The sequence below is a fragment of the Macrotis lagotis genome, chromosome 1 (assembly GCF_037893015.1).
Source record: "Macrotis lagotis isolate mMagLag1 chromosome 1, bilby.v1.9.chrom.fasta, whole genome shotgun sequence".
Classification (NCBI taxonomy): Eukaryota; Metazoa; Chordata; class Mammalia; order Peramelemorphia; family Peramelidae; genus Macrotis; species Macrotis lagotis.
In genome coordinates, this window is record NC_133658.1 from 915,825,913 (window position 1) to 915,886,860 (window position 60,948).

General features: G+C 50.8%; 4 protein-coding genes and 1 long non-coding RNA gene across 8 annotated transcripts; 3 read left to right on the plus strand and 2 right to left on the minus strand.

The window, feature by feature from the left end:
- Positions 1–14,589: 14,589 nt before the first annotated feature.
- Positions 14,590–19,546, plus strand: LIN7B (lin-7 homolog B, crumbs cell polarity complex component). The gene is made up of 7 exons (XM_074218300.1): positions 14,590–14,876; positions 15,115–15,224; positions 15,312–15,430; positions 16,055–16,126; positions 16,475–16,684; positions 17,283–17,446; positions 19,353–19,546. Exons 1-7 carry the CDS (start codon positions 14,590–14,592, stop codon positions 19,372–19,374), a joined length of 984 nt encoding a protein of 327 aa, XP_074074401.1. The 3' UTR covers positions 19,375–19,546.
- A 1,457-nt stretch (positions 19,547–21,003) lies between these two features.
- PPFIA3 (PTPRF interacting protein alpha 3) lies at positions 21,004–37,466 on the plus strand. Of its 2 annotated transcripts, XM_074219764.1 has the most exons (28): positions 22,597–22,960; positions 23,933–24,034; positions 24,169–24,333; positions 24,631–24,705; positions 24,790–24,867; positions 25,275–25,490; positions 26,162–26,308; positions 26,500–26,634; positions 26,722–26,805; positions 26,996–27,127; positions 28,764–28,826; positions 29,094–29,173; positions 29,599–29,746; positions 29,971–30,194; positions 30,331–30,577; positions 31,470–31,612; positions 32,473–32,603; positions 32,733–32,829; positions 33,036–33,117; positions 33,588–33,788; positions 34,487–34,549; positions 34,689–34,715; positions 35,403–35,578; positions 35,756–35,853; positions 36,030–36,205; positions 36,334–36,402; positions 36,500–36,671; positions 37,159–37,466. In XM_074219764.1, the coding sequence occupies exons 1-28, from the start codon at positions 22,709–22,711 to the stop codon at positions 37,218–37,220; spliced, it is 3,645 nt and encodes a 1,214-aa protein (XP_074075865.1). In that variant the 5' UTR covers positions 22,597–22,708; the 3' UTR covers positions 37,221–37,466. The 2 variants fall into 2 exon arrangements, with proteins under 2 accessions (XP_074075864.1, XP_074075865.1); XM_074219763.1 differs by lacking the exon at positions 34,689–34,715 and having other exon boundaries at positions 21,004–22,960.
- LOC141509898 (uncharacterized) lies at positions 31,927–36,182 on the minus strand. Its single transcript, XR_012474730.1, has 2 exons — positions 34,005–36,182; positions 31,927–33,905 (listed from the first exon to the last, which is right to left on the minus strand). It is a non-coding gene; the product is annotated as an uncharacterized LOC141509898 (long non-coding RNA).
- Positions 37,467–38,298: 832 nt separating the features above from the next.
- Positions 38,299–41,962, minus strand: HRC (histidine rich calcium binding protein). 2 transcript variants are annotated; one of them, XM_074219766.1, is made up of 6 exons: positions 39,772–41,962; positions 39,576–39,643; positions 39,313–39,381; positions 39,173–39,227; positions 38,532–38,568; positions 38,299–38,450 (listed from the first exon to the last, which is right to left on the minus strand). In XM_074219766.1, exons 1-6 carry the CDS (start codon positions 40,904–40,906, stop codon positions 38,414–38,416), a joined length of 1,401 nt encoding a protein of 466 aa, XP_074075867.1. In that variant the 5' UTR covers positions 40,907–41,962; the 3' UTR covers positions 38,299–38,413. The 2 variants fall into 2 exon arrangements, with proteins under 2 accessions (XP_074075867.1, XP_074075866.1); XM_074219765.1 differs by having other exon boundaries at positions 39,718–41,962.
- Positions 41,963–42,312: 350 nt separating this feature from the next.
- Positions 42,313–60,655, plus strand: TRPM4 (transient receptor potential cation channel subfamily M member 4). 2 transcript variants are annotated; one of them, XM_074219767.1, is made up of 25 exons: positions 42,315–42,632; positions 43,073–43,140; positions 43,656–43,824; positions 44,029–44,209; positions 44,602–44,765; positions 44,912–45,095; positions 45,244–45,305; positions 45,475–45,678; positions 46,206–46,305; positions 46,726–46,838; positions 47,762–48,142; positions 48,319–48,438; positions 48,533–48,662; positions 49,027–49,172; positions 54,376–54,488; positions 54,694–54,771; positions 54,859–55,302; positions 55,960–56,092; positions 56,251–56,425; positions 56,547–56,724; positions 59,095–59,291; positions 59,405–59,537; positions 59,732–59,804; positions 59,892–59,991; positions 60,230–60,655. In XM_074219767.1, the coding sequence occupies exons 1-25, from the start codon at positions 42,609–42,611 to the stop codon at positions 60,232–60,234; spliced, it is 3,675 nt and encodes a 1,224-aa protein (XP_074075868.1). In that variant the 5' UTR covers positions 42,315–42,608; the 3' UTR covers positions 60,235–60,655. The 2 variants fall into 2 exon arrangements, with proteins under 2 accessions (XP_074075869.1, XP_074075868.1); XM_074219768.1 differs by lacking the exons at positions 56,547–56,724; positions 59,405–59,537; positions 59,732–59,804; positions 59,892–59,991; positions 60,230–60,655 and having other exon boundaries at positions 42,313–42,632; positions 59,095–59,246.
- Positions 60,656–60,948: the final 293 nt, after the last annotated feature.

The window sequence follows — 60,948 nt, forward strand, 5'->3', positions numbered from 1 at the left end:
CAAATCCAATTCAAGTGTTTGCCATGGCATCACTTCTGAAATCATGGTCTTCTTTGAGAATGAAGGACAAACATCACATTTTTTTCATATATACATTTAGAGATATAAAAATTTCCTTAAGTACTGCTTTGGCTACATTCCATTGTCATCCTCTTGGATAAATTTACTGATTGTTTCTATGACTTGTTTGACCCACTCATTTTTTAGGATTAGGTTGTTTAGTTTCCAATTATTTTTTAGTTTATCTTTCCATAGCCCTATATTATATGTAATTTTTATTACATTATGATCTGAAATTTGACATTTAATCTCACTGCCTTCCTGCATTTGATTGTGAGGTTTTATGCCCTAATATGTGATCAGTTTTGATGTAGGTGACTTGTACTTATGACTTGTACTTATGTAGGGGACTTTCTATTCTCATTCAATTTTCTCCAGTGGTCCATCACATCTAATTTTTTTTTTTTTAGGTTTTTGCAAGGCAAACGGGGTTAAGTGGCTTGCCCGAGGCCACACAGCTAGGTAATTACTAAGTGTCTGAGACTGTATTTGAACCCAGGTACTCCTGGCTCCAGGGCCGGTGCTCTATCTACTGCACCACCTAGCTGCCCCCATCACATCTAATTTTTCTAAGATTTTGTTCACCTCCTTCACTTCTTTCTTATTTTATTTTGTGATTATGATATTAATGAAGCAACAAACCAAAATTTGTGGGATGCAGCTAAAGCAGTTCTTAGGACAATTTTTATATCTTTAAATGTATTTGTGTGTTTTTGTTTATTTTGTGGTTAGATTTATCTAATTCTGAGAGAGGAAAGTTGAGATGCTCTACTAGTATAGTTTTACTGTTTGTTTCTGAATTCACTTTTCTAAGAATCTAGATGAGGTTTATATCCTTTTTTTTTTTTTTTTTAGTTATTGCAAGGCAATGGGGTTAAGTGGCTTGCCCGAGGCCACACGGCTAGGTAATTATTAAGTGTCTGAGGCCGGATTTGAACTCAGGTACTCCTGACTCCAAGGCCAGTGCTCTATCCACTGTACCACCTAGCCACCCCGGGTTTATATCTTTAATATTGATTGGGGTATATTTATATTACTTCATTGTCTATTGAGCCTTTTAGCTAGATGTAGTTTCCTCATCTTTATCTTTACCTTCTTATGCATCTCTTGAGTCCTGTTTTTGAAGATTGAATTTTCTATTCAGTTCTGTTTATTTATCAGGAAAACCTGAAAGTCCTGTATTTTGTTCAATGTCCATCTTTCCTCTCAAAGAATATAGAGAATTTTGCTGGGTAATTGATTCTTGGTTGTAATTCAAGCTCCTGTGTCCCTTAGGAATATCATATTCCAGGCCCTCTGATCCTTTAATGTTGAAGTTGCTAAATCCTGCATAATCCTGACTGTATCTCCTTGGTTTTGAATCGTTTCTTTTTGACTGCTTACAGTGTCTTCTCCTTACCTGATGATTCTCAAATTTGGCTACAATATTCCTTGGAGTGTTTATTTTGATATCTGTTTCCGGAGGTGATTGGTGGATTCTTTGAAGGACTATTTTACCTTTGTTTTCTAGGATATTAAGGCAATTTTCCTTGATAATTTACTGAAAAATATTTCCTAGTCTCTTTTTTTAAATCAAGGCTTTCTGGTAGAAAAATAATTTATAAATTATCTTTCTTGGATTTATTTTCAGGTCAGTCATTTTTCCTATGAAGTATATTACATTTTGTTCTGTTTTTCCAGTCTTTTGATTTTGTTTGATGTATTCTTGAAGTTTTATAGTCATTAGTTTTCACTTGCCCAATTCTAATTTTTAAGAATTTATTTAATTCAGTTAGCTTTTGTATCTCCTTTTCCATTTGGCCAATTGTGCTTTTAAAAGTATTGTTTTCCTCAGTTAATTTTTGTGCTTCCTTTTCCAATTTTTCATAATTCTCTCATTTCTTTTTCCAGTTTCGCATGACTCTCATTTCTTTTCCCAATTTTTCTTCTACCCTCTTATTTGGTTTTTAAATTCCTTTTTGAGCTCTTCCTAGAGGACTTTTTGGACATGAGACCAATTCATAATTCTCTCTGAGGCTTCACATGTAAGCATTTTGCCACTGCTTTCCCCTTCTGAGATGATGTTTTAACATTTCCTGTTGCCATAGTAGCTTTCTATTGTTAGGGCTTTTTATATTTTTTGTTCACTTTATAAGTTGAATGCTGCTCCTGGGGCACAGTCAGACTTTTTATGTTGGAGCCCAGGTGTCTGGTCACTGGCTTTCCATACTGGGGCCTCAGCTGCTGGTTGCTTGCTCCTTGCATTAGAGTAACTGGACCTAGTCCCTCCTGTTGCATTGGCATTCCGGACTCACAGTCTGTGTTCTGTGCTGGGCTGGGACCTCCCCCAGCTGGCTTGCTGAACCAGAACCAGGAGTCTCCATTCCTAATCTGTTCTAACTTCCCCATTTCTAGAACTGTTCTCCCCATTTACCCAAGTAAGACAGAACTTTCCTGAAGTCCTTCCAAAATATCTTGAGCTGAAAAGTTGTTTCACTCTATCTTATCGTGAGTTCTGTTGCTCCGGAGTCTGTTTAGAAGCTTCATTTTAAGTTATTTCAGAAGGAAATTGGGAAAAGGTCAGGGAGCTCCCAAGCTTCTCTTCACCATCTTGTTTCCTCCCAGGAAACCTGTCTCTGTCTCTGTCTCTGTCTCTGTCTCTCTGTCTCTCTCTCTGTCTCTCTTTCTCTCTCTGTCTCTCTCCCTCCCTCTCCTCTTTTTCTCTCACTTCTTTCTCTTCCTTTCCCCTCCCTCTGTCCACACATAACCTTACCTCTGAGAGCTCTGCTCAGAAGAATGTAAATTTTGATCTGTGAAACCTGGCAAGGTATCCTGCAATAATCCTGGCAATAATCCTTTACAGGCTTAAACTTAAATCACTGTCTCTCTTTGATTGTCCAACAATAGGTCCCAGACCAAGACCAGGCCTCTTGGTCATTGTTAGGGCCCTGACTGACTCAGAGTGAATGTAAATAGCGTTTGTTTCTGTTTGGGCCAGAAACTCTGAGGGACTTCTCCAATACTGATGTTTTTTCCCACTAGATTAAAAAAAGATCTTTTCTGCCTCATTTTTTTACCTAGCCTTAATTACTGATATTCTCTCAGTCAAACTGAAACCTTGGAAAGACCTTAACTCTCACTGTGTCCGGACCCATCTCTAGTCCTTCTGATCCCATCTCTGACCACTGGACCCAGATGACTCTGGAGCAGAAAGAGAGGTTGGTGACTTAGCACAGCCCCTCACTCCAATCCAATTCACATGCCTATCGAGCATTACTTTTCTCTTGTCTTGGTCTTTTTCAAGAACAGAGGACTAACAACAGTATCTTGGTTGATGTTCAGTTGATTCAGTCTTGTCTGACTCTTCATGATTCCATTTGGGGTTGCCTTAGAAAGGATACCAGATTGATTTGCCATTTCCTTCTCCAGCTTATTTTACAGACCAGGGAACTAAGGCAAACAGGGTAAAGTGACTTATCCAGGGTCACACAGCTAGGAAGTATCTGAGCTCACATTTGAACTCTGATTTTCCTACAAAGTGCTGAAATACAAATACAAACAAAATGAAAGAGAGTTCCTACCTTCAAGGAGACTACATTCAAAGGGAGAAATCAAAGCATAAAAGAGGAGCAGAAATGGAAAGGGGAAATGGGGTCAGGGGTGTAGGTATCCTGCCAAGGGAGTATGATAGAGAAAGTGAGAATGACTAGGAGAGTCATGAGAAGAATGAAGCTGGAGAAGAATGAAGACATGACTGGTTTGGGCTCCTCCTTAAAAAAGGAGGTTCTGGGAGGACCCCACGCACCTCTAATCAGAGGGAGAGACCTTGGGGTATGGTGTACTGCTGACATAAGAAGTCCAGTAGTAAAGAAAAGAGGTTTCTGGGGCATAGAGGAAAGTCAAAAATTCCCAGAGCAGGAGGGAGGAAAAAGACCCAGCCGAACCCAGGAACTATTAGAACACAATTACAAAATACTTTCCCACACAAATAAAGTCTTATCTAAAGGACTGGACAAATATCAATTGTTGGATAGACTGAACTATTAAAATGACAATTTTACCTAAATTAATTTACTTATTCAGTGATGTACAAATCAAACTACCATAAATTTTTATAGAGTTGAAAAAATAATAATATTCATCTGGAAGAACAAAATGTTGAGAATATCAAGGGAAGTAATGAAAAAATTCAGATTTAAAACTATATTATAAAGTCATCAAAGTCATCAAAACCGTCTGTGGTGGATAGTGGAATAGTATAGTAAATGACTATGATAATCTACTGAATATGGAGTATAGATAGAATACTTTAGTAAATGACTGTAGTATTTTACTGCAAGATAAATCCAAAGACTACAATTTCTGTGAGAAAAACTGGTGGAAAACCCAAAAAACACTGGCAAAAATTAGGCATAAACCAACATCTAACACCCTATAGCAAGATAAGATTAAAATGACTGAAAGATAAGGTTGAAAAGGATGATACCATAAGTCAATTAGAATTCATTACCAAATAAGATAAAAAAGCATTATAAAATGCAAAATGGATCATTTCCTTTACATTAAATGAAAAATTTTTGCAAAAATAAAACCAATTAAAACCAAGATTAGAAGGAAAACAGAAATCTGGAAAACAATTTTTGTAACCAGTGTTTGTGATAAAGACCTCATTTCTCAAATATATAGGGAACTGAGTCAAATTTATAAGAATATAAATCATTCCCCAATTGACAAATAGTCAACAGTAACACCATTGTGTGATGATTAACTATGTTGGACTTCAGTACTTCTCGGCAATACAGTGATTCAAGACAGTTCTAAAAATCTTGGAAATGAAAATGCCATCCACATCCAGTGAAAGACTGCAGATTGAAGTAAACTTCTTACTTTTTGTTTTTTTATGGATTTTTTCTTTTTTTTGCACTATTGTGGAAATATAATATGATTGCACATGATTGTGTCAAATTGCTTGCTGTCTTGGGAAGGGGGGAAACATATTTTGATCTCAAAATTGTACCAAAATGAATATTGAAAACTATCTTTACATGAAACTGGAAAAATAAAATACAATTAGGTTGGCAGAGGGAGTGGGGAGAAAAAGGAAAAAAAGAGACCTAGAGCCCCAGCCACAGTACAGTAGGATCCTGGAGCAGTATCCAGGCTGCTTGGACCTTAAGCACAGCAAAAGACAAAGCCAAACAACATCTATGAATGGAGGGTCCAACCTTGGCTACCACTCTCTGAATAAGACAGCGCCTACCCACATCATTCAAAACAGCCAAAGTGAAGTTTGACCCGCCTAACACAGACATTGTGACTGCTGAGATGAACAAATCAAGGAAAATACTGAATATTTTGAGGACTTATCTTGAATAAACCCTCAAGGAGAGAGCAACACCATAACTCCCAAGTTAAACCACCAAGCAAAAGATGTCCTGGTCACAAGGCCAACAAGAGTTTCCTGAAGAAATTACTCTACTGGTCACTTCCCCATTGCCCACAAATATTCCCACATCTCTTTCCTCCAAAAATAATTTCACTTGATCTTTCTATCCTCTTTTAACTCTTGTCCCATTTCCTTCTTTTTGTGACTAAATGCTTTGAGAAGCCATCCACAATCATGGGTACCATCTAACTTCTGACCTCATTCAATTGAAACAGGTCTACCCAAATTTGTCAAGTCTAATGACCTTTTCTCAGACCTCATTCTTGACCTCTCTTTGGTCTTGACACTTGAGCATCTTCTCCTTGATACTCTCTTTTTTCTAGGTTTTTGGCTCTCTCTGTCTCTTCCAGGTCATGTCCTGGGTCTCCTCTTCTCCTTCTAGATCACCTCACTCGGCTTCACTTCAGTTCCCCAGGTTTTTATTATGACCATTTCTATATTAATGGTCAATGGGTCTCAAACCCATTTATCCGGATTTAAGTTCTCTGCTGACTTCCAGTTATCTACCAGTTCCAACTGCCTACTGGGGATCTTGAATTAATTGTCATGTAACCATTTTAAATTCAACATGCCCTAAATAGAATTCATTATTATTTCTCTCAAGGCCTCCCCTCCTCCTAATATCCTTATTACTATTGCACCATTTTCCCAGTTCCTCTGGCTCACAACTTCAGAGTCATGCTGGATTCCTCATAGTCTCTCACCATCACCCCCCTATCCCCTATATCCAAGCTGTTGCCAAGGACTGTAGACTTCAATTCTGTAGCATCTCTCGAATATGCCCCCTGTTCTCCTCTGACCCGACCCCATTCCCGGTGCCTGCCCCAACCCTCACCACCTCATCCCTGGACTACTGCAGTGGTTGCTAGGGGTCTGCCTTCCTCAGGTCTCCCCCACTCCAGTCCATTCTCTACTCAGCTACCGAAGGGATCTTCCAAAAGCACAAGTCTGCCCATGCCACCCCCCACTCAGTATAACTCCAGTGGCTCCCTATGGCTGCCAAGATCAAATACCTCCTGTTTGACATTCAAAGCTGTTCATAACCAGCCTTCCCCACCCCATCTGTTCAGTCTTTTCGCTTTTCCTTACACTTCCCCAAGTAAGAGGGGATCCAACAATCTTCTTGACATTCCACATATAGGACTCTGTTTGCTACCTCCAAGCATTTTCCCAGGCTCTCTCTCCATCCCTAGAACATTCTCCATCTTCATTTCCTGGCTTCTGTCTTCCTCCAAGTCCCAGCTAAAATCCTACCTTCTACAGGAAGTTCCCTTAATTTTAGTGCCTCCCTCTATGGATGATTAATTCTAATATCTTGCATGAAGAGTATGTCATAATAGCATATTCACTATCTCTTTTTAAAACACAGAGTCCTGATACCTAAACTAGGAAGTGACAATATAAAAAAGAAAATTTAGACCAATATTCCTAATGTGCATTGATCCAGAAATTTTAAATAAAATATTAGGAAATAGACTATAATAACATTTTAAATTATATCATGTGACCATGTTGATATTATATCAAGAACTCAGGGTTGAAGTATATATAAAGATATAAGTAATCTGTAATAAATACATTTTTATGTTATACTATTTATTATATAAAATATTATTTTGTAGTATTACAGAAATATATGTTCTTTAATGACTCCAGAAAAAACCAAAAACATATTCTTTATATTAATATTTATAATCTCATATAAATGTGTTCTTTATTAAACAAATATCTTTAGTAAATGTAAATATGAAGAATATAAATAAAAGGAAGATGTAAATATTATAGATCATAATAAGTAAATAATAAAAACTAAATGATCATATCAGTAGATGATAAAAAGACTTCTGAAAAAGTCCAACACTTGTTTTTTGTTAAAAATCATGGAAAGTGGGGGTGGCTAGGTGGTGCAGTGGATAGAGCACCGGCCCTGGAGTCAGGAGTGCCTGAGTTCAAATCCAGCCTCAGACACTTAATAATTACCTAGTTGTGTGGTCTTGGGCAAGTCACTTAACGCCATTGCCTTGCAAAAACCTAAAAAGATAAAATTATGAAAAGCATAATAATCTCCCCAAGAACAAACATTATATGTAATGGAGGAAAATTAGAGGCCTTTCCATTTGTAAATCAAGGAGATCATCATCCCTACTAGAATTTAGCATAGGCGAAGGAGAAACAAATATCTCTGCAGCAGATATGATTTTAAAAAGAAATCTTCAAAGCGTCCGCTAAAAAATTAAGTGCCAGAATTAGACAACAAGGTTGCAGAATACAAAACAATTCCTCATAAATCATCAGTGTTCCTTTCCATTACCAATAAACACCAATGGGAAGAACTAAAAAGAGAAATTCCATTTCAAATAACTTGTCATTCAGTTGTGTCCGACCTTTCATGCTCCGTGGACAAGATCCAGTCTGTCCCTATTTTACAGATGAAAAACTGAGGCATAAAGGGCTTAAGTGACTTTCCTGGGGTCATCTACCTAGTAAATATCTGAGGCTGTATTTGAACTCAGATCTTTCTGATTCTAGGTATGGTGCTCTATCCATTAAGGCACATCTTTCCCCCCAAAAAACTATGCAAGATATAAAAATATTTGTGAATTTAGTTCTAGGAGACACCCAGAAATGCTAAGAATTCAACTATGAAATACATGGTAGGTCAAGTCAATATAACAAAAATTGCAATACCACCTAAATATAATTATTCAATGTTACACCAAAATGCGAAAGAATTCTTTTTATCGGGCTAAAAATAATAAAAAGGAAATTCACACAGAAGAGCAAAAGTCAAGAATCTTAAGGGAAATAATTTTAAAATGGGAAGAAAGATGTAGATATCTTATCTAAATTCTAAAAAAAAAACCTTATCGTTCAATTTATTGGATACCGGTTAAAAAATAGAGAAGTTGATCCTGGGATAGGGACACCATATACAGTAACAAACACAGTAACAGAGTGTTTGATCAACCCAAAGATCCCAAAACAAAGGACTTACCATTTGACAATAAATGCTAGGGGTGGCTAGGTTGAGCAGTGGCTAGAGCACCAGCCCTGGAGTCAGGAGTACCTGAGTTCAAATCCGGGCTCAGACACTTAATAATTACCCAGCTGTGTGACCTTGGGCAAGCCACTTAAACCCGCTGCCTTGCAAAAAAACCCTAATGATAATGATAATAAAATAATGATAATAATAATTCCTAAGGGCTAGATATGGTGAGTCCCAAATAGTATTACAAAAAAATGAAAATGACAGTAAATGCTGGGGAAAACAGTTAAACTTGATATGGCTATGAGATTTAGAAATTAAAAAGGTGATATGATAAGTAAATTTGAGAAGCAAGGAAGAAATTACTTGTAAGATCTATGGATATAGGAAGAGTTCATGGTCAATGGAAGGATAGAGGATTACAGAAGAAAAAGCAGGTTTTGTACAGACAAAAGCATTAGATAAACTTATAAGGGAAATAGGCAACTTGAAAAAAATCTGCAAGTTTTTTTTGATAAGTCTCATATAAATATGGGAGCAATTTGAGTTGATAAGAATATTTATATATTATAAATTTATTATAAATAATAAACATAATAAATTATAATCTATATGATTATAAGACCAATAAATATTTGGTCAAAAAGCTTGAACATGCAACAATTATATGAAAAAATGCTCTATATAATTCATAGAGAAATGCAAACTAAAGCAAATCTATTTACACCTATCAGAGTGGCAAATATTGACAAAGAGGAAAATGATAAATGTTGGAGAGATTTGGAGAAAAACAAATACATCAGTGCACATTTGGAAGAATCATGAATAGTTCCAGCCATTTTGAAAGCAATTTGGAACTATGTCCAGAAAATTTTCAGATTGTGTATCTTTTTTTGGCTCAGCCATGCCACTATTGATCTATGTCATGAAGAAGTCAAAAAAAAAAAGACAAAAAGGAACATAAGAACAATATATATTTATAGTAGCTCTTTCTGTAGTTGGCAAAAATTGAAACTAAGGGATTATCCATCAATTGAGGAAAGGTTGAACAAACTGTTTTTGAAATATAATGGTATATTATTATAATATAAGAAACGCTGAAATGGATAATTTCAGAGAAAAGTAGGAAGATCTCTTTGAACTGATGCAGAGTTAAGAGAGCAGAACCAGGAGATATTTACAATGGCAACAGCATTATAATGAAAAACAAATTTGGAAGACTTTAGAGTACAGATCAATGAATGTAATGATAAACCATGAATCCACAGGATTGAAAATGAATCATGCTCCCTACCTCCTGCCAGTCAGAAAAGTGATGCACTCAAAATTCAGAATGAGACATACACATTTTTGGACATGGGCAATGTAGAATTTGTTTTGTGGGAAAATTTCCATGTATGTTATTAGGGTTTTACTTTTCTTTTTTTTTTTTTTATCATTGTTCAACTTGGGCGGGGGGAGTGGAAGAAAGAAATATTTTCAAAACAGTTTTAAAACAAAGTTCACTCAATTTCCTTTCAAGTTGCTATGATGGATATACATTTTTAGTCTTCTGGATTCATAGTTTATGCCAGATTTCCCCTTGTAATTCATAAACCAATTCAGCTCAAAGCCTTTTCTTGCTCTTTTAAGCATCTTGGCAGTGATCCTGAAAGCAATTTAATGCAATTTCTGAGGGTATCTAAATTAAAAAAAAAGAGAACATGTTAAGCACTGAGAAAATTCGATTTAATAAATGGTAATGAATTGTGAATGGGGAAATAATGTGCTATGTGGGGTAACAATGTGCTATGTGGGGTCAATGGTATGGTGGTGCTTCCTCTCTTAGATTCTGTGAAAGAGGAAGAAAACAATGAAAGTAGAGGAGTGAAACCTTATTCCATAAATCACCATCTTTTGGCTTGTTGTCATTTTATTAGTGTTGGAATCAAAATGAAATTTTTTCCTTAAACTTATTTAGGGCTTAAAATAAGCCAGCATTGTGGTAAGCTCTGCAAATATGCAAATATTGCAAATATGAAGACTCCAACAGTCCTTGCCCTCAGGGAACTTAAATTCTAATGGAAAAAAGAATTTATAATGGAGTGGTGGCCAAGAAGGAATCCCCTGCCCCCTGTTTAAAATTCTATATGTGTCTATATATAATATATTGTTTTGTTAAATATTTCCCAATTAAATTTTGACATTCATTTTAAAATTTTAAATTCCAAATTCTCATCCTCCCTTCTTACTCCTCCCCAACTCATCAATAAGGCAAGCGGTATGATATTGAAATTAAGACATTTTCCAAAATAGATTTCTGCATTTACATGCATGTTACAAAAAAACAAAAAAAAATTTTTAAAAATGAAAAAAGGGGAGCGGTTAGGTAGCACAGTGGATAGAACACCAGCCCTGGGGTCAGGAGTACCTGAGTTCAAATCCAGCCTCAAACACTTAATGATTGCCTAGCTAGGTCTCAGACATTTAATAATTACCTAGCTGTGTGACCTTGGGCAAGCCACTTAACCCCATTTGCCTTGCAAAAGCCTAAAAAAAAAATTGCCTAGCTGTGTGGCCTTGGGCAAGCCACTTAACCCCACTGCCTTGCAAAAAAACCCTAAAAAAAAGTGGAAAGAGTGCTTCAGACTACCCCCACAGTTCATCAGTTCCCTGGAAGAGGGTGACTTTTTCATCATGGACCCTTTGGAATTGTTTTGGGTAATTTTTTTGATCACAGTAGCCAAGTCTTTCAGTTGCTTATCACTACAGTGTTGCTATTACAGTGTTCTTCTGTTTCTGTTCACCTCACATTGCATTAGTTCATATAAAATTCTCAGGTTTTTCTGAAATCATCCTGCTTATCATTTCTTATTGCACAATAGTATTTCATCACAATTGTATACCCCACTTTGTTCAGCTATTTCCCAATTGTTGGGCATCTCCTCACTTTTCAGTTCTTTGAAACCACAAAAAGAGATGCCATAAATATTTTTGTACAAATAGATCCTTTCCTCTTTTCTTTGATCTCTTTGGGATATAGACCTAGTAGTAATATTGCAGGGTCTAAGAGTAATATTGCTGGGTTAAAGAGTATATAGTTGGGGGAAGTTTCCATCTGAAAAGTCACAGTAAGTAGAATCATTAGTTGTTAAAAGGAATAAAGAGAGGGGGTGGCTAGGTGGTGCAGTGGATAGAGCACCAGCCCTGGAGTCAGGAGTACCTGAGTTCAAATCTGACCTCAGGCACTTAATAATTACCTAGCCATGTGGCCTTGGGCAAGCCACTTAACCCCATTGCCTTACAAAAAAAAAGTAATAGAGACTGAGGAAGAAAGAAGAGGTAGTGACTGAGAGGACAAATTTCAGAAGAAATGAGGTGGAGAGGAACCAAAAACTTAAGTCAAGGATCAGGTCTTATGAGGAGAAGGGCTACCTCTTCATGGGACAGCAAGAGCACCAGAGGAGAGAATGATGGAATTACATTGATTAATTCTCTATCACAGTCTTGAGGTCTAGTGTAGGAAAGAAAATGGAGGTCATAATGGATAACTTTTTTTGTAATGTCAATTGGAACTGAGGTCCTATGTTAAAAGAAGGGTGGTATGATTCTAAAAGAGAACAAAAGCTATGGATTAGTCACTGCAGAGTTGGATAGTCAAAGGGGAAGGAATAAAAGAAATTGTCTTGCAGCAAGGAAGGGTCAGATGAGACTAGATACTAATTTGTAGTGGTTGCCATCCCTTTGGTAATGAGACTTTCTGCAGCAGTCCAACAGTATATAAGAATGAGCTAGATAAGGATAGTGGAGCAGGTAACCCAGGGTTGGTGTTTTGCAAAGGATGATTGATGACAGATCAAGGAGGCAAGAAAAACACAGGGACTTGCCTTTAACTTAAACTTGTTAGCAATAGTCAAGACTGAAAGAAAGAAATGTCAGAGCTAGAGTGATTAACTGGGAGAAGGAGTAATGATAGGACTGAAGGTCATGGTGAGAATGGAGCATCTATGACAGGTTAAGCAGAGAGCTGAGTTGGAGGGACAAGAGAATTGTTATTAGGGAAGAATTTCAAAGTTCAGAACTCAATTATGGTCCACGCCAGGACATGACTACCTTGATGGATGCCCGAGGTGCTAGGTTTATGGGAGTTGAAGAGGTTGATGAATTGGGAGGCCAAGGTGTTTGAAGGAACTTCCTTGATAAGAATGAAATGTGAGTAGAGGGTTTAGGAAGAAAGGAAAGATATGAAGGGTTAAAAATGGGATGGAGGAGAGTTATTCCTCTTTCTCAATGTCTTTGATATCAGTGATCCTGCAGAAAAGAACTTGTCCTGGAAATGGCTGTGTTAATGGCTTCCCAATTGTAAGAGTCTGAGATTTTGTGATAGACAGAGGATAGACAGGGGTGGTGGTGGTGGTGGTGGTGGTGAATGGACAGGGAAAAGACCTCAAACCAAGAAGATGCTCAAGGAAGACAGAGCAAAGGAGAGATCAGATAGACAAAAGAGGATAGATGTCTTTGGGTGGAAAACTAACAGATAAAATTTAGGAAGACAGAGTTGGAGAGAATGACAAAGGAGGAGGGAAGTGAGGAGAGGATGGAGAGAGGAATATAGGCAGGGGGAGAAGACAAGAAGGAAGAGGACAGACAGGAAAGATCAAGTCAGTGGAGAAAGGACAGGCAGGTAGAATGAATGAACCCTTATATATGCCTTTAGAGTCCTTATAGTGAGTCTTGGGTCTGACTCTTAATGACTCCATCTTTGGTTTTCTTGGCAAAGATACTGTAGTAGTTGGCCATTTCCTTCTCCAGTTCATTTTTCAGATGAACTGAGGCCAACAGGATTAAGTGACTTGCCCAGGGTCACAAAACTAGTGTCTAAGGCTGAATCTGAACTCAGAAAGAGTAGTCTTCCTGACTTCAGGATCCCTATTCTATTCACTGTGCCACCTACCTGCCCATATTGAGAAGCCAAAGAAGCCAAGAAGGGAAAACGACAGAAAGGAGACAGAGAAGTGACCAGGAAAGAGGAAAAGAAAGAAGAGGAAAGGGGCAGCTAGGTGGCGCAGTGGATAAAGCACCGGCCCTGGAGTCAGGAGTACCTGGGTTCAAATCCGGTCTCAGACACTTAATAATTGCCTAGCCGTGTGGCCTTGGGCAAGCCGCTTAACCCCATTTCCTTGCAAAAAAAGAAAAAGAAGAAAAAAAGGGAAAAGTCAGTAAGAGAATAAAGACAAGAAGACGGAAAAGCACGGATAGAAAGTGCCATAGATACTTGGACAGTAGGGACAAGAGAGAGGGAGAAGAAAACTCTAGAGCGAATGAGAGGCCAGCTAAGCTAGAGCTGATGGCCAAGGAAGGTGACGTAGGACAGCTCAGGAGAAGGGAGAGATCCCGGACACCATATTGGCAGGGCCCCCAGCTGCTCATACCTGAAGGGAATCCCCACTCTCACATCCGCACTAGTGGCCAAGCCTCTGCTTGAAGCCTTCCAGGGACCAGCTCACTTCTACCCTGGACAGCTCTGCGTTTTCCTCTTTGCTCCTTCCACTCCTAGCTCCTATTTCTCTCCCTTGGGGCCAAACCGAAGAGAGCCAAGGGGTGAAGGAGGTGGGCTCAAGAAGAACAGACTGACCGAAACGGGAGGGACGGACATATGGGGAAGCCATGCAGATGGGAAGCTATGGAGAGCTGAGGGAGGGGGGGACGCAGCATCTGAGAGTGCCGGGCCACTGGGATAGGGAGAGGAGGGACCGTGCAGAGAGGGAGGATGGGGTGGGACAAGAGGGGGAACCGACTACTGGGAAGGGAGGGGGACACAACTGGGAGAGAGGATAGGCAACGGGGAAAGGGGGGGATAGACAAAGGTGAGAGGGGAACCAGGCACGGGTGAGGGGGGGCAGGCAACAGGGAGAGGGGGGCAGGAAGAAGGAAGAGAAACTCGTGAAAATGGGGGAGCCAAGGCCGGAGAGGGTGGAGGAGCAGAGGAGGGGGCGCCCAGGCCGGTGGAGCATCTCCGGCCGGGGCGGGTCTGCCAGGCCGGGGGCGGGGCTTCTCCCCCCCTGGTCCCTCCTTCCCTCCGTCAGTCCCTCCGTCCCCGGTCCCCGGCGGGCGGGCGGGGCCCGGCGGAGGCGCAGACATGGCCGCGCTGGCGGAGCCGCTGGGGCTAGAACGGGGTAAGGCCGGGCTGGGCTGGGCGGGGGCGGGTCAGGGGGCTGCCCCGACGTGGGGGCGAGCCTGGCAGCGGGAGGCCTTCGGGAGCCCCAACTCCGCTCTGCTCTTTGTGTGGCCGCCTACCTGTCATTATCTCTCCCAGCAACCCGGCTCTGCCCTTCCGCCTTTCTCGGGGTCTCCTTTCTGCCTCTTGCCGCCCCCTCCCCTCGGGTTCCCCCTCTCCCCGCCCCCCAGTCTCTCCTGGTCTCTGTGGTGCGTCTGTGTCTTTGTATATCTCTCCTTTTCTCCATCTCTGCTATCTCTCTCTTCCCCGTTCTCTTGGTATCTCTTTAGTCCTCCCTTCCGCCCTCTGCCTCTCTTCTGTCTCTTTACGTGGGCATCTCTCTGGGTCCACTTGGGGCTGGGTCCCGGTCCCCCTCCCACCTGCCCCTGCCCCCTCCATCCCTATGCTTGTCTCTCCCCACCCCTGTCCTGATCTCCTTCATTCTAGTCCCTGCCGCCCCCCGTCTCTGCCTCCCCCACTCACGTCCCTGCCGCCCCCCGTCTCTGCCTCCCCCACTCACGTCCCTGCCGACCCCCGTCTCTGCCTCCCCCACTCACGTCCCTGCCGCCCCCACCCCTGTCTCTATCTCCTCGAGTCTGTCTCTCTGCTTCTTTCTCTCTCTGTCCCACCCCCCACCCCCCTAGACGTGTCCCGGGCGGTGGAGCTCCTGGAGCGGCTCCAACGCAGCGGGGAGCTGCCCCCCCAGAAGCTGCAGGCCCTCCAGCGAGTCCTGCAGAGTCGCTTCTGCTCGGCCATCCGAGAGGTGAGCAGGCACCTGAATCCAGCCACCCCCCCCCCCGCCGGCCGGACTACAACTCCCAGCAAGCGCCGCGCCACTCAAGCCCCCTCCCCAGCTTCTTCAGCCTACAGCTTCTGGAATCTGTAGTTTCTCTAGCTAGCTCCTACGTGGGTGGGGCGCTGGCTGCCTCCCGCCTGATGCCAGGGTCGCGGGGGGACGCCAGGGTCGCGGAGGGTGCAGGGAGAGGAGATACCTGAGCTCGTGATTTATATATATCCCCGGACAAATCACTTAGTCCTTGTCTTCCTCAATTTCCCAACCTGTAAAATTAACCAGATCTATTGAGGATCACAGAGACCCCATTTGTTAAGTGCTTCACATAGTGTTAGTTCTCTTCTCCTTCCAGAAAGGGGTTCCCGGAATGGGGATACCTGGTTTCCCCCCATCCTCAATCCCTCAGTCTCCCCCCCTCCACCTGGTCTGAGAGGAAGGACCGATCTCTCTAGAGTCCAGGACTGCTTGACTATTTGTTAGCAGTTTGTTTGCCCTGAGTCTCCAAGAAAATTGTAATTTCTGACAGGTTCTAGAAAGTGAGCTGGTGGGTTGGGACCCTGCTCCCTGTGTCTCTGACTGTTCCCACTTCCTCAGGTGTATGAACAGCTCTATGACACTCTGGAGATCACAGGCAGCCCACAGATCCGGGCTCATGCCACAGCCAAGGTGAATCTATCTTCCCCCACCCCCAGACACCCAGGAACCCTCTCCCTTTCCTTTGGTTTCCTTGGGTCCCTCTTCTTGCCCCTCACCATCCCCAGGCACCTGAATGTCCCTTCTTCAATCCTCCAGGCTTCTCTTCCCAAGCTCTTGTTCCCTCAGGAACCCATTTCTCCCTTTCCACAGATCCCTACCTCCTTAGGGCCCATGGACTCTCTGCAGCTCTCTACTTTTTTAAGGAGCTGGGCATCTGCCTTTTGAACTCCCAGACCTTCAAGGGTCAGGGAGTCCCCCCTGTGGTTCCCAGTCCCTATTCCCTCAGGGACCTTGGCCTCTGGCTCCTGTCCCTTCTAGGCCACAGTAGCAGCCTTTGCTGCCAGCGAGGGTCATGCCCACCCCCGTGTGGTGGAACTGCCCAGAACAGATGAAGGCCTGGGCTTCAACATCATGGGAGGGAAAGAGCAGAATTCTCCCATCTACATCTCTCGAGTCATTCCTGGTGGCGTGGCCGACCGACATGGTGGCCTCAAGAGAGGGGACCAGTTACTCTCTGTCAATGGAGTGGTGAGTTTCAAGTCCCAAGATCTTGGGCAGCAGTGAGTTGGGAGTTCCAGGGTCATGAGGAAGAGGCTGGGGATGGATTGGAAAACCTAGAATAAGACATGGAGGAGGAAGACAAGCACCATCAAATTTAGAGATCATTAAATTCACCACTCTCTTTTCACAAATGGGGATACTGAAGCCCAGAGAGAGAAGTGACTCATCCAAGTCAGTCACTGAATCAGGATTTCCACCCAAGTTTCCTGACTGGAAAATTCTCTGGAGGAGAAAGAGGTCTCTACTCTTTAGAGGAAGGCTCTTTGGAGAAGGACTAACCTTGGACATGACATGTGTATCGAGGGTCAGGGGGGAACTTAAGCATCATGTCATCCAGTTGATGGCATTGAAGATTCTTTGGAGGAATCTAGATTCAGAACTGCCTGTCTTAAAGACCATCAGACTAGACTTTTGCCCCACTTGACTCCGTTACACAGATGTAGATACTATCACTCAGGGAGGGTTATATGCAAAGAGAAGGCAGAGGTTGGTCTGGTGGGTTGGGTAAAGTGTTAGGGGACTTGGGCCTTGGGTCAGGCTATGGATGGGCTCTTCCCTCTGGTAGAGTGTAGAAGGGGAGCAGCATGAGAAGGCTGTGGAGCTGCTGAAGGCTGCCCAAGGAACAGTGAAGCTTGTGGTCCGGTACACCCCTCGAGTGCTGGAGGAGATGGAGGCCCGGTTTGAGAAGATGCGCTCAGCCCGGAGGCGCCAACAGCACCAGAGCTACTCGTGAGAGCTGAGTCCTTCCTGAGTCCCTTATCCCTCATCAAGCCCCTTACCTCTCACCAAGTCCTTAACCTTCACCATGCCCCTTAGCCTTCACCATGCCCCTTAACCCTCACCAAATCCCTTACCTCTCACCAAACCCCTTAGCCCTCCCTTTAACCTTCACCAGGCCCTTTAGCCTTCACTATTCCCCTTAACCCTCATGATGCTCCTTAACCCTCATCAAGTTCCTTACCACTCCTTAAGCCCCTTAGTCCTCACTAAGCCCCTTATCTCTTCCCAAGCCCCTTAATCCTCACCAAGTCCATTTAGTCCTCAGCATACCCCTTACATCTTACAAAGCCCTTTAGCCTTTGCCATGTTGCCTTTTAACTCTTATCATACCCTTTTATCTTTACCTAGATCCTTTACCTCTTAACAAATCTTCTTTAGACGTTACCAAGTCACCTTTAGCTCTTACCAAGCTTCTTAACCCTCATATGCCCCTCTAGTCCTAAAAAAGTCTTCCCAAACCACATTTGACTCTTTCCAAGCCCTCCTGAAGCCTCATCATTCTCATTAACTCTTTTTTTGGCAAGGCAATGGGGTTGTGACTTGCCCAGGGTCACACAGCTAGGTAATTTTTAAGTATCTTAGGCTGGATTTGAACTCAGGTACTCCTGACTCCAGGGCCAGTGTTCCATCTACTGTGCCACCTAGCCACCCCCATTCTCATTCACTCTAACCACTCTTCCCTTAGCCCTTAGCAATAAACTTTGACCCTTATCAAGCCTCTTAGAAATTAAGAAATCTTTTAGAGACCCTTCTAAGTCCCTGTGGGTCCTTGCAAAGCACCACAGACCTATATCAAGTCCCTTAGAGTAGCAAATCCTTCAGAACATGCTAAATTCTAAAAATAGCAGGAACTCATATCTGCCACTTTACACTTATTATTTCAATTGGTTCTCTCAACGGCCCAGAGCGGTAGGCAGGTGGACACACAGTCATCCAGCAGTCAGCTAGTATTTCTGAGGTGCTTGCTTGCTATGTACTAAGTGTTGTAAAAAGAAAATCCAGGCCCTGGTTCTGGAGAACATCATGATCTAACAGACTGTATAAATACTCTAGGTCTTTGAATTCCCATTTTACAAAAGGGAAACTGAGGCTCAGAGCAAGCAAGTTGCTCCCACAGCTAGTAAATATTAGAAGAGGGCATAGAAGTCAGATCTTGATGACTTTCAGTCTAGGATCCTTTCCTTTTGTGTGGGTGTCATGGAAACCTTTGGCTAAGTCTGCTAAAGCTCATCAACCCCTTTTCAGAATCACAATGGATGGAAGTCCTAAATGACAGGGAAAGCTGAATGAAAAGGAAGATGGAATTGAATTTCCCCCATCTGTGTTCAAGGACCCCCTGACATCTATCCACAGACTCACTGAAAGGTGTCTTTTGTTGGACCCAGGGGAAGCCCCAAGGGCTAGGCATACTCTCTCTTCTGACCCTTCTGAGAGCTTCTAAGACTCCTTTTATGGCTAAACTCTCACAGCTAATTTTTTTTGGCTCAACTCTAAGCCCCTCTAGAAGTCAGAGGGCAGGAACCAGGAAGAGCTGGGCTTGAATCCCGCCAGAGACACTAACTAGCTAAGTGACTCTGGGCAAAGCATTAATGTCTCTGAGTCTAGGCTACCTCCTTGGCAAAATCAAGATCAATGAGGCCTGTAGTAGCTGCCTCAGGGGGAGGCTCAAATGGACTGAGTCATACAACACACTGCGCAAACTTGAACACATGATAGAAATGCAGGCTCCAGTTCCTGTCTCTCTAGCCCCTTGGACCTCCCAAGCCACTGGGGATTTACAAAGCTCTTTCTGCTCACTGTATCTCTCTCTCTCTCTCTCTCTCTCTCTCTCTCTCTCTCTCTCTCTCTCTCCTAGGTCCCTGGAGTCCCGAGGCTGAGCTCTCCAGGCTTGGCTCCTGCTCCTCAGCCCTTGCCTATGAACCCTCTCTGCCCCTTACCCCACTCTAGTCCCTCTGTACAGTATTTATTTGCCCAGTCTCTCCTTAGACCCTATTTAAAGCTCTTCTTTCCCCGCTCTGTGTCTGCCTGTCTGTGGTTTCTGCCATAGGGTTCGAGGGGAACAGCCCAGGGCTTCATCAGGAGCCCACAGTCAGAGGGAGGAAGGTCTAGGTTGGAGGACAGGGGATATTCGAGGGAAAGGAGTCAGAGTTCCATAGGATGAGGCCATTCTCAGAGGGAGGAGGTCTTGAGGAGGTGGGAGGAGGGAGGCCAGAGGACTGTGCGAAGAGTTCTAAGGGGAGATGCTGGAGGTGGGGAGAACCCTGGAGCAAGGGAAGCTCCAGGCCTGGGGATTGGGTGCTGTGTGGGAGGGGGAACCCATAGGCAGAGGAAGGAAGTCTCTGGTCTGAGGGGGAGGAAACCCCCAGGACCTGGGAGGAGACCCCCTCCACGTCTGCCCTCCCACCCTCGCTTTGGGTCTCCCTCAGCATCCAATCAACGCCCGCGTCTTCGAGTCCCCGCCCAGACAGAAGATGCTCGGTGATGGGGGGAAGGGGAGCGTGCGGTGCATTGTGGGAGAATCCCCGCACCTTCCCCTCCTTTCTCGCCCCCGCCCCCGCAGCGCGGTCCCGAGTTCTGCGAGGGAGGGGCTGGGGGAGTCTCGGGCTCGCGCTCCTCGGCGGTGACATCATCGCTTCGGCTCCGAGCGGGGCCACGCCTCCCGAACGCGTTCATTGGTCAGCGCCGCCCCCGCCCCCCGCCCGCCCCGCCGAGGGGCGGGTCTCCCGGGCGCGCCGGGCCCAGTGCCGCCCCCCCATTGGCTCAATCTCGCCGTCCGTCAGGCGGCTGTTAAAGGGGCCGCGGCCCCGGGAGTGCAGGGAGGGGGCTGCTGAATTTTGGGGGGAGCGGGGGGTCGGGGGAGGGGGCGGCTGCGGCCTCACGGGGGGAGCCCGAGCCGGGGCCCAGAGACCGAGAGACGCCGAGACCCCGAGACAGCGAGCCCGCGCCGGGCGGGCGGCGGGAGCAGAAGGGAGGGCGGGCAGGGGGGGAAGGAGGGAGGGAGGGGAGACGGCCAGACCTGGAGCCGGGAAGGAGGGAAGGCAGCAAGGCAGGAAGGCGGGGGCCCCTCCCGGCCTCCTCGGGGCTCCCGCCACCCCCGCCCCCGCCGCAGCCCCAGCGCCGCCGCCCGAGCAGGTAAGAGCCGGAGCCCCGGGGACCCCGGCATCCTGGCCCCGCAGGGACCTGGGCGCCCCGGCCCCCCCAGACGGCCCGCGGGGACCCGGGCGCCCCGGCATCCCGCGGGGACCCGGCCGGGCCGCCCTTCTCGCTCTGACATCCTCCGGGGATCCGAGCACCCCGGCCTCCCCAACAGCCCGCGGGGACCCGGGCGGACACCCTTCCCTACCCCAGCGTCCCTTAGGGACCCGGGCGGCAGGCTTTGCCTGGGACCTCGCATGGACCCAGACATCATTTGGGCTCCCCGGGATCCGTCAGGGACCCAGACATCCGGGCCGCAGCCCGTACCTCTTCAGCGGGCCAGTGGTCCCTTCCCCCCCAGCCCCCACCGAATTGCTCCCCCCACTTCCATCTTTCCCTTCTCCCAGACCCATGCGTCCTGGCTCCCCCCGGGCCGCACCCGCCTCATTCATCTCCGCCCATCTTTGGCCAGCGGCCCCATTCTAGAACCCGGACTCAGGCCCTTAGGCGGGATCATCTGGCTGGTCCTGGGCTCTGGCCTCAGGCCCAGTCTTGGAGCTGTCCATGGTGAAGCCGGTTTGCCTAGACATTCCCGTCCCCCTTTTCCTTCTAGCTCTGGGTCATCCAGGACCTAGAGGGCTGGACCGCAGCCACCTGTCCCCCCTGCCCCGAGACCTCAAAGCCTCCATCCCTTGTCTCCTTAGGGACATAGGAGTCCCTTCCTGCAGCCCCTTTGCCCTCTCCGGGAACTAGGTGTGCTCTCGGGTCTGGCAGGTTACCGAGGCCCAGCCCCAGGTGTCCAGGTCTGAGGAATCACCTCTCTGGACTATGGCCTCCCTCAAGCCACCATCTCTCCTTCACTCAAGGCCTTGCAGGGATGTTTGTGTGTGCTGGGGGAGGGGGCAGAGCCTCAGGGCTGAGCCATATATGCCCGTGTTCTGAATGTGTTCCACCCACTTTCTGTGTTCTAGACTCATCCTAGCCATATGCTCTGCTTTATATATGATCCAGCTGTGTGCCACATTCTGGATTTGGCTCAGTCAAATATCCCCCTTTAGCCAGGTCCCAGTCCTGTGTCATGTTCTAGACTGATCTATGTCCTGTATTCTAGATATGCCCTAGCTTGTAACATTCTAGGTGCTGGGTCCCTTACCAGATCCCAAGCTGTCTCAGGTTTCCAGTCGGACTCTATGGGCTTGAGGTTCAACAAAGCTCTCTCAGGTTGGGCCTCCTAAATATCATCCATGTCCCTGGACTTGAAATAGTCCCCAGTATTTACTCAGGTCTGTGCTCTGCTTACACCCCTGGAAGGGAATGTATAGAGGCTCTATTCTTTGGTGGTTTTTAGGAGAAAGATGAGAAGAAGTGGATGACAGAATCTAGCTATCTGGGATCCAGCTGCCTATCACTTGAGGGGGGGGGGATATAGGCATTCCTTCCTTTCACCCCTCTCTGGAACCTCAATATCCAGAACTCTAGTATCCTCAGGGAGCCAAGTGCCTTAGGGATCCAAACTGCAGGTGGGGCAGAACTGGCCCCTGGGACTCCCCAAACCAGTTGAACTGCTGGAGGAAAAAACAGGGTGAAAGTATTGGCCTCCTCCACCCTGCTGCCCTCCAACCAGACCCGTCTGACCTGATGCCACCACAGGGTGGATAGACAGGCTCTCCTCATTCCCAAGGCCACACCCACTACTCCCTAAAGTTCCGCCTCTTGCTTCATTCCCACTGGGTCCCTGAGGGAGCTGGCTACCTGGGAGAGTGAACCTGAGAGCAGTGGACCAGGATTCTTCCCCTGGGATTTTAATCAGAGACACTTTCTCCCTGTGTGCCTTCGGGACAGTCCCTTCAACTCTCTCTGAGGCCCCTTCCAACTCTAGGTCTGTCATCTGATGATCCAATGATTTGGTTATATTAAATTATAATTGATAGTAATTAATCCACTGTCTTGGCCTCTGTCCTCTAGTGCCCCCTGAGGCTTCCTCTATCTCATTTCAAGCCTCCTCCTCTGTTTTCCTTCCAGCTTCTCCCTCCTTCCTCCTTAGTGCCCCCAGTTGGTGGGCCTGGCACTGTCACCATGATGTGCGAGGTGATGCCAACCATCAGCGAGGATGCCCGACGGGGCTCAGCCTTGGGCCCAGAGGAGGCAGGAGGGGCAGCAGGTGGTGAACTGGAGCGTCTCATGGTTACCATGCTCACAGAGCGTGAACGCCTCCTGGAGACCCTTCGTGAGGCCCAGGACGGATTGGCCACTGCCCAGTTGCGCCTTCGTGAATTGGGCCATGAGAAGGATTCATTGCAACGACAGCTCAGCATAGCATTGCCCCAGGTATGGGACCCTCGTGGGATGGGGCAAGGAGGACAGGGCTCCTTGTAATCATGGCTAACTTTGGACAGGTTGAGGGGAGAGGACACCCTCAGGAAGCAGGGATTTCAGTAAATGCTAACCAGTTAAGCCTTGAAGAATGGTGCAGATTCTTCTTAGCAATGGGGTAATTGAGAAGCCTTAGAGAATAGTGGAATATGTTGGTTTTGAAGTCTAAGAACCCTAATCTGACTCCCAAATATACTCACTGCCTGGGAAACCTTGGCCAAATGACTTTCTCTCTCCAGGCAGGGGTTCTCTCATCTTTAAAATGAGGTGGTTTAACTAGATTATTTCTAAGTCTCCTCCCTTGGCTCTCAATCCTACGATCCATTCTAATCAGAAGATAAGACCATAATTATTTTAAATGACATTTGAGAAGTACCTGGACTCGATGGAGAAAGAGTTGGCCTCACTAAGGAAGACCTGAGTTCAAGGCTTACCTCTGTCATTCACTTGGCTGTGAGACTGGATCTAGGTAGCCCTCCAAGTCCAAAGATTCAGAGAAGTTGCTGAGCCACATTACTAGAGGACTTTTTCTCATCAATTCTCTATTTGAAGAAAATCACAGGTCCAGGCCTCATTCCCTTGTCTAGCAACCAGAATGGAGAGGACATGTACCACCCTTTACCTCATTATAAGATTAGGGGCTCAGTCAGGATAAAAGTGGTGGGTTACTGTGACCCCACTGGATCTGCAGGGGGCAGACATTCCCATCCAAGGATGAGACCAGAACTAAAATGGAACTAGAAATGAGGGGAATAAAAAAGATGTCTCGAATTGTAGCCAACTGGGCTTTGGGTTGAGTCTGCTCTCGGATGGGGCTCAGGGGAGGGGGGGCAAGCTCAGGCTGGGAGCTCAGGGGGTGTGCAAGTGGGTCTGATGGGGCTGCAACAGACCACAGGGATTGAATATGGTGACTTTGGCTCTGGGCAGGAGTTTGCTGCCCTCACCAAGGAGCTGAACCTGTGTCGGGAGCAGCTACTGGAGAGAGAAGAGGAGATTGCTGAACTGAAGGCTGAGAGGAACAACACCCGGGTAGGGCCCCAGGGGCAGGCACGGGGATTGCCGGGCCGGTACTGCCGAACGGGGCTGAGGAGAGCTGGGGGGCCTCCTGGCTCCTCTTTGGTGGGGTGCCCCAGCCCTGATCCCTGACCCTACCACCTCCTCAGCTGCTGCTGGAGCACCTAGAATGCTTGGTGTCCCGACACGAGCGCTCCCTTCGCATGACGGTGGTAAAGCGCCAGGCCCAGTCCCCAGCTGGGGTCTCCTCGGAAGTCGAGGTGCTCAAGGCCCTCAAGTCTCTGTTCGAGCATCACAAGGCCCTGGATGAGAAGGTGGGCCGGACCCTGGGAGAACCAGGGGAGGAGCAAAGGGAGCTCTGCCCCGGGGGCGGGGCCCACCAGGAGGTTAGGGCTAAGGTGGCTCCGCTCAGAGGAGGGGCCTGCGGAGGGCATAGCTAAGGATGGCTGGAGCCCGGCCTCAGAGCTTGGGAGCAAGGACCCAGGGCGGGGTTAAGGAGCTGGGGACGGGAGAGCGGTGCTCCAGGGTCTGGGCAGGATGGAGGGCCAAGGAGGGCCAAGGAGGGCCAAGGAGGGCCGGGGCCTGACTTCTGGGTCTCCTCCCCCAATCAGGTGCGGGAGCGGCTCCGACTAGCCCTGGAGCGGGTGGCCGTGCTGGAAGAAGAGCTGGAGCTGAGTGGCCAGGAGGTGGGGGCGGGGTTGGGGAGGGGGGTGAGGAGGAAGCAGAAAAGAGGAGGGGGTCATCGGCTGAGCCTTGGCCCTCTCCTCCAGTCCCTTAATCTGAGGGAGCAACTGTCCAGGGGCCGGCGTTCCGGACTGGACGAAGCAGGGAAGGAATCAGACGGGCAGGTGAGATCTCCTTGGCATCCAGGTCATGTAAGAGGCGCCCCACCCCTCTTCTCTACTAGTCTCAACCCCCCACCCCACCGTGAGTCTTCCCATGTTCTACTGAACTAAAGCTCCAGGTTCGCTGTCCCAACTTTATCTCCATGTCATCTCCTTCTCGGCCTCTCCATGCTTCTGTCACCTGCATCTCTCTCTTTGACCACTCTGGCGTCTTCTGGGAGTTTCTGTCTTGCTGATCTCTGTTACTCTGTTTCTGTCCGTCTCTGTCTCTGTCTCTGTCTCTCTCTTACACACACACACACACACACACACACACACACACACACACACACACACACACACAATCCTTCCCTGCGATCTTTTCTTGTCTCTCTCATTCTCTCCTGGGGTTTGGTCTTCCTTGGGCACAGTCTCTGGTGAATGGGCTCGTGGGGGAGCCCAACCGACGTGTGGTGGAGCTAGAAGAGGCCCTGGAGCGACAACGGGCCGAGACTGGGCAGCTTCGGGAACGCCTGGCTGCCCTCTGCCGCCAGATGGGACAGTTGGAGGAAGAGCTGGGGGCAGCCCATCGGGAGCTGGGCAAAGCTGAGGAGACTGGCCTCAAGTTTCAGCGAGACCTCAAGGAGGTGAGTGAGACTGGGATGGCCCTGGGGCTCTGTCCACCCTCCCTCCTTCACTCCTTTCCAAGCCAGCAGCCAGCCCTGAGCTCAGCCCAAGCGTGTGGCTTAGATTCTCCCTGATCCTGATAGAAATCACAAGTCCCTACTCTTTTTGGCTTGGAGCTTCTCAACTCTTGGGTTTAGTCACTCTTGGCTCCCTCTAGAGGCAGAATGGGGTGTTACATTTTCCTTGACAGTCTAGAAAAGGAAGTCAGTTTTCTAGAGCACCTTTTCCCTTAGAATAGTACTATAACCACCAGGGGAAGTTAGGTAGTGCTGGGTCATGAAGACCTCAGTTCAAATCCTGCCTCAGACACTTACTACCTGTGAGATCAAGTTACTTAATCCTGTCTGTCTCAGTTTCCTTAACTGTGAAATAGCACCAACCTCCCAGGATTTTCATGATGATGAAATGAGATAAAGTTTTTAAAGTGTTTAACTTGGAGCATAGAAGATGCTTAAAAATATATGGTACTTTCTTTTTTGCTTTTTGACCTGGGATTACATTTCCCACTGCCCTGATTCAGGGCCCTTTGGCTCCAGGAACTGCTGGGAGTTATGGTTCCCTGCATCACCAAAGGAGCCCCCATGAGAAGGCCTGAGACTCCATAATCCCAAATCACCTCTGTTCCCCACAGGCATTGGCACAAAGAGAGGACATGGAAGAAAGGATCACAACACTGGAGAAGCGTTATCTGAGCGCACAGCGGGAAGCCACTTCACTTCATGATGCCAATGACAAGTTGGAGAATGAGCTAGCCAGCAAGGAGTCTCTGTATCGCCAGGTGGAGCCTAGAGGCGGGACCTAGGCAGGGGATGGGGTTTCCCCTGTAGGGATGCTGGGGCAGGGCTCAGACCTACTGATGGCCAGCCAGGAGTTCCTCTCCAACCAAATCAGGCCAGGGATGAGGCCTGGGTTTGTAGGCCAGTTTGGATCCAGTGGGCCCCCTCCAACTTCCTGCCCCCTGCTCCACAGAGCGAGGAGAAGGGTCGCCAGCTGGCGGAGTGGCTGGAGGATGCGAAGCAGAAGCTAGCCCAGACGTTGCAGAAGGCGGAAACACTGCCTGAGATTGAGGCCCAACTGGCTCAGCGAGTAGCAGCCCTCAGCAAGGTGGGGTAGGGGCTCTGGGGCTCTGGAGCGGGGCAAAGGGCCTGGCCTAGGGAGGCTGTGGCAGGTCACTCAACTTCCTCCCTGCAGGCAGAGGAGCGCCATGGGAACTTTGAGGAGCGCCTAAGACAGCTGGAGGCTCAATTGGAGGAGAAGAACCAGGAGCTGCAGCGGGTGGGTGTTGTAGGCACAAGGCAAGACTGGAAGGAGAGGCCCACCAGTGGGCCTCGTGGAGGAGACTAGTGAGAGAGGAAGAAGAGGAGGGAGGAGGAGAAGGGGAAGGAGTCAGAGGAGGCAGTAGAGACAAGTGGAGGCAGTTTACTTGCAGCTTACCCAGGTCTTATGGGCCCCTCCCCTTCTCCAGGCTCGGCAGCGGGAGAAGATGAATGATGAGCACAACAAACGCCTTTCAGACACAGTAGACAAACTGCTGAGCGAGTCCAATGAAAGGCTGCAGCTTCACCTCAAGGAGCGCATGGGGGCCCTTGAGGAAAAGGTGTGTCCTTTGCTCCCCTCATGCTTGTCCCATGAAGCTCTCAACAAAACCAGCACCTGGATCCATCAACAAAAATATTTATAAAGCACCATAAGACAGGGGAACCTCTGCCCTCAGGAGCTTATAATCTAGTCAGGGGAGATAGATACATGCCGATATATATGCAAATATATATATATACATATATATATGTATATATATATATATATATGATATTCTGGGAAGGAGGCAGATTGACTGAGGAGGAATCAGGAAAGATCTTTTGTTGAAGGTTTTGTGTGAGTATTTTGAGTTAAAAGATGGATTTTAAAAGGCAAGTGAGGAAGGAGAGCCTTCCAGGTGTGAGGAACAGCCAATGCAAAGGCCTGGAGGTGGGATATGGAATGTTATGTGTAAAGAAAGGTCAGTTGTGTAGGTGTGTGAAGAGAAAGAAGGTACAATAGGTCCCATATTTTTTATGTTTTTGCAAGGCAAATGTGGCTAAGTGGCTTACCCAAGGCCACACATCTGGGTAATTATTAAGCGTCTGAGACTAGATTTGAACCCAGGTCCTCCTGACTCCAGGGCAGGTGCTTTATCCACTGCGCCACCTAACTGCCCCAAGTCCCATATGTTTTCAGGAGATTTAAATGCTAAATTTTTTTCCCTTGCTCTTAGAAACATTAGAGAGTTTACTGAATAATATGGTCAGACATCATACTGAGGAAAGGTCTGTGAAGGATGAATTGGAAGTGAGAGAGAGAGAGAGAGAAAGAGAGAGAGAGAATGATGGAGACAGAGTCACTGACATACACTCAGAGAGAGAAAAAGTAACAGAAAGTGACAGCAATAGTCAAGGTGAGATGTAATCAGAAGGGATCTGAGCTAGAGGTACTCATGAGAAATTGAGGAGATAGGATTGTAAAGTCCGGGAAGATAATCGAGGTTGCATCTAGGTGTGACTGGAAGGGCATGCTCTCTAGATGATCATGGGCAGTTTGTGGCAAGTTGGCCTCCTTCCCACTCATTTCTAGTCTCCCATAGGAGAGAATAGGAGGATTCAAAAAGTGTGTGCCTCAGAAAACTTTTCCCCTGGGTCAGCTAGATGGCACAGTGGATAGAGCACTGGCCCTGGCATTAGGAGGACCTGAGTTCAAATCCTACCTCAGATGCTTAATAATTACCTAGCTGTGTGATCTTGGGGAAGTCATTTAACCCCATTGCCTTGCAAAAACCAAAAAAAGGGGGAAAAAGGAAATTTTCTTCCTCCTATTCCAGGGCTCCTCCTCCCAGCCTTTCTCCAGTCCCTGACCCCATGGGAGGTATGGGGACTGGCCATCTTGTCCTCTCTTAAACAGGTGCTGTTCCATTCCTCCCCTGGGCTGGGAATACTCAAGGCCCTTGGAGCCCCCCAGCCCCAGGGAACCAGAAAGTGGGGGCTGCCTGACTTTCCCAATCTTTTCCCTGGGGTCCCCAGCTGATACTCGGATAGGGTTCCAGATCCCGGGCTAGGGCGTCCCTTCCAGAGAGGTAGGCAAAAGAAGTGGCCCACAACTATCCACATGCATTGCCAGCTGAAACACCGAGAACATCGGAGGCCTCAGGGCCACACTTAGAGCTCTGCTTAGAACCCCACGTTTTAACCTTCTCTCCCCAGAACACTCTAAGCGAGGAGATTGCCAGTATGAAGAAGCTTCAAGATGAGCTGCTGCTCAACAAGGTGGGAACAGGGGGGGGGATCTGGAGGGCGGGGCCTGGGGAGGGATGAGGGAGAGGCGGAGCCAAGATGGAAAGAGTGGGAGGGGGCTCCAGGGAAAGTGGGAGGAGCCTTAGGGGAGTATGGAGGAAGGGGAACCCAGGACCCATGGAAGACGGAAGGGGTTCCGGCCGCTCTTGAAAGGCCCGTGGGTTGAGAAGGGAGGGAAATGAAGAGGGGGTGCAGAGTTGGGTTGAACCCCGCCTTGGTTCCCCCTCCTCCACCCCCCAGGAGCAGCTCCTGGCTGAGATGGAGCGGATGCAGATGGAAATCGACCAGCTTCGTGGGCGTCCACCTTCCTCCTACTCCAGGTGAGTCCTGGGGACCCCACCGAGATGTTGAGGCTGAGATACTTGGGACTCCAAAGGACAGGACTGGGGGCATGGGGTTGGGCTTTAGGAAGGGGGCCCCTCGAGGCACAACTGAAGGACTGTTCCCACTTCCAAAAGACTGTTCTTGTTTCTTCTCCCTCACTTCCTTTCCTGGCCTCAGTTTCCTCATCATCCATCCTCAGGGTAGCCAGATGTTGGGTCTTGAGAACCTAGCGGCCACTAGGGCTCCTTGGAGGCAGTACCTGTGTCCTGGGAACCTCGAGACCCATGGGGATAGGCGAGGCAGTGGGGGCACTGACAGCAGATCCTAGGCCCCGCTAGGCCAGGCCCTTACCCTCTGCTGGTTTCAGCTGTTGGGCCGAGGGTCTTCCTTGTTTCCTATGTCTCTCCCTTATTGGCCCCAGATCCCTCCCGGGCAGCGCTCTGGAGCTGCGCTACTCCCAGGCCCCGACGCTGCCCTCGGGTGCCCACCTTGACCCATACGGCGGCCCCGGAGGCCGGGTCGGCAAGAGAGGGGGCCGCTGGCCCGGGACCAAGGACGAGCCAGCCAAGGTCTGAGTCCCGGGGGGAAGACTTGGAGGAGGACCCCCACCCCCCTTGCCATCAATCAATGGGAGGGCCTGCAGGGAAGATACCTCTGTCTTTGATTCCCCCCACCCCCAACAAGTCCAGCTTCTTTGCCTGGACCAGATGGGGAGCCTAGGCTGGTGGGGGCAGGTCTTCGGGTGATGAAGTAAGGGTGGGTCCGAGATGATGGACAGCTTCTTTTCCCTCAGGCTCAGGAATGGGCGGAGCGAGTGACTGGCCGGGAACCTTCTGGCTCCGGGACTGGCCCAGGTTCTGGCACAGGAGCCTTCGAGGCCGACTTGGAGGGCTCCGATGAGGACGAGCCTGAGGGTCTGTTTGGACCCGAGCTGCTGTCGCCTAGCGGGCAGGCCGATGTACAGACCCTGGCTATCATGTTGCAGGAGCAGCTTGAGGCAATCAATAAGGAAATCAAGTGCGAGTCTGGGGTACAGGGAGGGGGGCTGAGTGTTACCTCTTCCACAGCCCCACCCCTCCTTTGTAGGGAACTGCCTCTGAGAAATCTGAAGGATGGAACCCTGATCCTGGGCCCCGGGATTCCTCTCTTCCAGGCTTATCCAGGAGGAGAAGGAGACAACAGAGCAGCGGGCAGAGGAGCTGGAGAGCCGGGTGTCTGGCTCCGGCCTAGACTCCTTGGGGCGCTACCGGGCCAGCTGCTCCCTTCCGCCCTCCCTGACTACGTCCACCTTGGCCAGCCCTTCACCCCCCAGCTCTGGTCACTCCACACCCCGCCCTGCCCCACCCAGCCCTGCCCGGGAAGCCCCAGCCAACAGCACTAGCAACGCTGCAGATAAGCCTGTGAGTCCCTGGACCCCTTGGCCCCCAGAAAGGGTCACTCACATAGTGTGGCCTCTCTCAAAACTGGATGATCCCGAAGCTCCCAAACCCACAATTAGGGTCCTGGAGTCCCAGACACCCACTGGAGTCAGAGAAGGGGCCCCCTCCTCACACCACACAGCAAGGATGGCCATTTCCCTAAACAGGATGCTCTTTTGGAGTTTCAAACACTCCCCAAGGGGACCCTGGGTTAGGGTTAGAAAATGGGCTTCTGGCCAGTGAGGAAACAAAGATCCCCTTCAGAAAGAAGTGATCCCTAGTGAGTCAGAAGTATCTCAAGTCTCAGATGGGAAAAGTCACCAACCCCAGGTTCCCATAGCAAAATCTGACTTCCATCATTAAGCCTGCAAGGATGGAAAAAGGCAAGTCCCACAAAATAGAGAGCCCTAGTGAGCCATACATGGCTGACTTGCAATCAGGAAAAAATAATATAGAAAAGGAATACCACTTGCCTGAGTTCCCATTTACTTGAGTGTGGTGTTCTTAAGGAATTTCAGAAGAGAGACTGCCTAGCTTGGTGATTGGGGGGCGGTCATTTGTTTGTGGTCATGATGTTAGGGCTGGATTCCACCACAAACTAGGGGCTGGGGTGGGGTGAATCTATCTCTCCAATGGGGACTTTGCAAGCCCCAGACGCCTTTAGGTCCCAGAGAAGAATAACCACTCTGGGTGAGCAGGGATCCTTATCAGACAGAGCCTTGAGGTCCCAACTCCCTCATATGGGGTCCCTTTGAGACATTATTGGACTTAGGGGAGACCAGACAAAGCCAGGGGCCACTCAATGAGGTCAGTTCAGGCATCTTGGTGGTCAGGGGCTCCTTCCTTGAGACTGGGGATTCCTTTCTGTTTACAGAATCATGTGCCCAGGGAGGATGGTGTGGTCCCTGGGGACACACCACCCCCCACACCAAGATCTGCTCGCCTTGAAAGGATGACCCAGGCTCTAGCTCTGCAGGCTGGGGGCTCCCTGGAGGATGGAAGCCCTGCACGGCCCAGGTCAGCTATCTGGAGGGGGGGGGGGCTTGTTTCATTCCTCCCCATTCCCATGTCATATAACAGTGAAGGGAAAACCCACTATTCAGATCCAGGTATCCTGGCTCCCATGCCAGAATTCTGAAGCTCAGAACAGGGTGAGTCCTGAGTGATTTCAGGACAAATTTCTAATTTTTTATAGGAGGAAATAGGCCCAGAAAAGGACAAAAATTAAATCATACAATAAACCAAAAGTAGGCAGAACTAGCAGTAGCAAACAGGGACCATGCTCCCTCCAGAATAACCCTGGAATCTTATTGAAGCTATTCAGTCATTGATTCATTCAACAGCTTTTATAATACATCTTTTGTGAATAGAGGTGTGTGTGTGTGTGTGTGTGTGTGTGTGTGTGCTACTGGTATCTGCTTACTCAAGAGTCTTGGGGTGCAAAATACATTTAGATTATAAACCCAGTTAATGCTTCAGTCAGAGATCATAGGATCAGAGGTTTATCAGTCAAAGATTTGGAGGACCCTCCCCCACAATTCCTTATTTTACAAGAAAGAAAACTGGTCCAGGAAGGGCAGGAACTTGGTGGCTACTCAATGTGGTCATGACAGAGCTGGGATTTCAGCTTCTTAAGTCTATGATAGAAAGTAAGACTTGTAAGAACCTTTGAAATCTGGTCCAAATCTTCATTTTACAGCAATGCAAACTGAGACCCAGAGAAGGACAAAGACTTACCTAAAATTATATATATATATATATATATCTGAAATTAATGGTAGGGGAGAAACTGGAACCCTTGCTCTGCAGATGCTTCCTATTTGGATTGTGTTCTGGGCTACACTCATCACACCTCTTTTCTCTCCTCCCTCCCACAGTGAGGGTGCCCCAGACCCCCTTCATAAGGCCCCTAAGAAGAAGAGCATCAAGTCCTCCATTGGTCGCCTCTTTGGCAAGAAGGAGAAGGGTCGCCTGGGAGGACCTCCAGGCCGAGATGGACCCTCCTTGGGTAGGTCCAGGAATCTTCTCTTCTTGGGGAGGGTATAGTGGGGAGAAGAGAGCAGTTTCTTGGAGAAGGGAGTACAAGCTCCAGTTTCATCCTCCATTCTTCTTGACCCCTCTTTTCTCTGCCTCACAGCTGGAACTCCCTCAGATGAGATGTCCCCTGCTGACCCTCTAGGACTATCAAAGCTCACAGGGCCTCCTGGAGATAAGGACCGGAGGAACAAGAGGAAGTGAGCAGGACTTGGATGGGGATGAGTGGGGAGAATGATGTAATTTAGATCCTCACTTTGATCTGATGGGGTTTGGGGTGGGAACCTGGTGGTTCTGAGGAGACTGGGAGCCTCAGGCTGTCTCACTGACAGAATAAGGACCAAGGACAGTTCTCTTGTGCTGCAGGGGCAATGGAAGGTGAGTTTCTCTGTCCTTGAATCCCCAGGCATGAACTCTTGGAGGAAGCCTGTCGACAGGGCCTGCCCTTTGCTGCCTGGGATGGACCAACAGTCGTCTCCTGGTTGGAGGTATTAGCTCTACCATTGCCATCATGTTATTCAGCAATTGTTCTGAATCTGTATGTGTGTGCATGTTAATACCAATCAGAGAAGAGATGGTCCCTGTTCTCAAGAACCTTATATTCTAGTGGCATCCCTGAAGGAGAGGGAGGAGGAAAGGGCTCCATAACCAGTGACTGAATGTCTCTACCTCTTCCCCCAACCTCTGTCTCTCTCTCTCCTTGTCTTTGCCTCTCCTCTTTCACTTTTGACTGTTTCTCCTCTTTCTTGTCCTTTCCATCTCTGTATCTCCTTACCTACTCCCTGCCTTATGTGTGTTTTTATCTCTATTGTCCTCTGCCCTTGTGTCCTCCTCTCACATGTTGCTGGACCCCCGTCTTTTGGTCTCTTGCTCCTGATTTTGTGCCTCTCCCCACCCCCTTTCTATTCTCCGTTTCTTGTCTCTCTTGGATCTTTCTCTGTCTCTCTATTGGGGGTAGCTGTGGGTAGGTATGCCAGCTTGGTATGTGGCTGCCTGCCGGGCCAATGTGAAGAGTGGGGCCATCATGGCCAATCTTTCTGATACGGAAATCCAACGGGAGATTGGCATCAGCAACCCCCTGCACCGCCTCAAGCTTCGACTAGCCATCCAGGAGATGGTGTCCCTCACCTCACCCTCGGCACCAGCCTCCTCCAGGACGGTGAGCCAGCCTTCCTGCCTAAGGGCACCCTTGGGGACCCTGGTGTCAGGGTCAGCTTCTTCCAAGAGAAGAGCTAGTCTTCTCAGTCTCAGTTCTCAGCGCTGCTCCCTCTCAGGACTAGACATACGGAGACTTAGATAAGAAGGGGTGAGAGACAGAGACACACATACAGAGATAGACGGGAGAGGCGCATTCAGGGATCCTTGGGCTAGTCACCTGTTCCCTCCCGGTGAAGAAAGGAATGGCGCAATCCTTCACCTTCATAGAATAAAACACGTTTTGTAACTCTATCAGCTGATCCTCAGAGGTGGGACTGTTATCCCCATTGCGCAGCTGAGGACCCCGAGGCAGCAGAGGTCAAGTAAGCGGATTTGAGCTTAGGACTCGGCAGCTCCTGGCCCCGCACTCTCTGCCCGACTCAGATCTGGGCTCCGCAGCTTTTATCTCCCCGAGTCGGTGCCTCAGTTCCTTTCCCTGTAGCAGGGGGTCTAGGTCTCAGAATTCATGGTCCTCCTGAGGGGACCTGCAGGCAGAAGCAGGGACGGAGAGCACAGAGCCAGAGGGCCAGACAGGGGCCGGGAGAAAAGGGGGGCGCCCCCTGGGTCCCCCTGGGCTGGAATCCCCCGAGTGCTGCAGGGCCCCCGGGCCAGGGTCCAGGGCGGGCAGGGGCCGTGCTCTCACGGCCCCCCGCCCCGCAGTGCACCGGCAACGTCTGGATGACCCACGAGGAGATGGAGTCGCTGACCGCCGCCACGAAGCCGGTGAGTCCGCGGGGAGACGGGGGGCGGGGCCAGGGGGAGGGGGCGGAGCCTGGTCTCCATCCCGCTCCCTCCTGCGCCGTAACCCGCCCCTCCCCTTCTTTCGCCCCTCCCCTCGCGCTCCCCCCGGCGGCCGCGCCAGGAGCCCAAGGAGATCAGCTGGGAGCAGGTGATCCTGTCTGCGCCTGCGCGCGGACTGCATGGCTCCTCCACCTCCTCCCCGCCCCTGCCCCTGCCTGAGCCGTTCCATTACCATCGCGGGCTGGGGGGGGAGGAAGGAAAGGAGATGCTCGGACTGAACCATTTGTCATCAGACTCTGTGCGCCTGCGCTGCCTGTAATCCTGCGCCGCGGAACGTCCCATCATCTCCAAGGGAGGGGGGAGGCTCACTCCGGGTCGAACCATCCTATAAGCGCGGGTTGCATGGTGCCTGAGCTCTGGAATGCTCCATTATCTTCGCGGGTGGAGGGGGACGAGCTCCGGGAGGAACCATTGTCAGGATCCTCCCAGGGGAAGAAAAGTCCATAGTTTTCATTCAGGGGCGGGGGGGGGCAACTGGAGTGGATTAATTCATTTTTTCGATAGTGAGCCTTCGTTCTATCGAGACTGAGACTCAACTTACTCTTTTTTTTTCTGGGGTGGAGGTTTTGGAGGTGGTGAGGTAAGAGGTGAAGGGAGGTTTTAGGCCCATCCCATTTTAGTGATGGGGGAGTCAGCGGCCTGTTCCATTAGCGCTGAGGAGACAGCTCCGAGAGGGGGTTGACCTTCGGAAGGCCCACCGTAGGAGGGGGGAGATGGTGGGCACCTCCACATCCCAGCCCGCTTCCTGAGCTTGTCCACTCCCCACTGGCCCCAGATCCTGGCCTACGGCGACATGAACCACGAGTGGGTGGGGAACGACTGGCTGCCCAGCCTGGGGCTGCCCCAGTACCGAAGCTACTTCATGGAGTCCCTGGTAGATGCGCGCATGCTCGACCACCTCAACAAGAAAGAGCTTCGGGGCCAGCTCAAGATGGTAGACAGCTTCCACAGGTGGGGCCGGCCTGGGCGTGCTTCTGGGGGGCGGTGGGGAGTGGGCCGTCGCTAGAGAGCACCCGGGATGCTGCGCCCATCCGGGGAACGCTGGCCAATGGGGAGGTCGTCTGAGCAGACCCCGCCCTGGGGGAGTGCCTTGGCTCCTCCCCCTTCTACCTGCGCCCCCCTCCCCAGGGTGAGTCTGCACTATGGCATTATGTGTCTGAAGAGGCTCAACTATGACCGGAAAGACCTGGAGCGAAGGCGAGAGGAGAGTCAGAGCCACGTGAGAGGTGCGGCTGGGTTGGGGTGATGGCCAAGGCTTTGGGCCCCTCGCCCCTTGGTGAGAGGTCGGGGGCGGGGCTGGGGTTGCATTCAAGGCTCAGCCCCCCACCAGGGATCAATGTCTAGCCCCCCAGTCTTGTGGGAGGGTTCGGCGCCGACTTCAAGGTCCCTCTGTCGCCCTCAGATGTGATGGTGTGGTCCAATGAGCGGGTGATGGGCTGGGTGTCGGGCCTGGGACTGAAGGAGTTTGCGGGGAACCTGTCGGAGAGCGGGGTGCACGGGGCGCTGCTGGCCCTGGACGAGACCTTCGACTGCTCGGACCTGGCCCTGCTGCTGCAGATCCCGACCCAGAACGCGCAGGTGGGCGGCTGCCAGTGGGAGGGAAGTGGGGGGCAGTTCACGGGGGGGGGGGCGGAGGTCAGGCCCAGGCGGCTTGCGTGGCCACCACGCGGGCTGGCCGCTCCTGCTCAGCCTCGACGCCCCCCTAGGCCCGGCAGCTACTGGAGAAGGAGTTCGGCAACCTCATTTCCATGGGCACCGACCGGAGGCTGGACGAGGTAAGACCCGGGCTTGGCTCCGGAGGGGCGGCCGGGGAGGAGGGCTGTCCGGCCGGGCTGCAGCCAGCTCCGGGCCTCTGGCCTTCGTCCCCCGCAGGACAGCGCCAAATCCTTCAGCCGATCCCCGTCCTGGAGGAAGATGTTCCGGGAAAAGGACTTGCGTGGGGTCAGCCCGGACTCGGCCGAAATGCTGCCCCCCAACTTCCGCTCGGCGGCCGCGGGTGCCCTGGGCTCCCCGGGCCTCCCCCTGCGCAAGCTGCAGCCCGACGGTGCGTTCTCTACGACCGGGGCGGGGGGCAAACCGGGAAAACCGGGATTAGTGAAGGGAAATGGCCCTTGGATGGTATATTGGGGGGGCTGGGGCGTCCGTCATTCTTGAGAAACCCCGGGGAGGGGGCCCCTGGTCCATTCCTGGAGTCTCATATCTGAAAACAGGAATTCCTTTGGGAAAAGGAGGCGACATTGCGGGGTGGGGGGGGGCGAGGCAGGAAAGAGAGGAGTCGGGGACGGGTAAGGGTCTTGGGGTGCCGGGTACCCAGCTGGGGTGGCTCCATCCCTGCTGAGCTGGGTCCCTGGGCAAGTCGATACTTGGGGGCATCCAGCCACTGCGATGGGGGGCAGCGCCCCGCTCTGCTGCAAGCCCTTCTCCAGGGGCATCCTCCACTGCCAGTGCTTCAAGATTGGCGGGTTGGGAAGGGGCGGGGCGGAGAGGGCATGGGTCCAACCAACTGACCCGGTCCCTCGCCTCCATCCCAGGCCCTCCTTCTGGAAGCCCTCGGGCGGACGGCGGGGTCTCTGTTCGGACATACTCCTGTTAGTGCTCAGCCAGGTGAGGGTGCCTGCAGGGGTCCCGGAGCCACGGCTTTCCGAGCTTGCCGACCCGCCCTCCCCCCTCCTCCGGTTCAGGTGGGCGCGCCCAGGAGCAGCCTCCGGCGGGGGAGCTAAAGGTCCGCCCTGCTCCCCCCTGCAGGAGCGTGGACTCGCCCTCGGAAGGGAGCCGATGCGGAGAGACTCGCAGGGCTCTCTCTGGACTGAACCATTTTTGTACAGACCGGGAGGAAGAGTCTCGGCCTCGGGCCCATCCGCGGGAACTGGACTTCGGGAAGGGAGGGGGCAGTTTGGGATCTTCCTCCTCCCTTTTGCTACTTTGTAATTTATTTGTTTCCGAGTGAGGGGGGCGGAGGCGCAACCCCGCCTCCTCAGGGGCCGCATGCTGGGGGCGGGGCCTGGCCCGACGCCGCTCCTTCCTTTCTCCTCTCCTCCCTCCCTCCTCCCTCCTCCCGCCTCGGGGCCCCAGTCCCCCCGGGCGCGCCCCCGCGGGGGACTCGCTGCTACAGGCCCTGCCCCCTCCTCTCTTCCCGCCTCTCCTTCCTCGGGGAGGAGCGGGGAAACGAGGAAGCCTCGTTTTCTCCGGGACGCCCCAGGGTCCCGATTATCCAGGCCGGCATCTTTGGGGGCGGGGTTTGGGGGCCCCCTTTCCCCGTCCACGTGTCTCGCGTTCCCTGGATGATCTCCCCTCTTCCTCCTACCCCGTCCTTGCGGGGAGGGGGCTGAAGGGTGAGAAAGAACCCAGGTGCCCCCTTCCTGCCCCGTCCCCGGTCTTCCCCGCGGGCTCCGTTTTTTTGTTTGTTTGTTTTTGTTTTTGTTTCGTTTTCTTTAGTTCTGTTTTTTTTGCATGGGAGAATCCGCGGGGGCGGGGGAGGGAGTGGGCCCCCTCCCTCCTCCTGCCCCCCCCCCCACCTCAGATGTCAGTGATCTTGGTGAAAGAAAACTGTTTCAAAAGACCCGCCTCCGCTCCTTTATTTCCTAGGGACCCCTGAGTCGCCTCTTCCCCCCCCCCCAAGGATCCAGGCATCCCTTCCCTGGGTCGGGGGGACCCCAGAGGGTCCTCCCAGCCCAGAATCCCAGAAACCCCAGAAATCTCTTGCACGCTCCTGCCAGGATCGGGTTTATTCAAAATAAATAAGCGGGCGGAGCCGGGAGCGGGGGCTGCTACTTGTCCAGGAGGGCATCAGGGCTCTGGGGTTTCCACCATCTCGGTCAAGGCCCTGTTGGGAAGGAGCAGAGGGAGGTAAGGGCTGGTCCCTGCCCACCCCCACCCCCCCAGTCCCCGCCAGAGTCGCACTTACTGAAACAGGTTGGATGAGAAATGGTCCACGTAGCCTCCTGAGGGCAACAGGCGGCGTCGCGGTCAGCATCTGGACACTTATGGCCCGGACCCGGGCAGGCTCCTCCCACCCCTGGCCCCGCCCCCGGGAACCGCCAAAGGGAAGCCCAGAGCTTCTGGCCCCGCCTCCAGGGCAGCCCCACCCGCAGGAAAGGGCCTCTCAGAACCGCCAGGTGGCTCTTGGTCCCGCCCCCGGGAAGCTGCTCCCAGCGAGTCCCCGCCTCCGCTTGCAGGGAAGCCCCACCCCTCCGGAGGCTCCTCCCAGAGGCCTTCCGGCCCCGCCCCTAGACTAGTCCCGCCCCCTGGAAGCTGCTCCCAGCGAGTCCCCGCCTCCGCTTGCAGGGAAGCCCCACCCCTCAGGAGGCTCCTCCCAGAGGCCTTCCGGCCCCGCCCCTAGACTAGTCCCGCCCCCGGGAGGCTCCTCCCTAGAAGTCAAAGGTCTTTTAGCCCCGCCTTCAGGGCAAGCCTGGCCCCGGTTGGCCCCTGGCCCCGCCTCCAGGGATGCCCCAACTCAGGAGGCTCCTCCCTAGGAGTCCAGAGGCTTCCTGGCCCCGCCCCCGTGCCCACCGCCAGTGAGGCTCCACCCCCAGTGCCCTTGCTCACCAGGGGCACAGACGGTCTCGCAGAGCAGAGGGCAAAGATAGCAGAACTGGCAGTGCTGGTGGGGACAGAGACAGACAGGGCTGTGAGGAGCCAGCTCCGCCGAGTGCCCCTGGGGGGGTCAGGGCGGGCTGGGGTCTGACCTTGCAGTGATCGCAGTGCTCGCCCATGTTTTCCTCGTCGCAGCGGCAGGACTCGCACTCGGTGCATCTCTGGGGAGAGGAAGAGAGTGTGGGATAGAGGTGGTCCGGAGAGTCAGAAGCAGAGCCCCGGGAGGCCCACAAACAGGGCTTTCCAGAAGGCTCCAGGAGGGGGTCTGGAGCCCAGCAAGGAGGACCCCCGCCCCCCTCCCCAACACACACACACACACACACACACACACACACACACACACACCCACTGGCACCTTGCAGAAGCTGCAGTAGTGGCACAGGGACCCTGGCTGGTACTCCTCGTCCTCACCCTGCTCCTGGCCTGTGGAGGGATGGCACAAGGATGTGTCTGATCTGCCCCCCCCACCTCCCCCCACTGGTCACCCAATCACTCACCCTGGCCTCTGGCCTCGTCCTCCTCCTCCTCCTCCTCCTCCTCCTCCTCCTCACTCTTATCTTCTAGGCTCTCCTCTCCAGGGGCCCTGCTGGCCACTTCCTCGGCTCTGTCTTTGGCCACTGGAACACCCGCCTCAGCTTCCTCTTCTTGGTCCTCCTGGGGGACCTCAGTTTCCAAGGCCTTCTGGACAGTGGCAACTTCCTCCTCCTCCTCCTCCTCCTCCTCCTCCTCCTGGCTTCTCTTGTGGCCTTCCTCATCCTCCTCCTCCTCCTCCTCTGCCTCCTCCTGAGCTCTGATCCTCAGATTCCCCCATGGGCCTTCCTCCTCCATAGAGGTGTCGGGGCCTTCCTCCTCCTCCTCCTCCTCCTCTTTCTCCCAGGGGCTTGGAGCCTTCTGGTCTCGTCTGTGGCGGTCCCCTTCCTCAGCAGAATCTTCCTCCTCCTCCTCCTCCTCCTCCCCGTGACTCCGGGGCCCCCTCCAGGGATGAACTTCAACTGAAATGGCTTCACTTTCCTCGGCCTCTTCTTCCTGGCCTGGGGGCCTTCCCCAGTGCCTGTGCTCCACTGAAGAGTCTTCCTCTTCTTCCTTCCCTTGCTCTTCCTCCTCCTGGCCTGGCGGTTTGGCAGAGACTAGGCCACGGTGTCCTTCTTCTATGGAATCCTCCCTGTGGCTTCCCCAGTGCCCACGCTCTGCTCCTGTGTCTTCCTCCTCATGTCTCCGGTCCTCAAAGTCCTTGTGAATATGCTCTGCGGAAGCCCCCCTCTCCCCCTCTAGGACTTGGGCCTTGTGGCCCCCCCAGGAGTCCTGCTCCTCCGAAGCGCTCTCATTGTCCTGCCCCTCATCCTTGTCCTCATGGCCTTGGGTCCTCCGCTCATCAGAGACATCTTCCTCCTCTTCTCCCCACCAGTGCCCTTGTTCCACAGACACGTCCTCGTCCTCAGAGTGGCTCCGCTCGGCCTCCTTGGGATGGGCCCCCCAGAGCCCGGCCTCAGCTGAGTAGTCTTCTTCTTCCTCGCTGTGGTCCCCCAGACTGTGGCCCGGAGCGGCCACGTAATGGGGCGGACTCCCCTCCTCGGGGCCTCCTGGGGAGCTCAGGGCCTGGGCTGTGGAGAGGCCCCTGGGTGCCCCGGAGGTGGATAGCAGGAGGAGGAAGAGGGTGAAGCGCAGACCTGGCCAGAGGTGACCCATGAAGGCAGTTGGACTCCCACTCTCTGCCTCTGCCTCTGCCTCTGCCTCTGTTGCTTTCTTGACGCTCTCTGGCCGGTTTCCCGACCCTCAGCTGACTTCCCTTGACCCTCTGGGGCTAGCAGTTCCTCTATCTCTAGCTTTCCAACAGTCATTAAGCGTTGCTTTCTGCCTCTGCCTTTCTCTGGGTCTCTGTCTCTTCCAGGTCCTGATGTCCTCTGAGCTCAGCCTCAGTGGGCTAATCTCAGCCCCCTCCCTCTCATTGGGCTAATTTTACCTCCAAGGCGGTGTCTATTCTGGGACTGGCCCCAGGCCCTGTCCTCCCCTCTTCTCCCTGCAGAGTCCCCACTAGAGCCTCAGGCTGGGCCAACATCCAGGGCTTTGGGGGGAGGGGGTCTCTGCCACTCAGACTGGTGGCACAGTCAGACCCAGACTACTCCTGGCTAGGAGTGGGGTGGGGGCTGAGGCCAGCTCAGTCAGCCTCTGGCCCCCTCGTCCTCTCCAGCTGAGAGCCCTCAATGGCCCTAGGTTAAAAATACCCTCAGCCTAAGGACATGGGCAGGTGAGCAGGGTCTGGTTACAAGGACTCAGCTGTTCCCTTCCCGGGCTTGGGACAGGGGCCGCAGCCTCACTGTCTCTCTCTTTGTATTTTCTGAGTTACTGAGAACAGGAGTCAGAAAGCTGAGACAGTGCCTAGCTGGGTGACCCTGGGCAAGTCACCGAACCTCTTCCTGCTTCAGTTTCTCCAACTGTAAAATGGGCTTGTTGCAAATAAGATAATATGGGTAAAGCACAGGGACTGGAAAATACAGGCACTTTGTAAATACTTGTTCCCTTCCCCTACTTTCTGTCTCCCTCTGACCCCTGCTCTGGTTGAGCTTTGCACCCTGAGTTATTCAGAGGCTTCCCGACTGGAGGGGCTTCCTAGCCAGAGGTGGGGCTTGCTGGCTGCTGCCCAGCCTTCCTTCCAGGAGCATCCCTGTCTCCACTTCTGTCTCCCTGTCTTCACCTGTCTCCCAGTCTCCATTTCTGTTTCCGTCTCCACCTCTATGTCCTTTTGTCTCCACCCCTGACTCCACCCCTGTGTCCTCCCCAATCTCCACCTCTATCTCCCTCTGACCCCACCCCTGTGTCACCCCCAAGTCCAGCTCTGTCTGTCTCTCTGTCTCCACCTGTCTTTACACCCATCTCCCTCTGTCTCCACCTGCCTTCCACCCCTGCCTCCCTGGAGCGGTCCTGGGCTTCTCTCGGCCCTCCCCGGAGCCAGAGCGCTCTCTGGGGATCTCGGGCTGGGCCTCGGGCTGGGTCTCGGGCTGGGGCTGGGTCTCGGGCTGGGCCTCGGGCTGGGTCTCGGGCTGGGGCTGGGTCTCGGGCTGGGTCTCGGGCTGGGGCTGGGTCTCGGGCTGGGCCTCGGGCTGGGTCTCCGGCGCCTCTCTCTTTCGGGCCGGGTCGATGATCTTGCCGGCACTCTACGTCCGGCTGTGGGTCCCCCTGAGCCCCCGGCTCCCCAGGAGAGGGAAGCCCTTGGCCATTCCCCGCCCCCGCCCCGGTCCAGCCCTCGCCCCCGCCCCCTGGGAGGGAGGACTGGGGGAGGCCGGGCCGGGCCGGGGCAGCCGGGAGCGGGGAGGGATGTGACGGAGCCGGTTCTGGGCTGGGCAGGGCTGCGGAGGGTGAGGCTGAGGCCACTGCGGAGACAGGAGGAGACATGGCGGGGCCCGAGAAGGAGAAGGTACCGGGGAGGTCCCTCGCGGGAATCCTGGGTGGAGGGCTTGGGTGGCCGCGTCCCTGAGCGACCCCCGAGCCTTGGGCCCCTGAAGGAGCGAGGAGCTCCTCTGGAGGAAGGGGAGCCCGTCTGAGGGCATGGATGGTGGCTCCGGGAGGGAACCGGGGAAGGGCTGGAGCCGGCACCCCGGGGCTCCCAGAGAAGCGGGTGGTGTATGGGAGAATATGGATGTCTGGGTCCGGGAGGGAACTGGGGAAGGGCTGGAGCTGGACCCCAGGGTCCCCTCGAGGTGAGGGAATGAATCTGAGGACCCGGATATCTGCATTCCTTGACGACTGAGGCAGGGAAACTGGGGAGAGTTCCCCGAGGAACCCCCGGGACAGTCTGGAGGTCAAGATTCTCTGAGGGTCCCTAGTCTCAGCCTGTGTCTCCCTCCCCTTCCCCAGAAATGGATCCCACGAATCTTCAAGAAGAAAACTTGTACAACCTTTGTGGCAGATCTCAGTGACCCAGGGTAAGGCTGAACCCAGGAATCCAGAGCCCCCACCTGTTGTCCCCTCATCAAGGAACTGCTGGAACCTGGTATTGGTGGACAATCAGTGCCTATGACCTGGGCCCTGGGTGGCTGCTTCTGGGTTCTCCATTCTCCGTGTCCTTGAACCTGTGAGCTTCTCGATCCCTTAGTTCTTGCATCCCCGAGTCCCCAAGACTGAGGGTCCCTGGGTCCCAGAGTCTGAAGGTCCCCAAGTCCCTGAGTCCTCACGGTTGATTGTCTCTGATCCCTGAGTATGAGGTCCATGAGTCCTTGGGTCCCCAAGTCTCCGAATCCAAGGGCTCCTGGGTCCCTGAGTCCATGAGTCCTTAAGGTTGAGGGTCCCTAGGTCCCTGAGGGTAAGGGTCCAAGGGTTCAAAGGTCCCTGCGTCCTGGGTCCCCAAGCCTCTGAGTTCGAGGGTCTTTGGATCCCTAAGACTGAGGATCTCTGGGTCCCTGACTCTCCAAGTCCCTTTCTCTGACCCTCATATGGACAGCCGATGCCAGTGTGGTCGTCCCCGGGAGTTTCACTCTGCTGTGGCAGTAGAAGATGCCTTTGGAGCAGCTGTGGTCACGGTGTGGGACAGAGATACCCACACAACAGAACAGCCCACAGATGCCTATGGAGAACTCGACTTCCATGGTGCTGGTCGAGGTTTCAGCAAGGTGCCACCCCATGACTCCCTCATTGCCCAGGCAGCCCCTGTTCTCCCCGAGGTTTATCAGGCCCCAGGAACTTGGAGGGAGGGATGGAGTGCTCCCTCACCACCCCAACAAAGCAGGTCACTAAAGTCTGGCCTTGGGGCGGGGGGAGTCCAGAGGGGGACAGAGGGTGAACTCCACTCTTGTCTTATCTGTCTTGCCCGACAGTTCCTTCGTCTGTCTGACCGCACAGACCCAGCAGCAGCCTACTCCCTGGTCACCCGTACATGGGGTTTCCCAGCCCCCAACCTCGTAGTGTCTGTGCTGGGGGGCTCTGGAGGCCCCACGCTGCTGCCCTGGCTCAGGGACCTGCTGCGGAGAGGACTGGTGAGGGCCGCCCACAGCACTGGTGAGCCACCTCCAGGAACCCTGGGAGTCCACTCCTTCTCCTCCTCCCTTGCTCCTGTCCTGCCCAGTGGACCCCAATTCTCACCCTTTTGCCTTTCCATCCTCTGCCCTTCCCTGATTCCTCCCATCTCCCATGGCACAGGGACACCTGAGTCAGAGGACTCCAGATTCCACCTCTGACTTTAGGTCCTTTGGGAAAATTCCTTCATTTTCTCTGTTTCATTATTTCCCTTTCTTTCCAATGTGGTAGCAGAAGAGAAGGTTCCCAAGGTGCTTTTTAGTCTCAATCACTTTCCTAACTTTGGATGATTCAGTTTGTGTGGGGTGGGGGAAGGACGGAGGCAAGGAGGCTGGTCCTGAACTTTGGGGCCTTGTGGGCTCCCTTCCCTGCAGGTGCCTGGATTGTGACTGGGGGTCTCCACACTGGCATTGGTCGTCATGTTGGGGTAGCTGTGCAGGACCACAACACAGCAGGCACAGGTTCCACCAAGGTGGTAGCCATGGGTGTGGCTCCCTGGGGTGTAGTAAGAGGCCGGGAAGCCCTAGTCAACCCCAAGGTGAGGCCCTGCCCTGAATACCTGGGTTCTTCCCTGCAGGGGTGGGGCTCAGGGAGGTGACTTCAGAGGGTGGGGGATAGAAAAAGGGGATGTCCTGGAGGCTTGGGATAGGGAGGGGCCCTTAATGTGGTGTTCCCCTGCCCCAGGGCCTCTATCCTGCTCGATACCATTGGCAAGGGGGCCTCGAGGATGGAGGCCAGTGCCCCCTGGACTACAACTACTCTGCCTTCTTCCTGGTGGATGATGGGACTCACGGATGTTTTGGGGGCGAGACGCGCTTCCGGGCTAAGCTAGAATACCACATCTCCCGGCAAAAGACTGGGGTTGGAGGTGAGCCTGTCTGGGGGGGGGCGTCAGGTGCTCCAGCTGAGGGGCTCCCAGGACGGGGTGGGTGATGGCATCCCTCTGCTGAGGGTGTCTGGGATGTTGGCTGGGGACCTGAGATTCTGTCTCTCCATCTGTTCTCATCTCTCCACAGGCACAGGGATTGACATCCCTGTCCTCCTTCTCCTCATTGATGGAAATGAAAAGATGCTGCAGGTATTTGGGAGGTGGGCCACCAGGGTCCTTGAGGATTAGGAACTGGGGGTGGGACTGCCTGGGTCCCTGAGTGGGTGAAGGTTGGGAGCAGAGTATTTTACTCTCCAAGGAGGGTAGGAGCTGACCCGATGGCCTAAGAATCTTTAATCCCTGAACCTACTTTCCCCAGCGTGTGGAAGATGCCACCCAGGCTCAGCTGCCCTGCCTGCTCGTGGCAGGGTCTGGGGGTGCTGCTGACTGTCTTGCTGAGACATTGGAGGAAGCCCGGGCTGTGAGAGGCTCCTCCTCCTCCTTTGGAACCCGAGGTACAGAAGTCAGTGAACGGATCCGGCGCTTTTTTCCCAAGGGTGACCTTGGGGCCCTAGAGGCTCAGGTAGGAGGAACTGGAGGGGCTCATCTGTTAGGGACTGGAGGGCTCAGTTATGAGGGCCTGGGGAACTCAGGGACAAGGGACTGGAGCCCATATTTCAACTCTACATACACTGAATGACCTTAAGCAATTGTCTCTACCCAAGAAGTCCCAGCCAATTTCATTTCCAGTCACCTGAATGTTCTTTCTTCTTCTGGCACCTAATAAATCCAATAAATTTTAGGAAGAAAGCTCCACCTGGTTCAGAAACAAATGAGAGGCAGCTAGATGGCATAGTGAATAGAGCACCAGCCCTTGAGTCAGGTGGACCTGAGTTCAAATGTGACCTTAATAATTACTTAGCTGGGTGACCTTGGGCAAGTCATTTAACCCTATTGTCATGAAAGAAAAAAAAATGAAACCTCTGCCTTCAGGAAGTTCATCTTCTACTCCTGTGTGGGGCTTCTCGGATTAGGGCTCAGAGCCCACCAGGGCCTGGGGGACCAAAAAGTCTTGCTCACCCTGGGGGCCTTCCCCTTCCTCCCTTACAGATAGAGAGGATCATGAGTCGGAGGGAGATGCTGACTGTGTATTCAACTGAAGATGGTCCTGAGGAGTTTGAGACAGTGGTGCTGAGGGCTCTGGTGAAGGGTGAGGCACTTCTTCCTTCTCCTCTAGTAACTCCTTCCTGTCCAGGGGCGGGGGGGCTGAGACCACCCCATCTGCCCCAACCCTGCCTCCTTCCCTAGCCCTGACCCTCTTTTTATAGAGACAATACCATTCCTGCTGCAGATGCTCTCTGTCCTCCAATCTGAACTTCCTTATATAGCGTCTCACCCCAAAAGATTTTTTATCTCCCACTTTCTTGGAGTCTGAACATCGGCACAGTCCATTACTCAATTTTGAAATCTGAGTGACCTTCTTCACTAGCAGTGGGAGAAGGTCCAATGCTTCCGCCATGTTTTGTAGTCTATTCAAGGGTAATGACACCCATCTCCTTGTCACTGGAGGCCAGATATCAAACAGTAGGACTGACCCCTTCCCTTCCCTCTCCTTCTCACCCACGGTCAGCCTGCGGCAGCTCAGAGGCATCAGCATACATGGATGAACTACGTCTGGCCGTGGCCTGGAACCGTGTGGACATTGCACAGAGCGAGATATTCCGAGGAGACATCCAGTGGCGGGTAAGAACACTAGGGGAAAGTAGGAAAAATGAAGGGAGACTTCTCCCTTCCCACTTCTCTGTTCTAAATAGAGAGAACCCTGGAACTGGAGTCAGGAAGATAAGAGTTCAAATCCAGCCTCAGACACTCACTGGTAGTGTGACCCCGGGCAAATCACTTAACCTCCGTTCACCTCGGTCTCCCCCTGTTCAAAATGGCAGATTTAATAGCACAGATGTTATGAGGATCCAATGAGATAATATTTTTAAAGTGATGAGCTTGATCCTTGATGTGTAGTCATAGCTATTTATCATTATTATTACTATTAGCCATACTGGGCAGTCAGTATGTTCTTGTGGTCCATCCCTTTTGCCTCCCTCTTTCTCCCCTTATTTTTGATTTTTCCAAATCTGAGCTTTTCACTTTTTCCATCAGCTTCACTCTTCCTGCTCTGACTAAGTTGCATGCACACACATGTACATGTCCAGAAACACACTTGCAGTCACATGTGTGTCTATATGCAACATACATCATCCTTTCCATCCTTCCATGTCAGCTCCTTCCTGGTCTGCTGGCCTTTCTCTATGTCTGTCCATCCCCAATTGCTCTGGTCTGCCTGTCTGTATCCTGCCCTTTCTACCCATCCATCCATACGTCTGCCCCCCATCTCTCAGCCGTCTGCCCCTTATCCCCAGGTCCCCCATTTGTTCATCCCCAGGTGATTGGCTTTGTCCCTTCCCTGATGGTCTTTCTGTTTGCTCCTTGTTGATTCATTTCTGTCCATCTGTGCCTCCCCCCTTTCTCTCCATCCTTCCTTTTATTTCTCTGGTTCTCATCTGTCTGTCTGCCCCCTCTAGCTGTCATTTGTCTGTCTTTGTTTCCCTGTCCCTGATCTGTCCGGTCCATGTCCATCTCTGGCTAACCATCCATCCCTGACTTTGCAGTCTTCCCACCTCGAGGCCTCTCTCCAGGACGCTCTCGTGAATGACCAACCAGAGTTCGTATGCCTCCTCATCTCCCGAGGTCTCAGTCTTAGTCACTTCCTGACCCCAGTGCGGTTAGCCCAGCTCTATACCACTGCCCCCTCTGGCTCGCTGGTCCGACACCTGCTGGACCGTGTAGCCCCCAATCCTGGGGCCGACGGAGGGCGCAAGGAGAGCTCTGCCCCTGGCATCCCCCCCACTTCGCCTCTCCGAGATGTGCACCTGCGGGATGTGGGGCGCCTTCTTCGTGACCTGCTTGGGTCTGCCTGTGCTCCCCAGTATCAAGCAGGCACTGCCGCAGATACATTGGAGTCAGATTCTGCTGGGGGCCGTCGGGAGAGCGTAAGAATTGGATGGGACGGGGCCTAGGTGGGGATGCTGCTGTCCCTCCCATGGGACCTTGGGAAAGCCACTTAATGAAGGATCTCGGAAGTCTCTTCATGCTCCCTGGTCTGTGGCTCTTGGAAGACTCAGGTCTTGGCGCTCATCCACATCCAAACCCATCTCTGTCCACCCAGATGTGTCTTCTGATGGATCCTTTGTCAGACTCCATGCCTGGGCAGGCCCCCTGGACTGACCTGCTGCTCTGGGCCCTGCTTCTGAATCGTGCCCAGATGGCCATGTACTTCTGGGAGATGGTGAGGCCTCTATCTTGGGCCATGAGATCAGGGGTGGTGGGGAGAGATGTGTTCAAAGGGCCTATGACCCTGCACTGTGTCTCCGTTCTCTTAGGGAAGTAACTCAGTGGCCTCTGCCTTGGGTTCCTGCCTCCTACTTCGAGTCTTAGCTCGCCTGGAGCCTGAGGCTGAGGAAGCTGCCAGGAGAAAGGAACTGGCAGCCAAATTTGAGGGGCTTGCCATGGGTATGTTTGGATCTCTGTGAAGAGAGGGGGGTCCAGGACTGGAAGGGAACACTTTGGATGATGGAGCCAGGACTGTGGATATGAGGACAGACCAGCACACTGGGAGTCCTCCTATCTCTGGGTTGGCTTTCTAGAAGATCATGGCCATTACTTCTTGCAGGGTCTTTGCCCTCTCTGTCCTCAGTTTACTTGACAGTAAAATTCAGAATCAAAGACCTTTGAGCTCCTTTCTGACTCTTAATCTCATGTCCCAGTGGTTTTGTGGAACCTAGTTTGGGGGCATCCTAAGGTGGATGTTTCTCTCGAGGTGGGGAGAGGGGAGAGACATCCTACTTGACCCCAGCCTCTGTTTCTCTTTCCCTAGGTCTGTTTGCAGAGTGTTATCGAAACAGTGAGCCCCGAGCCACTGACCTGCTCCTGCGCCGATCCCCACTCTGGGCGGGTGCCACCTGCCTCCAGTTGGCAACACAAGCTGATGCCAGGGCCTTCTTTGCACAGGATGGGGTGCAGGTAAATTCAATCCCCAAGGAGAAAATTGCATCCTTTACACACAACTATAGGATGTCCTAGACACTGAGGATGGTGTGTCTCTTCACACAGAGCCTTTCTATGGGGAGAGTACTGTTCCCCAGGACACAATTTTGTTCAACAAAAATTTATTTATTAAGCATCTGATACTGCCAGGGATTGAGGGTACAACACTACCTCCCCTCTATGAGTTAACATTCTTATGGGAGCATAGAACACAGACACAAATAAGTCAATGAAATAGGACTTGAACAAGATAGCACATTCAGCGGGGGACATCAGGAAGGGCCTGGCATAGAAGGTGCTTCTTGGACTGAGTTTTGAAGGGTGGTAGGACTCAAGTATGCAGAGGGGAGAAAGGCAGACATGGCATCTCATGAGTTTGGAGAGTGGTGGGCTGGCAGGTAGATAGGGAATAAGACTAGGAACACAGCTTGAGCCAAGTTGTAGAAGGGCATAAAGAAGTAGCAATTCATGCTGCTCATGCCACTCCATCTTTCCAGTTGGGTTTCAGCTGTGATGGACAGAGACTAAAATTTAGGAAGGGGAGCATTTGAGAGAAGTTGTGAAGGGCAGTCAGGGAGTCCCATAGTGAACAAAGCACTGGGCTTGGAATCAGGAAGACTCATTGTCATGAGTTTAAATCAAAACTCCAACACTTACTAGTTGTGTGACCTTGGGCAAATCATTGTGCCCTGTTTGCCTCGGTTTTCTCATCTGTAAAATGAGCTAGAGATGGAAATGGTAAATCACTCCAGTTTCTCTGCCAAGAAAACCCCAATGGGGTCACGAAGAGTTAGACATGACGAATAACAACATGAAGGACACGAAGAACAAGTCAGATTGGAGGAGGAGAAAGAGGGAAAGGAAGCTGGACAAGGGTAAGATGAGGGTAAGGAAGTTGTCAAAATATGAGAGTTAAGAGGAGTGAGGACCCCAGAGTCCAAGGCTGCCATGAGCAGTTACCTCAGTCATCCAGTCAATCAACATGTGTTTATTAAGTGCCTACTGTGTACCACATTCTGCTAAGTGAGGGCTTAGCAGCTCACCACAGATGATGACCACTAAGAGCTCCTACAAGGATGGGCAAGGTTGGAGGATTTTTCAGCAAGAACAAGGGGCAGAGAGAATCTCACAGTGGTCAGAGTATGTGGTGTGCATGTTTCTACCACAGCCAACTGACTCCTGTCTAGACTGAAAGAGCAGGCTGCTTTTCCTCCTGGGACAGAAGGTGAAAGTGCTTCAGGATACCTCACCACATTATAAGGTGTCACGGGGAGAGAAGCATCCCTGGAAAACTCGAATCCTGAATCGGGTCTGATGTTGAAGGGTGGGAGAGAGAGAGAGAGAGAGAGAGAGAGAGAGAGAGAGAGAGAGAGAGAGAGAGAGAGAGAGAGAGAGAGAGAGAGAGAGAAACAGCATGGAACCTTAGAGCTTAGAAAGAGACCTGAGTCTCTTGCCAAAGAATAAGGAGTGGGACACTTCAAGGAGATACTTCATTGGCCCCTCAAAGAACAGTCCCACTGATACCATCAGGTGAATGCCTCCCAATGTGCATCAATAATTGGTGACTCTCGGGGGAGCTGGACAAACAGGAACCTAGGAGACATGGCTAAGGATGATGTTGTTCTGGGTGAGAATCCAAGGAAGAAAGGGTTCAAAAGTTCATAGTGAATGAAATCGAAGAAAGGAACCAGAACTGACTAATACTTAGCATTTTTGTGATGCTTTCAGGTTTTCAAAGTACTTTAGAAATGTCTCCTTTTATCCTCACAGCCACCCTGGTGGGGAGAAGAGGCAGCTTTGTAATTCTCATTTTACAGTTGAGAAAACTGAGGCAGGCCCCTAACCTACATTTCCCTGTTTTGATTAAGTTTCTAGACTACATTTCCCTTTTTTGATTAAATTTCGAGACTAATAGATCAGAGGGATGCTGAAAATGTAGTTTAGTTTGGTGAGAGAAAGTCTCTGTGGACCAGTTGAAGAGATGTGGCTAAACCATGTATGGTCTCATCTGACTGAACAGGCAGACTAAAGTTTGATTTGATGTCAGATTGGAAGAAGGTCTACAATGGAATTCCTTGAAGATCTGTGATATCAGTAACAACAAAGAGAAGTTACTCATTAGATTTGTAGATAATACAAGGCTGTTGGGAAAATGGACTATATTGGATGACAGAGCAATGATATATATATATATATATATATATATATATATATATATATATATATATGTATATGTATATATGGATGGGCAAGAACGTCCGGGCACATCCAGTGAGACGAAATTTGACAGAGATAAATGTAAAATCCTAGCTGTGGGAGTCTAGGGAGATCTTTTTTTAAAATTTATTTTTATTAAAGATATTGAGTTTTACAATTTCCCCACCAATCTTACTTCCCTCCCCCCACGCCTCCATGGAAAGAAATCTGTCAGTCTTTACTTTGTTTCCATGTTGTACCTTGATCCAAATTGGGTGTGATGAGAGAGAAGTCATATCCTTAAAGAAGAGAAGTCTAAGAGGTAACAAGATCAGACAATAAGATATCTGTTTTTTTCTAAGTTAAAGGGAATAGTCCTTGAACTTTGTTCAAAGTCCACATCTCCTTATCTGGATATAGATGGCACTCTCCTTTGCAGACAGCCCAAAATTGTTCCTGATTGTTGCACTGATGGGATCAGTGAGTCCTTCAAGGTTGAACATCACCCCCAGTCTAGGCAGATCTTGCAACTTCTTAGTGATCTGGATCAACAATCTCTCATGAAATTAGAGATATCATCAGTGGAGAGAAGTTTTTTGAAGTGATAATGTAATGAATTGTATCCTATAGTACTCCATTATTTGATGATTCAGAATATGGAGTAGAATTCTCCCCTTTCCTCACAGAATTTCTTCTGAACATTAATCCCTGTATAACCAGGTGGAGTAGATCCTTTGACCCATGAGTAAGGAACCCTGGGGTCTAGCTCCAAGTCTCTTGGCTCTAAGAAGTTCAGTGCTTTTATATTCTGTGGCTACTAAATTTGCTTTTAGTAGGGTCCTACCACTTCAAGGTCACCAGGCACATTCTCTCCCCTGGGCTGAAGAAGAGTTCACCAGAGAAGAGGATGCCCCAGTCATTTCATTTTACAGCCAGAAGGAGCCTTGTAGAGCATCCAGTTCAATTCTTGGGGAGAGAGTTGTATCAAGGGTCTAGGACCAGAGAGGGATTAAACCCCACTGAATTCAGCCTTGTTCAGATCACATTGGGAGCAATGAATGAGAGCTTTTGGGGGTAGTACTGTTTAGGAAGGATAGCCAATGGTCATCCATAGGAGATCATTCAAAGAAAGTCAACCATTATGGCAATGGCCTCCATATTATGCCAGATGAGGATGGGATGAAGGAAGTGGTTATGTCTAAACTGGAGAAGAGAAGGCTTGGGAGATGAGTCATGATGGATATCTAGTTTTTTGAAATTTAGGAACATTTTTATTTTCACTTAGTCTAATAACGGCTAGCATTTATATACATTTTAAGGTTTTCAAAGAACTTTACAAACACCCCAGTTTATCCTTACAACAATACTAAGTATGTCTATTATCACCACTTTACAGACAAGGAAACTGAGGCAGAAAGTGGTCAAGTTATTTTCCCAGGATTATAAAAACTAATAAGTTGTCTGAGGACAGATTTGAACTCGGGTCTTCCTGACTGTACCTCCTAGTTTCTCTAAATGCCATAAAATGTCACATTATTCCTACATATATATATATATATATATATATATATATGTATTAAATATCATCTTAATTGGTGTTTTGTGTTCTTTTTTTAAAGAAAGATTTTATTTATTTTGAGTTTTACAATATTTCCCCTGATCTTACTTACCCCCCCCCACCCTCCACAGAAGGCAGTCTGTTAATCTTTACATTGTTTCCATGGTATACATTGATCCAAACTGAATGTTATGAGAGAAATCACATCCTTAAGGAAGAAACATAAAGTATAAGAGATAGCAAGATCAGACAATAGGATATCAGGTTTCCCCCCCTAAATTAAAGGTAATAGTCCTTGGTCTTTGTTCAAACCCCACAATTCTTTGTCTGGATACAGATAGTATTCTTCATCACAGATACCCCTAAATTGTCCCTGGTTGCTGCACTGATGGAATGAGCGAGTCTATGAAGGTTGATCATCACCCCCCCCATGTTGCTGTTAGGGTGTACAGTGTTCTGGTCCTGCTCATCTCACTCAGCCTCAGTTCATGTAAACATAATAGATATTTTTGAAATATTTGAAACAGAAATGACAATGGGAATAAGTCCATAGAGTCATAGATTTAAGGGAACTTGCTATTGTTCGGTCACCCTTGGTGACCTCTTTCGGGGTTTTCTTGGCAAAGATACTGGTGTGGTTTTCCGTTTCCTTTTCCAGCTCCTTTTACAGATGATGTAACTGAGGCAAACAGAATGAGACTGGATTTGAACACAGATCCTCCTGATTTCAGGACTGCTGCTCTAGTCCCACCCTCTTATGTAGAGATTAAATGATATACCTGTGATAACACAGATAGTAAATGTCTGAGATGAGTTATGAAAATGCTTGGAGTCCAGGAAATGAATGTTTTGTTGGTGAAACAGCCCCAGAGGCCAGTGTCCTTGGGCGACTGAGTGTGTGGAAGGAAGGAAAGCAAGGGAAGACTTGAAAGGCAGGAGGGGGCCAGGTTAGGACAGGCTAGGAATCAACCAGAGTTTTATAGATGATTGCCGGAGGGTGGCACAGTCAGACTTGAGCTTGAGGAAGAACCCCTTGACAACTGAGGAGGGAAGGAGAGATGATAAGAGAGGGAGGGCATGGGCATGGGAGTGAAGGGGAGAGAGCAGAGGATGGAAATGAAGGCATCTGCAGAGGACTGGGAGAGAGGAGGGGATGTCAAGGGCCTTGGAGACAAAGAAATTGGGAGAGGAGAAGGCTCACAGAGACTGACCTCTATTTTCTCATTAAAAGTGCAATGGGAAGTGGGACAGAGTTGAGAAAATTTCTCTTCTCCACTTCCATCACCCCACTCCCCTGGGAATTCCCACTTGTCACATGCCTTTGCTGAGCCATTGGGAGGGAGACTGACTTCTCTTTCCTGGGTTCCCATGGACTTGGGAGCCATGGGGATCCTCAGGTCCCTAATCCTCATCCTATGCCTCCAGTCCCTGCTGACAGAGAAGTGGTGGGGAGAGATGGACAGCAGCACACCAGTGTGGGCCTTGGTCCTCACCTTCTTCTGCCCCCCATTCATCTACACCAACCTCATCACTTTTAGGTGAGACTCTCCTTTACCCTTTCCAGTCTGGTGCTGGGCCCCTTCCTAGTGCCTAAGAGGACCCCCCCCAACATGTTGTGCCCCCAAGGTTCTCGGGTCTCAAATTCACAACTGAATATCTACAGGAACTTTAGGCAAGACCTCTCTGAGCTTCATTTTCTATTTGACTCAATGGCTTCCAATGCATTCTCTGTTTTTCCGGCAGACCCTTGGATGAGGAACCACGGAGGAGAAATCAATGGGGGCTAAATGTGGAAGGTGTCAATGGCGATGGCCCCTCAGGGTGAGGACTAGGTCTGAGTTAATGGGGAGGGTCCTAGTTTGGCCACGTCTGTGGCTAACCACTGCCTTTCCCATCCATCCCCTGCAGGCAGGCAGAGGTCCTGGAGAAGGGGGGGACGAGGACCCCCGCCCAGAATAGAGGACTAAGGGGCTGCTGCTTCAGGGACCCGCGGCAGTGGAGCCGATGCCTCCATCGCTGGTCCCAGTTTTGGGGGGCTCCAGTGACGATCTTCCTGGGCAATGTAGTCAGCTACCTCCTATTCCTCCTACTCTTTGCCCGGGTTCTCCTGCTGGACATCCAACCTGAATCACCCACTGCCATTGAGTTCTTACTTTATCTCTGGATCTTCACCTTGTTGTGTGAGGAACTACGACAGGGTCTGTCAGGGGGCTGGGGAAACCTTGGGATTGGCACACCCTCCGGACCTGGGAAGGTGCCTCTGAGTCGGCGGTTGCGCCTCTACCTTGCTGACACCTGGAACCAGTGTGACCTTGTTGCCCTTGGCCTCTTCCTTGTAGGTGTTGGCTGCCGGTAAGTGACCTCTGACCCTGTGATTTCAGGTGGCACCCCCTTTACTCTCTTTGACATCCATCCTTCCCAGGAACTCTGGGCCATTGATTTCTATCAAAGTGACATCAAAACCTTTCTAAGCACCAACTCTTCTCTAAGTCAGTTTAACTGAATCTTGTCTTCCCTTCTGCTTTAAGGACAACGTTTAACCTCTTGCTTACCCTCTGGGTCTTGGGAACGTTTCCAGCCGCTGCTTCCTTGGCATCTCCAGTTGTCCCACATGCTCCCTTAGCTCAAAGACCTTCTTTGAGAAGTCTTGCTGTTCTCTCTCCCGAATACAAAAAATGTCCCACAGTCTCTTGGAGGGGCTGATATTGGCCCTGTGAGTCCTCTGGTCTAGTTGGACCCCCCTCACCTCCACCTAGAGACAGCCTTAGAGGTTGGGAGATCGTTGGGACCATAAGGAACTAGGGTAGCTGAACCTAAGCTCTGGTTCAAACTGCTTCCCCTGCCCCTCCCTGACCTTTCCCACCCAGCCCAGGCTCCCAACCCCTCCTTCTGACAGGGGGGCATGCCTCTCTCACCTCCCCATTCTCAGGGACTTTCTGAGAGACTTTTGCCCCAGGATTGGGCAGATGGGTTTCTCCAGCAGCTGCTTTTCCCACCCCTCATGCATAGGCTGACGCCAGGGCTGTACCAGCTGGGCCGGGCAGTCCTCTGCCTGGACTTCATGGTCTTCACCCTCCGCCTTCTGCACATCTTCACAGTCAATAAGCAGCTCGGACCCAAGATCGTGATTGTGAACAAGATGGTGAGGTTGGGGCTGGGCTGAGAAAGAGGAAGGGGATGGAAGAGGGAAGGAGAGAAGAGAGAGGGGAAGGCTGGGCAGAGAGGGAAGAGGAAAAGGAAAAGCTCCTGGCTTATCAGACTCTTCCTCTGTTACTCCTCACCCCCTTCTCTATCATGCAGATGAAGGATGTCTTCTTCTTCCTCTTCTTTCTGGGTGTGTGGCTTGTGGCCTATGGTGTGGCCACTGAGGGGCTGCTCCGACCCCAGGACCGTGACCTGCCTGCCATCCTAAGACGGGTTTTTTACCGGCCCTACCTGCAGATCTTTGGCCAGGTCCCCCAAGAAGACATGGACGGTGAGCAGGGCTTCCAGAAATCTCTTTCTCTGTGTGGGTGTGCTTCCATGTCTCAGGTGTCTGACTGTCTTTGTGACTGACTTTGTCCCTGTCTCTGTCCTGTCTTCCTGTTGGATCATAGTGACCCTGATGCAGCAGGAGAACTGTTCCATGGAGCTGGGCTTGTGGGCCCGGCCTCCAGAGTCCTCCTCGGGCTCCTGTGTCTCCATTTATGCCAACTGGCTGGTGTTGCTACTTCTGGTCGTCTTCCTACTGGTGGCCAATGTGCTTCTGCTCAACCTTCTCATCGCCATGTTCAGGTGCCTGGCCCAACCAATGACTCCTGAGCCCCTGACTTTGACCATGGACTTCTGAGTGACACCTAGAGGATTCTACCCTTTCATCTCAGCCCCTTCTGTCTACACTCCTGGAGAGGATGATCCCCTTCTCCAACCCAGAGAGGTTTACACTCTCCATTTCACCATGAGCCACAATCGTCCCATTCTGAAATTGCTCTTTGATTCCAACCTCCTTCCTCTGTCTATCCCTCTCTCCTTGAGCCTCCCCATCTTTTCTTTGTCCTTATGTGACTTCCAATCATCCTCTCTCTCGCTCTTCTTTCTCAACCATAGCCTGCCTTTTGTCCCTTCATAGCTGACTAGTTCAAATACACTCTGCTCTTTCCTGGGGGTCCCTTGCACTCTTGTCCTGCCCCACACTCCTGGAGGTAATGCTGATTGCATTTACCATTCACCTTCTCTGCTCTAGCTGGTGTTCCATTGAGCACCTCTTATCTAATCTCAGCTGGGTCTTCATTAAGGGTCTAATCAAGGCCCTTCCTCCAATGACTACTAGGCCCTACCAAGTAACTGCTACATATCTCTTCTCTTCTTTTTTGTTTTTGTTTTTGTCTTTTTTTTGGCAAGGCAATGGGGTTAAGTGACTTGTCCAAGGTCACACAGCTAGGTAATTATTAAGGGTCTGAGGTCACATTTGAACTCAGATCCTCCTGACTCCAGGCCTGGTACTATATTCCTGTACCACCTAGCTGTCCCTCTTCTTTTAGGAAAATTTATTTATTTAAGGCAATGAAGTTAAGTGACTTGTCCAAGGCCACACAGCTAGATAATTATTATTTTTTTTTAGGTTTTTGCAAGGCAAATGGGGTTAAGTGGCTTGCCCAAGGCCACACAGCTAGATAATTATTAAGAGTCTGAGATCGGATTTGAACCCAGGTACTCCTGACTCCAAGGCCGGTGCTTTATCCACTATGCCACCTAGCTGCCCCATTAATTATTAAGGGTCTGAGGTCACATTTGAACTCAGGTCCTCTTGACTCCAGGGGCTGGTACTCTATTCACTGCACCACCTAGCTGCCCATCTCTTCTTTTCTTGATCCAACAATACAGGCTATATATAATATTTACTCTCAAAGAAGTCAAAATGCAGTCACACCTATGCAATCACATTAAACATTATGTACCTCAGTTTCCCCATCTTTAAAATGGAAATAGTTACCTGTTGTAAACAACCTCAAAGAACTGAATATGATGCCAGTGTCCCAACCTCAGCCTTACCAAAGACCCTCTGAAGGATTTACCTGTTATTGCTGAAAGTACCACCATCTTGGTAGTCTCTCACATTCTTAGCCCTAGAGTCATTCTTAAGTCCTCACCTTCTTCCAAGTCTTTTTAAAAAAGTATTATTGATGTGTTTTGGGTTTACATTACCCACAGATACTTCCACTTGGTATGGATCTCTGGTAATGACACAAAATAAGTAAATGCTGCTGCCCACTTCAGGACCCTACACTTTTCTTCTCCCTAGGCTATTGTTTTTGTCTCCTAGTTGCTCTTCTTCCTGGTCTCTCCTCCTTCTATCTATCTGCCAAGCTGCAAAAGACTAGAGTCTTTCTGAGGCACAATCTGATCTGATTGAGGCAGATCAGACCCTCCCCTGCTCAAAAATATACCATGGCTCCCAATTGCCCCCAAATAAGCCCAGCGTTTGTGGTGCTTTCCAGTCCTGCTCCCCACTTTCTTCCAGAAGTCGCCCAAGGACTCCTGCTCTTATTTCCTCTTCCCCTTCCCCTTCCCACATCAGCCCCCCGGGATTCCCACCCCCATCATCACTCCCTATAGCTTGGAATGTTTTCCCTCTTCTAGTCTTAGCACTGGGGTTCCCTGCTGGAGAAGCCCCTCTGAATTGTTTACCTCTATATGTATATTATGTGGAAGTTCCTGGAAGGCAAAGATTGCATTATTTTGTGTGTGTGTGTGTATGTGTGAGGTGTTTGTGGGTGTTCTCTGCTAAAACCCCTATAACCTTAGAGGTGCTTCATAAATGTCTATTGAGTTAAATTGTCCACTGATTCTCTGCTCCAAAGATTTCTTCTCCTTGGACTCAGTGACTTTCCTCTGTTCCATCTTCACCATACTGAGCTCTCACTCCAAAGACTTTTGACTTATTGATCAATAACCTCTGACCCCATGACCCATATTTAATCTCTTCTTGTAACCATGCCCTGACCCTGACTCAGTGACTCCTTATGTCGGACCTTCTGATCCTTGACCCTGATGATCTTTTGAGTCAAGAATTATCTTACACTCCCCTTTTCCATGCCTTTTGATTAAATGATCCTTAATTATCAATGGGTTGCCCTCTGACTCTCTTGCCTTCTGGTCCCCCAGTCACACCTTTGGAAAGGTGCAGGGAAACAGTGACTTGTACTGGAAGTTTCAGCGCTATGGATTGATCCGGGAGTTCCACAGCCGTCCGGCACTGGCCCCACCGCTCATCATCTTCTGCCACATCCTCCTCCTGCTGGCCCGTCTGGATCCCAGGCGCAGCCACCGCCGCAGGATCCCCCCTCCAAAAGAAGACTTCAGTAAGCTTTCCTGGTGGTGGGCTGAGGTGCATGAATTTCCAGAAGATGATCTCCCAGCAGTCCTGGGGGTCCTGAACTGAGCCCTCTCCTGTCATGCCCCCCCCCCCCGCCAGGGTTGCACCTATCCGACAAGGCAGAGAGGACACTGCTGACATGGGAGTCGGTGCAAAAGGAGAACTTTCTTCTTGGTCGAGCCCGTGACAAGAGGGAGAGTGATTCTGAGAGACTTCGGAGAACATCCCAGAAGTAAGTAGGGAGACCCCTCTTAGGCATCGGGGGGAGGAGAGAGGGGACATTGATGAAATGAAGGGTTATCTCTGTCTCTGAGCAAAGACAGCTCTGAGAATGAAGGATCTATGCAGCTGGTGGAGGACAGAGATGTCTCAAAGGAAGGGACTAAGACCCTTACTTCCTTCCCCTACCTCCCCTTCCAAACCCAGGGTAGATACAGCCTTGAAGCATCTGGGTCAGATTCGTGCTTACGAACAGCGTCTGGTGGGACTGGAACGTGAGGTAAGAGGCAGTGGTGGGTGAGCAGGGAAGGAGGACTGGGGTAGCCTGGGGGACAGGGAGCCTCCTCTGACTCAACACTACTCCTAGGTTCGTCACTGCAGCCAACTCCTCAGTTGGGTGGTTGAGGCGCTGAGCCACTCTGAACTGATCTCATCAAGGAAGCCACCCCCCACTCAACCCCTAAAAGGTCAGCAACTACTGACCTCTTCTTGCCTTTTTCCTGCCCCTGGCCTTCTCATGCCCTAGTCATGCCCACCCCCTAATCCTTCCAGGCCTTCCCCTGTCCATTGTTGTTCATATTTTTGTCTACTTGCCATTGTATTACTCTCCATCCCTGGGTCATGCTGAGTCTCCATCTTCCTGTCCCAATCTTCTCTCCTCCCTCCATTGCCACCAGGTCACTAACTCCTTCATCTTTCCCACAGAATGAGCCCCTTGGGGCTGGACACCAAAGGACTCTCATCCCCTTCGAGACCTAGGACTCAGAGACATCCCTCTGTCCCTCCAGGTCAAACTATCAGAGACAATCTCCACCTCTAGGCCCCATTCTTAGGAGCCTCCCTGGGGGTGAGCTTTCATTCCCATGGACCCTCTCTACTGGGCCCATCCCAATCACCAGGGAGACAATCACATTGACAACAACCTCATCACCAGGTGCCTCCCCCCATCCCCAGTGACCCAATCTAAAGTGACCCTTGCCCCAGGCAGTAAGATCCAGAGTGACAAAGAAGCATCCAGACAACCCTGGACTGTGGGTTTCATGTCAGATAATCAGGACCTGGGCAGGGCCAGGGATTCCTCCCTTCAGGGTTTAAAATCTACACAGACTGTAAATAAAGATCAATTTGTAAGATGCTGCGAACAATTTCCTTTTTTTTTAATTAGACAGGATAATTAAAGGAAAGCAGATTAAGAAATGCTGTAGATTGTGTTTACCAAGATTTAGAGAAAACATCTGACAGTCTTTCTCATGTGATTCCTATGAACAGTTGTGGGCTAGAAAAGAATATAATTGGGTGAATTCGGGATTCATTGAATGGTCAATCCCAAAGAACAATCAGCAATAGTTTGGCATCATTTGGAGGGAGGTCTCCAATGGGAAGCCTCAAGGATCTATACTTGGCCCTGTGACTTTGAACATTCT

Bases quoted from the DNA above. Each gene is read 5' to 3' on its own strand.
- LIN7B (XM_074218300.1), top strand. From the start codon at position 14,590: ATGGCCGCGCTGGCGGAGCCGCTGGGGCTAGAACGGGGTAAGGCCGGG. The intron at 16,685-17,282 runs GTGAGTTTCAAG...TCCCTCTGGTAG, and splicing joins TACTCTCTGTCAATGGAGTG to AGTGTAGAAGGGGAGCAGCA. The intron at 17,447-19,352 runs GTGAGAGCTGAG...TCTCTCTCCTAG, and splicing joins CAACAGCACCAGAGCTACTC to GTCCCTGGAGTCCCGAGGCT.
- PPFIA3 (XM_074219764.1), top strand. From the start codon at position 22,709: ATGATGTGCGAGGTGATGCCAACCATCAGCGAGGATGCCCGACGGGGC. The intron at 24,035-24,168 runs GTAGGGCCCCAG...CCACCTCCTCAG, and splicing joins CTGAGAGGAACAACACCCGG to CTGCTGCTGGAGCACCTAGA. The intron at 32,604-32,732 runs GTAGGTCCAGGA...TCTGCCTCACAG, and splicing joins CCGAGATGGACCCTCCTTGG to CTGGAACTCCCTCAGATGAG.
- HRC (XM_074219765.1), bottom strand. From the start codon at position 40,906: ATGGGTCACCTCTGGCCAGGTCTGCGCTTCACCCTCTTCCTCCTCCTG. The intron at 39,644-39,717 runs GTGAGTGATTGG...ATCCCTCCACAG, and splicing joins GGACGAGGCCAGAGGCCAGG to GCCAGGAGCAGGGTGAGGAC. The intron at 38,451-38,531 runs GTAAGTGCGACT...CCTTCCCAACAG, and splicing joins TTCTCATCCAACCTGTTTCA to GGCCTTGACCGAGATGGTGG.
- TRPM4 (XM_074219767.1), top strand. From the start codon at position 42,609: ATGGCGGGGCCCGAGAAGGAGAAG. The intron at 56,093-56,250 runs GTGAGGTTGGGG...TCTATCATGCAG, and splicing joins TCGTGATTGTGAACAAGATG to ATGAAGGATGTCTTCTTCTT. The intron at 56,725-59,094 runs GTGCCTGGCCCA...CTGGTCCCCCAG, and splicing joins CTTCTCATCGCCATGTTCAG to TCACACCTTTGGAAAGGTGC.